The sequence below is a fragment of the Capricornis sumatraensis genome, chromosome 11, assembly GCF_032405125.1.
Source record: "Capricornis sumatraensis isolate serow.1 chromosome 11, serow.2, whole genome shotgun sequence".
Taxonomy (NCBI): Eukaryota; Metazoa; Chordata; class Mammalia; order Artiodactyla; family Bovidae; genus Capricornis; species Capricornis sumatraensis.
The window spans coordinates 13,642,882-13,714,970 of record NC_091079.1 but is presented as its reverse complement, the minus strand read 5'-3'; positions in this window follow the sequence as shown (position 1 = coordinate 13,714,970).

The window sequence follows — 72,089 nt, the reverse complement described above, 5'->3', positions numbered from 1 at the left end:
CTTTATAAAATGCTTTATATTTAAGGAAAGTTATATAATCTACTTAACCTCAGTTTTCATAGTAAAATTAGAGCACAACAATCACCTGAAAAAAACAGCACAAGTAGATTGATAGAAAAATCACCTCTCTGTAAAATTGAACTAAGCCTCCACACCACTCTGCAATAAGGAACAGGATTATGCCAATAAAAGAAACATGTAAGGTTAGGTAGTTTAGTTAATATTGATAATGATGTCAAGGTTCCCAAAAATAGCATGTCATATATTCAAAATAATAAAATAAATATGACAAGAACGTTCACTATAGATGTCTGCATAAGTAAATGCACACTCTGTATATTATAGCTGAAAGATTTTTATATACACTTGTGATATTCCTTGAGGTTTTCATTTCTAACGTGAAAAAGATGTTATTTTGAATCAAAAATTTTAAAGTAATTCTCCTGCGTCATCTGAAACAGGTTTAAAAGACATAGATGATAAAGGTTAATTCAGGAAATGTTATCATGAGAAGAGTTATAACTGGGCCTTATCCTGTAAATAAAATTTAATTTAATTTAAAAAAAAGAAAGAAGTATAATTATGTAAATTTAATGCAAATGAGAAGATTGAAGACTCTGAGTGCCCATTCAATTCAGAGTCAGAGACTAAAATTAAACTCCCAATCTTTATGTTTTCATGCACTTTCAGAATATCTAAATGATTTCACTTTATACATAATAAAAGTGATCTCTATTAATGTAGGGATATGTTTACTTTCTGCAATCAAGTACAATATTCCTATTTTTTACAAAAAAGACAATATTGCAAAGATTATAGGAACAATATACGTGTGAATCAAATGATTTAGCTAACTAAAGTCATTGTTATACAGATTTAGATGGATGATGCACTAGCAGATTAGTCTTTGTGGTTTCATTCTCCTTAGAATTCATGTTTTCAAGTTCTGGGTCTGTACACCAAATAAATGTTTTGCATTTAGTTAGTATAGGCCATGTAATTATTAGATGATTAGTTGTGAATGCTTACTTTAAAAATCAAAACTTAAAGACAATTTTTACATATCTAATATAGCTTCCTTTTATAAAAGTCACTTTTTATTCTCTGACAGAAGAGTAGATGAAAAAAATGACTCTCCCGTGGACACTTTCTATATTCTCCTGTGAGACACAGAATCGAATTATTGTGCAGTTTGCCTCCTGACAGAAGTGGTCTGTATGCCATCATCATGATACTGTCTGTAAACCAACAGCCTGATAACATGATTTGCCTCACTACTGTTTGTCTGTTTCTGTTAATTTTCGATAAATGTGAGGGTGATGGTGTGTTTCAGGTTGAATTCATTATGACAATGTCTGGTAATAATCTGTAGAAATTTAAAATACAAATTTGGATAAATCTGCATTTAATGAATTCATGACTTTTTAAACATCTGTTGTAGCTATTTTATTTTGCCCACACATCTATACACAAAAAGTTATCAAATGCTGATGGAATTCTTTATTTCTTGATTTTAAGTTTTTCATTTCTGCATTTCTTTCTTTATCCTAAAGATTGCCTAAGGTTATCTGATTTTTACATGCTTTAACTTTACAAGGAAAGGACATTTGGAAAAACAGGTTTTTGAATTTCCTATTTCCAAACATCACCAGCCAAATGATCTACAGAAGAAGATGTAATAATATCTGAGGAAGATACAGATTTAAAAAATAATAATAATTTACATTTTCACTCTTTTGACACCACGGGAGTCCTTTTACATCATAAGTATATGTTTAAATGGTTGAATCTCACTTTCTGAAAGAGCAATAAATAGTATTGTTTTCTAACTTTAACAGAAATGACTTTCAAAATACAGATTATTTGGTAGCATTCCATGTACAAAGTAACTTAATAAGATCTTATCCTAAATAAAGCCGTGAAGACAGGGATGTTGCTCTGCTCTTAACACTCCCGAATCCTCCATGCTCTTAGAAAAGTGTTTGGAATGTATGAGAATAGTTAATCTAGAAGTATGTCTGTAGCAAAGGAATTGTGAAGTGGATCCATAAACGTGCTAGGTATATAGCAGCTTGTGCTCAGATTCTACGACGGAACATTTCCAGTGAACACAAGTCAGACTGCATTTTTTACACTGGTAGCCTGGTAAAGGGCATTCTTAAGCTTAGGGCCTCTAGTGAAAGTAGTATTGAATTCTATTGGGACTACTCAAATGAAGAACATATATTCTTAAGAGTTTGGGGGGAAGCTAAAAATTTAAATTCAAATGCAATTTTAAAAATATAAACTTATTCTATGAAATTATATTATAAGAGCTGAACAAACACATGAAAGATGAAAACAGATTACATAAATAACATTCTAGGCCCTGAAAAAGGCTAGGCTGTAAGGAAACCTGAAATTTTTCATTGTGTGTGTGTGCAAACTTAGTTATGTCCGACTTCTCATGACGTCATAGACTAGGGTCCGTCAGACTCCTCTGTCCATGGAATTCTACAGGCAAGAATACTGCGGTAAATGACTATTTACTCCTCCAGGGGATCTTCCCCACCCAGGGATCAAACCAGTATCTCTTGAATCTCATACATTGACAGGTGGATTCTTCCACTTAGCCACCTGGGAAGCCCTGAAATATTAAATCAATTTCTCCTAATTATGACAGCAAAGCCCTTCTGTGAATCAGCTCCACTGTTCTGTAAATGAATCAGTCTATAACACAGCCCTGATAGTACGTTTGCTTTTAAATGAAACGGTACTGTGGGCTTATATTTTGCTATTCATGAAAGGCATTTATTTTTATTGGAGGAAGAATAACTTTTTAAAAAGATGTATTTATATATGGCTGTTCTGGGTCGTTGCTGCTGCATGTGAGCTTTCTATAGTCGCAGCGAGCTGGTGGCTACTGTTTGTGGTGGTGCTCAGGCTTCTCATTGCAGTGGCTTCTCTTGCTGCCAAGAACAGGGCTCTAAGAATTCAGTCTTTCATAGTTGCTGTGCGTGGGCTCAGTAGTTGTGCCTTATGTACTCTAGAGCCTGGGCTCAGAAGTTATGGTGCAGGAGCTCAGTTGCCAAGCAGCATGTTGTATCTTCCTGGAGCAGGGTTCAAACCCATGTACCCTGAATTGGTAAGTGGATTCTTAACCACTGGGGCCACCAGGCAGACCCAGAAAGAAGAGTTTTAAAATATAGAATAAGGTACCACTTCAATTACAAAAGTGAATATTTTAGTCAATTACAGTAAATAAGAAGGGAGTGATTCTGGACTACTAAAATGCCCTTTTTGGCTTGTTTCACAGGATTACGAATCATTCATGTTTTAAGGCCAACAGTGAAATAAAGGTGAAATTGTTAAAAAAAAAAAATCCCAAGATTCATTTAAAATAGGATGGATTAATCCTCAAGATTTTATTTTTCTCAGTAAAGGATGAAATCTCTATTGATTTTAAAAAGAGAGCAATGATTTAGAAGCAAAAGTCCTAGAGAAGTAGAGAAGACATGAGAGGTTGTATTTTATTCAGTGTTATCAGCTGTTCATTCTATCCCTTGGAAAGTCCTAAAATCTGTCATATTCAATGCTCATATTTGCAAATTTGAATAATGTATTTTCCCACACAATAAAAACACCTTATCATTATACAAAAAATCTTTGCTTAATAGATTTTTAAGAATAAGTTATCATTTGATTTTCTTTCTTGGATTTTGCCTTTCAAATGTGTCAGACAATTTTCATTTAAAGTGTTCCTGAAATACTGCATACATATTAAAATAGATATAGGTATTTTTCTTCAAAGTTATATTTTATTCACTGGTGTTGCTAGACATTTCTGTGGTAGGAACAACATTTACCATTCTTTCCTCTTCATTTGCTAGTTTTATTTTGGTCTTGTTTTTATATAGCCTCCATGAGAGACAGCATAGGGTAATTGTTAAGGCTACAAACTCTGAAACCAGGCTTCTGTGTGAAGTCTCCTGACTTCCCAGATGATGAGACCCTAGGGAAATTACAACTCTATCAACACTATTCTTTGCATCTTAACTTCCTAATAATTAAAATAGGGATACTAATGGGAAAAAATAAAATATCCTCCCCCCCACCCCAAGGTTATTTTAAAAATGAAATGCTAAACTGTTTGGGAATCACTTTGTTAAGTACCTGGTACATGAAGAATGTTCAATCAGTGCTAACTGATTTAAAAGGAAAAGTCATTAGTCCATACAACATTTTGTTTGTGGCTTCCAAAAGTCTGTTTCCCAGTCCTGTGGAAGTTCTGTAATCAAATCCTCTGGTCTTCAAAGTCAAAGTCCCTTGGGATTCTTATTATTTTTGCCAGATATCTGGGTTGGGAAATCTGTTGTGGGTCCTAGAACTTTCTAAACAGTGCAAGAACTTCTTGGGTATGATTATTCTCCAGTTTGTGGGTCATCTGCTCAGTGGCTCTATGGTGGATCTAATGGTGACCTCCTCCAAGAAGACTTTGACCCATAAGATGCCTCCCAAGTCTGCTGAAGCCAGAGCCCCTGTGCCTGTGGCAGACAACTGATTATCCATGCCTCTGCAGGAGACATTCAAACACTCAAAATCAGGTCTGACTCAATCTCTGTGAGGTCTGTGGGTCCTGGTGTGCACAAGGTTTTGTTTGAACCCTCCGAGCATCTCTGGTGGGTATGGAGTTTAATTCTAAACATGATGTTTGCCCCTGGTACCATCAGCGTGGGCTGCTGTGACCAGCGCACTAAACACGGCTGAGAGGAGCTATCCCACGTCCGAGGTCAGGGGCAACAGCCGAAAGTGCCAGGCAGTGATGGCGCATGAACAGCTGAGAGGAGCTACCCTGCGTCCGAAGTCAGGGGCAGTTGCCTGGAGGAGCTACCCCACATCCAAGGTGTGGTGGCTGCACAGGCACAGGAGGGCCTAGAGGAGCTATCCCACGTTGAAAGTCAGGAAGGGCGGTGGTGAGGAGATACCCTTCATCCAAGGTAAGGAGCAGCGGCTGCGCTTTGCTGGACCAGCCGTGAAGAGATACCCCACGCCCAAGGTAAGAGAAACCCAAGTAAGATGGTAAGTGTTGCAAGAGGGCACCAGAGGGAAGACACACTGGAACCATACTCAGAGAAAACTAGTCAATCTAATCACACTAGGACCACAGCCTTGTCTAACTCAGTGAAACTAAGCCATGCCCCTGGGGCAATGCAAGACGGGCGAGTCATGGTGGAGAGGTCTGACAGAATGTGGCCCACTGGGGAAGGGAATGGCAAACCACTTCAGTATTCTTGCCTTGAGAACTCCATGAACTGTATGAAGAGGAAAAAATGATAGGATACCAAAAGAGGAACTCCCCAGGTCGGTAGGTGCCCAATATGCTACTGGAGATCAATGGAGAAATAACTACAGAAAGAATGAAGGGATGGAGCCAGAGCAAAAACAATACCTAGTTGTGGATGTGACTGCTGATAGAAGCAAGGTCTGAAGCTGTAAAGAGCAATATTGCATAGGAACCTGGAATGTCAGGTCCATGAATCAAGGCAAATTGGAAGTGGTCAAACAAGAGACGGCAAGAGTGAATGTCGACATTCTAGGAATCAGAGAACTAAAATGGACTGGAATGGGCAAATTTAACTCAGATGACCATTATATCTACTACTGCAGGCAGGAATCCCTCAGAAGACATGGAGTAGCCATCATGGTCAACAAATGAGTCTGAAATGCAGTACTTGGATGCAATCTCAAAAACGACAGAATGATCTCTGTTCATTTCCAAGGAAAACCATTCAATATCACAGTAATCCAAGTCTACACCCCAACCAGTAACGCTGAAAAAGCTGAAGTTGAACTGTTCTATGAAGACCTACAAGACCTTTTAGAACTAACACCCAAAAAAGATGTCCTTTGCATTATAGGGGACTTGAATGAAAAAGTAGGAAGTCAAGAAACACCTGCAGTCACAGGCAAATTTGGCCTTGGAATGTGGAATGAAGCAGGACAAAGACTAATAGAGTTTGGCCAAGAAAATGCACTGGTCATAGCAAACACCCTCTTCCAACAACACAAGAGAAGACTCTACACATGTACATCAACAGATGGTCAACACCAAAATCTGATTGATTATATTCTTTGCAGCCAAAGATGGAGAAGCTCTATACAGTCAACAAAAACAAGACCAGGAACTGACTGTGGCTCAGATCATGAACTCCTTATTACCAAATTCAGACTTAAATTGAAGAAAGTAGGAAAAACCACTAAACCATTCAGGTATGACCTAAATCAAATCATTTATAATTATACAGTGGAAGTTAGAAATAAATTTAAGGGCCTAGATCTGATATATAGAGTGCCTGATGAACTATGGACGGCGGTTCATGACATTGTACAGGAGACAGAGATCAAGACCATCCCCATGGAAAAGAAATGCAAAAAAGCAAAATGGCTGTCTGGGGAAGCCTTACAAATAGCTGTGAAAAGAAGAGGGGCGAAAAGCAAAGGAGAAAAGGAAAGATATAAGCATCTGAATGCAGAGTTTCAAAGAATAGCAAGAAGAAATAAGAAAGGCTTCAGTGATCAATGCAAAGAAATAGAGGAAAACAACAGAATGGGAAAGACTAGAGATCTCTTTAAGAAAATTAGAGATATCAAGGGAAAATTTGATGCAAAGATGGGCTCGATAAAGGACAGAAATGGTCTGGACATAACAGAAGCAGAAAATATTAAGAAGAAGTGGCAAGTTCTGTATTCACACAGAAGAACTGTACAAAAAAGATCTTCATGATCCAGATAATCACGATGGTGTGATCACTCATCTAGAGACAGACATCCTAGAATGTGAAGTCAAGTGGGCCTTAGAAAGCTTCACTACGACCCAAGCTAGTGGAGGTGATGGAATTCCAGGTGAGTTATTTCAAATCCTGAAAGATGATGCTGTGAAAGTGCTGCACTCAATATGCCAGCAAACTTGGAAAACTCACCAGTGGCCACAGGACTAGAAAAGGTCAGTTTTCATTCCAATCCCAAAGAAAGGCAATGCCAAAGAATGCTCAGACTACCACCCAAATGCACTTATCTCACAGGCTAGTAAAGTAATGCTCAAAATTCTCCAAGCCAGGCTTCAGCAATACGTGAACCGTGAACTTTCAAATGTTCAAGCTGGTTTCAGAAAAGGCAGAGGAACCAGAGATCAAATTGCCAACATCCGCTGAATCATGGAAAAAACAAGAGAGTTCCAGAGAAACATCTGTTTCTGCTTTATTGATTATGCCAAAGCCTTTCACTCTGTGGATCACAATAAACTGTGGAAAATTCTTCAAGAGATGGGAATACCAGACCACCTGACCCGCCTCTTGAGAAACCTGTATACAGGGCAGGAAGCAACAGTTAGTACTGGACATGGAACAACAGATTGGTCCCAAATAGGAAAAGGAGTACTTCAAGGCTGTATATTGTCACCCTGTTTATTTAACTTCTATGCAGAGTACATCATGAGAAATGCTGGACTGGAAGAAACAGAAGCTGGAATCAAGACTGCTGGGAGAAGTATCAATAACCTCAGATATGCAGATGGTATCACCCTTATGTCAGAAAGTGAAGAGGAACTAAAAAGCCTCTTGATGAAAGTGAAACAGGAGAGTGAAAAATTTGGCTTAAAGTTCAACATTCAGAAAACGAAGATCATGGCATCTGGTCCCATCACTTCATGGGAAATAGATGTGGAAACAGTGGAATTAGTGTCAGACTTTATTTTTGGGGACTCCAAAATCAGTTCAGATGGTGATTGCAGCCATGAAATTGAAAAAGCTTACTCCTTGGAACAAAAGTTATAACCAACCTAGATAGCATATTCAAAAGCAGAGACATTATTTTGCCGACTAAAGTCCATCTAGTCAAGGCTATGGTTTTTCCTATGGTCATGTATGGATGTGAGAGTTGGACTGTGAAGAAGGCTGAGCACTGAAGAATTGATGTTTTTGAACTGTGGTGTTGGAGAAGACTCTTGAGAGTCCCTTGGACTGCAAGGAGAGCCAACCAGTCCATTCTGAAGGAGATCAGCCCTGGGTGTTCTTTGGAAGGAATGATGCTGAAGCTGAAACTCCAGTACTTTGGCCACCTAATGCAGAGATTTGACTCATTGGAAAATACTTTGATGCTGGGAGGGATTGGGGGCAGTAGGAGAAGGGGACGACAGAGGATGAGACGGTTGGATGGCATCACTGACTTGATGGATGTGAGTCTGAATGAACTTGGGGATTTTTGATGGACAGGGAGGCCTGGTGTGCTGCAATTCATGGGATTGCCAAGAGTCAGACACAACTGAGCAACTGAAGTGAACTGAACTGAATCATCTTATTGAGACTTCTCTTTTACCCCTGAATACCAAGATGCCCTTGGTATCTTTTCTAGTGGGATCCAACTTTCACCTGTGGAGAGTTATTTAGCAGTGAGTTGCAGTTTTGGAGTTCTCATAGGAGAAGATGAGCTCACACCCTTCTACTCCACCATCTTAGACTCCCTACCTCATTGCCAGACTTGTGAATACCAAACTGTATAATAATCCTTGGCTTCTTGAAGGAAAGTTTTTCTAAGATTTATAAGCTCATGGTCTGCTATTATTTATTAGCACTTTATTAAACTGTATAATAACCCTGGGCCTCTTGAATGATAGCTCTTTAAAGATTTATAAACTCATGGACTGCATTTGTGATTTTCAAGACACTGTAACATTCTTGGCTCATCATTCACTTAATAAATTAAATTCAACTTTATGGTGGGGCTAAGTTTCTGTGTTTAGAAAACCAGTGACCTTTTCTCTCATAATAACAGATTTTTAAAACAAGCTTAGCCCTCTTAAACTAATACTGGTTAGGAGATATTTTGTACTTTTCCTAACCATAGAAAAGTGAGCCACAACAATAAGTAGTGCATACCCATCTTAAAATTCTGCTGAGTTGTACAAAATTTCAAGATATGCTTGCATTTAGATTTGTGGGTTGTGCAAGCAAGCTAAGTAGCTTCAATCATGTCCAACTCATTGTGATGATAGCTCTCCAGGTTACTTTGTCCATGGGATTCTACAGGCAGGAATATTGGAGTGGGTTGTCATGTCTTCCTCCAGAGGATCTTCACAACCCAGGGATCAAACCAGCATCTCTTATGTCTCCTGTATCTCATACATTGGCAGGTGAGTTCTATACTACTAGTGCCACCTGGGAAGACCAGTTTTGGGGTTACATCAAGTGTCATTCTCTGTTGAAGGGCACTGTCCACAATGTGTGCTTCATATCCCAGGAGTATTTGCAGAGAGTCTTTCAAAGGCTCTCGACAACTTCCAGGATAGTCATGCAGGACTGAGACAGAGACAGTTGTTCTACAGCATTGTTTCTGAGTGTGTATGATGGCCTGTTTATTTTGGTCTTTCTATCTGATAACAATATTCCTAGTGTTTGTCTTGTAGTCAAGAACTTTTATCAGCTTATGGGACTTTTAGATAGCAAAGTTGATGGTAGGCACAGGTGTTCTTTTCATCCCTCTCAAGAAATACTTCCTCTAGTTTCATAAAAAGGGAAGTTTTCTTGAAAATGTTTCCTGTTAAATATAGACATATGAACTAAAATGGACTGGAATAGGTGAATTTAATTCAGATGACAACTGTATCTACTACTATGGACAAGAATCTTCAGAAGGAATGGAGTAGCCCTCATAGGCAATAAAAGTGCTCAAAATACTGTATTTGGGGGGCAATCTCAAAAACTACAGAATGATAACTTTTTCTTTCCTAGGCAAATGATTCAGTGTCATAGTAATCCAGGTCTATGCTCTAACCAGTATGCTGAAGAAGCTGAGGCTGAACAGTTCTATGAAGACTTACAAGACCTTCTAGAACTAAACACCCCCAAAAGATGTCATATTCATCATAGGGGGCTGTAGTGCAAAAGTAGGAAGTCAAGAGATACAAAGAGTAACAGGCAAATTTGGCCTTGGAGTACAAAATGAAGCAAGGCAAAGGTTAACAGAGTTTTGCCAGAAGAATTCACTGGTCATAGCAAACACCCTCTTCCAACAACTCAAGAGAAGAATCTACACATGAACATCACCAGAAGGTTAATACTGAAATCAGATTGATTCTGTTACTTGCAGCCATAGACGGAGAAACTCTATACAGTCAGCAAAAACAAGACCAGGATATGACTGTGGATCAGACTATCAGCTCCTTATTGCAAAAAATCAGACTTAAATTGAAGAAAGTAGAGGAAATCACTAGACCATTCTTGTATGACCTAAATCAAGTCCCTTATGATTATACAGTGGAAGTAACAAATAGATTCAATACATTACCTCTGATAGACAGAGGGCCTAAAGTACTATGGATGAATGTTCATGACATTGTATAGGAGGCAGTGATCAAGACCATCCACAAGAAAAAGAAATGCAAAAAGGAAAAATGTTTGTCTGAAGAGGTCTTACACATAGCTGAGAAAAGAAGAGAAACAAAAGGCAAAGGAGAAAAGGAAAGATATATCCATTTGAATGTAGAGTTCCAAAGAATAGCAAGGAGAGACAAGAAAGCTTTCTTCAGTGATCAATGCAAAGAAATAGAGCAAAACAATAGAATGGGAAAGACTAAAGATCTCTTCAAGAAAAATAAAGATGGCAAGGGAACATTTATGCTAAGGTGGGCACAATAAAGGACAGAGACACTATAGAAGTAACAGAAGAAAATATTAAGAAGAGGTGGCAGGGATAACTATACAAGAACTATATGGCAGAAGAACTATACAAGAAAGATCTTTATGACCCAAACAGACAAAATGGTGTAAACCCTCACCTAGAGCCTATCATCCTGGAGTGCAAAATCAAGTGGGCCTTAGGAAGCATAACTACGAACAAAGCTAGTGGAGGTGATGGAATTCCAGCTGAGCTATTTCAAATCTTAAAAGGTTATTCTGTTAAAGTGCTGCCCTCAATATGATAGTAACTTTTGAAAACAGGAGTGGCCACAGGACAGAAAAAAGTCAGTTTTCATTCCAATCCCAAAGAAAGACCATACTAAAGAATGTTCAACTACCTCACATTTTCACTCATGTGCCACTCACTGACACACTAGCAAAGTAATGCTAAAAATTCTCCAAGCCAGGCTTCCATAATATATGAACTGTGAAATTCCAGATAATCAAGCTGGATTTAGAAAAGGCAGAGGAACCAAATATCAAATTGCCATCATCCATTGGATTATCAAAGAAGCAAGATAATTCCAGAAAAACATCTAATTCTGCTTTATTGACTACCCCAAAGCCTTTGACTGTATATCACACACACACACACACACACACAAAAAAAAAAAAAAAACTGTGGAAAATTCTTCAAACAGGAATACCAGACCACCGTATCTGCCTCCTGAGAAATCTGTATACAGATCAAGATGAAATAGTTACAATTGAACCTTTGAATAACAGGCTGCTTCCAAATCGGTAAAGGAGTAAGTCAAGGCTGTATATTGTCACCCTGCTTATAACTTATATGCAGAGTACATCATGCAAAATACTGGGCTGGATGAATCACAAGCTGGAATCAAGATTGCTGGGAGAAATATCAATAACCACAGATAATGCAAATAACACCACTCTTAGGGCAGAAAGCAAAGAATAAATAAAAAGACTCTTGATAAAAGTGAAATAAGAGAGTGAAAAATTTGACTTAAAACTCAACTTTCTACATAGAAAACCCTAATGACTAGAAAATGACTAGAACTAATCTGTGAATTTAGCAGTGTTGCAGGGTACTAAATCAATACACAGAAATCACTTGCCTTTCTATATACTAATGATGAAACATCAGAAATAGAAATTAAGGAATCAATCTCATTCACCATTGCAACAAAAAGAATCAAATATATACGGATAAGCTTACCTAAGGAGACAAAACAAAAAACAAAAAACAAAAAACTGTACACAGAAAAGCATAAGACATTGATGAAAGAAATCAAAGACAACATCAACAGATGGAGAGATATTTCATGTTCCTGGGTAGAAAGAGTCAATATTGTGAAAATGAATATTCTACCAAATGAATCTACAGATTCAATGTGATCTTTATCAAATTACCAATGTCATTTTTCACAGAATGAGAACAAAAAAATTTCACAATTCATATGGAAACACAAAAGACCCCAAATAGACAAAGTGGTCTTGAAAAATAAGAATGGAGCTGAAAGAATCAACCTTCCTGACTTCAGATTATATTACAAAGTTACAATCATCAAGACAGTATGGTACTGGCACAAAAACAGAAATATTAACCAATGGAACAAGATAGAAAGCCCAGCAAAAAACCCATGCATCTATGGGTAACTTATTTTTTAAAAAGAGGCAAAAACATACAATGGGGCAAAGACAGCTTCTTCAATAAATGGTGCTGGGAAAACTGGACAGCTACATGTAAAAGAATTAAATTAGAAGACTTCCTAACACCATATGCAAAGATAAACTCAAAATGGATTAAAGACCTAAATGTAAGACCAGAAACTATAAAACTCTTAGGGGAAAACATAGGCAGAACACTCGATGACATAAACCAAAGCAAGATCCTCTATGATCCACCTTCTAGAATAACGGAAATAAAAACAAATGTAAACAACTGGGACCTGATTAAACTTAAGAACTTTTGCATAGCAAAGAACTATAAGCAATTTGAAAAGACAACCCTTAGAATGGCAGAGAATAATAATAAAACAACTGACAAAGGATTAGTTTCCAAAATATACAAACAGCTTATACAACTCAATATCAGAAAAACAAACAACTCTGCCAAAAACTGGGAATAAGAACTAAACAAACATTTCTCCAAAGAAGACATACAGATGGCTAAAAAAACACATGAGAAAATCATCAACATTGCTCATTATTAGAGAGATGTAAATCAAAACCCCAATGAGATGTCACCCCACACTATTCAGAATGGCCATCATCAAAAAGCTACAAAAAATAAAAGTTGGTGAGGGTGTGGAGAAAAGGGAACACTCTTGCACTTTTGGTGGGAATGTAAACTGATGTAGCCATTATAGAAGATGATATGGAAATTCCTTAAAAACTAGGAATAAGACTACCATATGATCCAGCAATCTCACTCATAGGCATATACCCTGAGGAAACTAAAACTGAAAGACACACATGTATCCAACTGTTCACTGAAGCACTATTTATAATAGTTAGAATATAGAAGCAACCTAGATGTTTTCAATAGATGAATGGATAATGAGGTAGTGGTACATATACATAATGGGATATTACACATCCATAAAACAGAATGCATTTGAGTCAGTTCTGATGAGGTGAATGAACCTAGAACCTATTATCCAGAATGAAGTAAGTCAGAAAGGGAAAGATAAATATCATATTTTAAAGCATGTATGTGGAATCTATAAAAATGATACTGAAGAATTTATTTACAGGGTAGCCATAGAGAAACAGACATAAAGAATAGACTTATGGGCATGGGGAGAGGGGAGGAAAAGGTGAGATATATGGAAAGAGTAACGGGGAAACTTACATTACCATATGTAAAATAGAAAGCCAATGGGAATTTGCTGTATGGCTCAGGAAACTCAAACAGGGGCTCTGTATCAACCTAGAGATGTTAGATGGGGAGGGAGATGGGAGGGAGGTGCAAAAGGGAGGGGATATGTATATACCTATGCCTGATTCATACTGAGGTTTGACAGAAACAACAAAATTCTATAAAGCAAATATTCTTCATAAAAATAAATGTTAAAATAATAATAATATAATAGAGAGTCTTCTCCAGAAAAAAAGAAAAAAAAAACTCAACATTCAAAAAATTAAGATCATGGCATCCTGTCTCTTCACTTCATGGCAAATAGATGGGGAAACAATGGAAACATTGAGAGACTTTCTTTTGGGGGGCTACAAAATCACTGCAGATGGTGACTGCAGCCATGAAATTAAAAGATGCTTGCTCCTTGGAAGAAAAGCTATGACCAACCTAGACAGCATACTAAAGAGCAGAGACATTACTTTGCCAACAAAGGTCCATCTAGTCAAAGCTATGGTTTTTCCAGTGGTCATGTATGGATGTGAGAGTTGCACTATAAAGAAAGCTGAGAACTGAAGAATTTATGTTTTTGAACGGTGGTGTTGGAATAATCTTGAGATTCCCTTGGACTGCAAGGAGATCAAATAAATCAACCCTAAAGGAAATCAGTCCTGACTGTTCATAGGAAGGACTGACGCTGAAGCTGAAGCTCCCATACTACTCAGAAAATACACTGATGCTGGTAAAATTGAAAGCTGGAGGAGAAGGGGACGACAGAGTATGACTGAGTATGAGATGGTTGAATGGGATCACTGACTTTACGGACCTGAGTTTGAGCAAGCTCCACGAGTTGGTGATGGACAGAGAAGCCTGGCATGCTATAGTCGATAGGGTTGCAAAAGTCAAACATGACTGAGTGACTGAACTAAACTGCACACAATTGACCTATAGGTCACAATGTCTTTGCCCATTTCGCCTGATGTATATGATAGGGCTGCCCTCATAATTATGCATCAAAATGGTAGTAGGCTCCAAAATATTTCTGAATAGAAATAAATAAAGTTGTTACACATTCATATAATGTTATAGAGTTTGCTTAATTTTCATTAAGTAATGAATGGTAATTTTGGTTAAGTCCAAAGAGAGGAATAATGTCAGGGATATGCTAAAAGGCATTAAAATTTACTCTAGAGTGAGTTACATTTTTTTTTTTCTGTAGAAAAATTGTCATAAATTTGTTGTCATGTTTTTAGTGCTTTTATAATACTTAAAAAAAAAAAAGCGAAAGTCACTCAGTCGTGTCCAACTCTTTGTGACCCTATGGGCTGTAGCCCATCAGGCTCCTATGTGCATGGAAGTCTCCAGGCAAGAATACCAGAGTAGCTAATCATTACCTTCTCAAGGGGATCTTCCCAATCCAAACATTGAACTTGGATCTCCTGTATTGCAGGCAGATTCTTTACATTCTGAGTCACCAGGGAAGTCTTTTATAATGCTTTTATGTGAGTAAAATTGATTTCCCCATTTTTTTCAAATTTTCTAAGTCAGATGCTCATTTCAAAATGCTTGTATTCATGTCACAATTATTTCTAAGTGAAGAGGAACTAAAAAACCTCTTGGTGAAGGTGGAGAGTGAAAAAGTTGGCTTAAAGCTCAACATTCAAAAAACGAAGATCATGGCATCTGGTCCCATTACTTCATGGCAAATAGATGGGAAAACAGTGGAAACAGTGGCTGACTTTATTTTGGGGGGCTCCAAAATCACTGCAGATGCTGATTGCAGTCATGAAATTAAAAGACGCTTACTCCTTGGAAGAAAAGTTATGACCAACCTAGATAGCATATTCAAAAACAGAGACATTACTTTGCCAACAAAGGTCCATCTAGTCAAGGCTATGGTTTTTCCAGTGGTTATGTATGGATGTGAGAGTCGGACTGTGAAGAAATCTGAGAGCCAAAGAACTGATGCTTGTGAATCGTGGTGTTGGGGAAGACTCTTGAGAGTCCCTTGGACTGCAAGGAGATCCAACCAGTCCATTCTGAAGGAAATCAACCCTGGGATTTCTTCAGAAGGAATAATGCTAAAGCTGAAACTCCAATACTTTGGCCAACTCATGTGAAGAGTTGACTAATTGGAAAAGACTCTGATACTGGGAGGGGTTGGGGGCAGGAGGAGAAGGGGACAACCGAGGATGAGAAGGCTAGATGGCATCACTGACTCGATGGACGTGACATTAGTGAACTCCGGTGTTGGTGATGGACAGGGAGGCCTGGCGTGCTGAGATTCTTGGGGTCTCAAAGAGTCAGATGACTGAGCGACTGAACTGAACTGAACTGATGACTAAATTAGCATTAATATTTTGCTTAGAAAACCTAACAAACACAAAATATGTTCATGGGTGAATGACTCAGAGAGCAGATGTATGCTAGGCCTCCCAATCATTACCATAGGCCTCAACTCCAAAATAAGTGAATGGATAAATACACATTTATCTTAACCCCTTCTGTGACTGTGTTTCTATGGTCATCCTCTATATCCTGATAACTGTTATCTACAGTTATCAGTGTCTTTATAGTCTTTCAAAGAGGACAAGTCTTACTTTCTGGTAACGATGGCCTAGTTTAATCTTATTTTCATTTCACAATTATTCCTTTGAAATCGTTTTAAAATTTATACTAATTCAGTATTCCTTTTTGTGCATCATTGTGTACTGTTTCCATTCTCAGGAAGATAACCGATGGCTGTAGGAGTATATGCATGAATATTGCCATTATTATTTTTAATTGTATTATTTGTAGTAGTAGTAGTGTTCCTCTGCTATCATATGATGATAGGAAGTAGAAAAATATAACATACATGAATTTGAACAAGTTCAGATATTGAAAAATTTTGTTTAAACATTAATGTTTTTGAAAGCTGTCTTCTTTCTAAATCCTGTCTTCTTGTCCTTACTTCTAGAATGTATTAGTGATTTAAAACAATGATTAAGTACTTGAATTACTTAATTGGCTTGTCATCTGACACTGCAATATTCTAGAATATTACTGATTGCATTTTTCAAAGCAAAAACACTTGCACATCATTTATTATTACTTGCAACAATTTATATTACCAATATGTCAAATAAATAGAAAGCTTCATCTAATTGAGAAGCTGTTGACATGAATGTACACTACAATACCTCTAGATTCTATCCCAGGTTACAGCACAGACAGCCTCTGGATGTGAGAATGAAGGTACATCTAAGGGTAAAAGAATGTGCAACAGTAATACAAGAAAGAATTTATATTCTGTGTCTACTCCGTGTAACTATTGATTATTTGAAACATATTCTTTCTAACACAGTGATGAATCCACTTTTCCGCCTTCCCATTGCTTTTAAATTTGCTCTCTCAAGAGACAAAATATCCTCTAAGAAAATCAATGAGAGTAACCTGAACATTGAAACTTTTACCTCTGTACTTCCCAGATGCCTGAACACTAATATACTTCTACAGATTACAGCATTGGAAGACAAGTTTTACAGGCTTGAGTAGTTTCCTAAAACAAGGTAAAATGCAGGCAGCTTTCCAATTTGAATTTGGAGTGTTACAGAAATGTAGACTTGCAATGCTTCACCTTATACGCCCACTTGTTCCCCGAATATCTGTTATGAAAATATGGTCTTCATCAGATTCTTTTTTGGTGTGTATGCTGCTGCTAAGTTGCTTCAGTCGTGTCCGACTCTGTGTGAACCCATAGATGGCAGCCCACCAGGCTCCTCTCTCCCTGGGATTCTCCAGGCAAGAATACTGGAGCGAGTTGCCGTTTCCTTCTCCAATGCATAAATGATGCATGTTAAGTTGCTTCGGTTGTGTCCGACTCTGTGCAACTCCATAGACAGTAGCCCACCAGGCTCCTCTGTCCACAGGATTCTCTAGGCAAGAATACTGGAGTAGGTTGCCATTTCCTTCTCCACTGGTGTGTATATTAAAAGCAAAAAAATCCTAGACCTAAACTCAGACCTATAGAATCAGAAAACTGAGTTTGAGATCTCAGAATATGTATTTTATCTTGCACCTTAGGTGATTTATATATATGTTGATTTAGCACCAAAAGCTAGTGTTATAGTGGCTTTTGAACCAGACAAACGTGGTTTAAAGTGAAGATTCAGCCACATTAGCTAGTTAGGTGACCTCTCTAAGACCCACTCTCCACCATAAACTTGTGGAAATAATGATACTTCTTCCAAAGTACTATTTTAAAGGATAAGTGAGACAATGGCTAAGAAGCAGGACCTATAGTCCAATATAACATGCAAACAATTATATATTATTATTATTACTATTTATGTCTGTTGGAAAACCTCGAATGATATTGGTTCTTGATCCAAATTAGAGTCTTGGATTGTGTTTATAGAGGAGAGATGGTCTCATGGATACCCACAAGAGTCTCCACTATACATATTTACAAGTAAATATTTTTAAATGCTTTTTGATTCATTCTTCTCATCCTTCACATTCTTCCGTTGCCAACACTAAATCTCCTGTCTATGCAATTCTATCCCTTGGATTACTACCCTAGTAGAAGCAAATTCACCTCTAACCTAATGAATTGATAGATTTCTAAAGGAAAAACATTAACACACTAACAATCCTGTCCTTATCTACTCCCCACTTCAGATCAGTTTCCCAGTCATGCTACACTGTTTAAATACATCTGATTAGGTCTTCTGTCAGGAGCATGTGTACCCTGCTTCTTTTGAACATAGGTTCATTCTCAAAGCTCCCTCACATTTCCTGGCTATCTACAACCAAATTTGTATGTCTTTACTCAAATTTCAAGGGCTTCCCTGGTGGCTCAGATGGTAAAGCATTTGCCTGCAATGCAGGAGACTAGGGTTCAAGCCCAGGGTTAGTAAGATACCCTGGGGAAGGGAATGGCTACCCACTCCAATATTCTTGTCTGGAAAATCCCATGGACAGAGGAGCCTGGCGGGCTACAGTCAATGGGGTCGCAAAGAGTCTGGCATGATTGAATGATAGATTTCCCTTGGCTCAAATTTCACTCCTTCAAAGAAAGCTGATGTCATTACAATTTAAACTGAATTCTGCAGGATTGCCTTTTTTTTTTTTTTTTTCCTGGTGGAATCTAAATGTTACTATTGTTTCTCCCTAGATTATAATGCTTTTAGATCTATATTCAGCATTCTGGGAGGTGGATGATAGAGGATCCTGCTGTGATGTATGTCAGAGAGTGGTTTGCCTATGTTCTCCTCTAGGAATTTTGTAGTTTCTGGTCTTACATTTAGATCTTTAATTCATTTTGAGTTTATTTCCGTGTATGGTGTTTGAAAGTGTTCTAGTTTCACTCTTTTACAAGTGGTTGACCAGTTTTCCCAGCACCACTTGTTAAAGAGATTGTCTTTAATCCATTGTATATTCTTGCCTTCTTTGTCGAAGATAAGGTGTCCATAGATGTGTGGATATATGTCTAGGCTTCCTGTTTTGTTCCATTTATCTATATTTCTGTCTTTGTGCCAGTACCATACTGTCTTGATGACTGTGGCTTTGTAGTAGAGGCTGAAGTCAGACAGGTTGATTCCTCCAGTTCCATTCTTCTTTCTCAAGATTGCTTTAGCTATTCAAGGTTTTTTTGTATTTCCATACAAATTGTGGAATTATTTGTTCTAGCTCTGTGAAAAATACTGTTGGTAACTGGATAGGGATTGCATTGAATCTATAGATTGCTTTGGGTAGTATACTCATTTTCACTTCTGATCCATGAACATGGTATATTTCTCCATCTATTAGTGACCTCTTTGATTTTGTTCACCAGTGTCTTATAGTTTTCTGTGTATAAGTCTTTAGTTTCTTTAGGTAGATATATTCCTAAGTATTTTATTCTTTTCATTGCAATGGTGACTGGAATTGTTTCTTTAATTTCTCTATTTTCTCATTATTAGTGTATAGGAAACAACAGTTAGAACTGGGCATGGAACAACAGACTGGTTCCAAATAGGAAAAGGAGTATGTCAAGGCTGTATATTGTCACCCTGCTTATTTAACTGATATGCAGAGTACATCATTAGAAACGCTGGACTGGAAGAAACACAAGCCGGAATCAAGATTTCCAGGAGAAATAGCAATAACCTCAGATATGCAGATGACACCACCCTTATGGCAGAAAGTGAAGAGGAGCTAAAAAGCCTCTTGATGAAAGTGAAAGAGGAGAGTGGCAGATTCATGTTGATGTATGGCAAAACCAATACAATATTGTAAAGTAATTAAACTCCAATTAAAATAAATAAATTTATATTTAAAAAAATAAATAAATAAAAAATCATACAAAATGTATATTCATCTTTATATTTTTTACCATTTGGTTTAATGCCAGTATTTCCTGTAACACTCTAATCTCCGTGACAACGTGTGATTTGTCTGTTTTGTTCTTCAATCTAATCCTCAAGGCCAGAGTTTCTATGAACACATTAGTTCCTCTTTTCATGATTCTCATCTGAATAAGTGACTGACCTATTTAAATAACTAAAGAACATGTCCTCACTCTTGTCTACTTGGTATTCTTTTACTTAGAACTGAAGTTAAAAAATTATTGTGAGGAAAATTTACACATCACAATTGGTATTACTTTAATTAAAAACAGGAAAACTTAGAGAATATTCAGGTGTTAAGCTTTTGTGTTTTCCTTTGGGCAACACTCTTTCAGATATTGACAGCTTAAAATTGGTACAGAATTCATCTCTTTTCTGTGGAGTACTTCTGTGGGTAAAACAGCATGCCTGAAAAATTATTTCCTTTAGTAAGCACTGTGTGACAAGTAACCTATTCCTCCAGGGGCTATTGTGACATTAACTGAGGCAATTCAGAAAAATGCTAATATAGACCCTCAAGATCTCAAATTATCTTATATTTAAATGGCTGCTTGGCTTTTTACTTTAGTTTTTAAAAATCTTATTTCTTTCATTTTTTGGTATTTAAGCATGTAAAGATATTTTAAGATATGACAAATTATTAGTGCCTTTACATGCCCATGAAGATGTGATAAAAATTTAAGATATCTCTAGTTTCTACAGAGAGAATTTGGTTTTGGATGCTTATCTTGTAGGATAGTTAACAGAAGATGTGGCAAGTATTCTGCACTCATTAATTCTTTTAACCATAATATATCCTCAAACATAGAGTACTGTTATTCACACTTTACAGATGAGAAATCTAAAATTTAAAGTTGAATATCATGCTTAAAATACTCAGCTTATTTAATTTATTCATGATTTCATTTACTAATTTAAAAAGGTGATGCCACATAATTATATAAAAATGAGGTTTCATTCCATTATACAAAGGAAGCCTGGAATCATATACAAACAAAGTTATATATTAAATATTAGCAAGTATTTAGAGTATATAGAAATAAGGAAATACCAATAACATAGATAAATATAGGTAAATGTGAAGTTGCTCAGTCATGTACAATTTTTTGCGGCTCCATGGACTGTAGCCTACCAGGTTCCTTCCATCCATGGAACTTTCCAGGCAAGAGTACTGGAGTGGGTCGCCATTCCCTTCTCCAGGGGATCTTCCTGACCTAGGGATTGAACCCAGGTCCCCTGCATTGCAGGCAGACGCTTTACCATCTTAGCCACCAGGGAAGCCTATATGGATAAATAGACAGATAGAATAGTTAAATAAATTAGGTTTAGGAAAGTTAGCTCTACATTTTTCTCAATAAAATATTTTTTTTTTCAATTAAAAAAAGAGAATGGACTTTGAAATTACTCCAGGTAGTGGCCTTCCAGGACTGTGAAGAAAAAAAAGAGTGACGAGAAAGAGAAAGGGTGAAACCCACTAAAGCAAGAATAATTTTGGCATTTAGAGAACAGGATGGATTGTGAGTATAGTTAGTAAGACATAGCATGGCAGTAACTGGGGTCAGAAATATAGTCTTTAAAAATCTGGGTCCCAAAGGCTATAGAAATATCTCTTCATATTCTTCTAAGCTTGGCAAATATCCCTGGAAGGTAAGTTTTGAGTTGTGAAGAAGCATGATCCTTTTTTCCCCGTAATAACAGCTTTTTTTTTTTTTTTTAAGATATAATTGACAAAAGTTTTATATATTTTTTTGCCCTGGTATTCTTTTTTTTTTTAAATATAAATTTATTTATTTTAATTGGAAGTTAATTACTTTACAATATTGTATTGGTTTTGCCATAGATAAACATGAAAGTTTGCTTTTCAGTGTTTTTTTTTTTTTAATATAGAATTTGGCAATCATCACAGCTATCTAATTTTGTAATTGTCTGATTATCTCAAAAAGCAATGCAGTGATAATTAACACATATGCCCCTCTTCCACTTCCCCTAATTCTTGTTGATGTTCAGTCATTAAGTTCTGTCTGACTCTTTGCAACCCCATGAACAGCAGCATGCCAGGTTTCCCTGTTCTTCATTATCTCCCAAGAATTGCTCAAGCTTCTGTCCATTAGTCCCTCCCAATGGATATGAGTTTGAGCAAACTCTGGGAGAAGGGCAGGGAAGCTTGGTGTGCTATAGTCATGGGAACACAAAGAGTAGGACATGATTGAGCAACTGAACAAAGGCAACAGCATGTCTATTGAGTTGGTGATGCCATCCAACCTTCTTATCATCTGTCACCCCCTTCTGCTCTTGCCCTCAATTTTTCCCAGCATCAGGGTCTTTTCCAATGAGTTGGCCCTTCCCATAAGGTGGCAACAGTAATGGAGCTTCAGCTTCAGTATCAGTCCTTCCAATAAATATTCAGGACTGATTTCCTTTAGGACTGACTGGTTGGATCCCCTTGCAGACCAAGGGACTCTCAAGACTCTTCTCCAACACCATAATTCAAAAGCATCAACTCTTTCGTGTTCAGCCTTCTTTATAGTTCATCTGTCTCATCCATACATGACTACTGGAGAAACCATGGATTTGACTATACAGACATTTGTCAGCAAAGTGATGTCTGCTTTTTGAAAAGCTGTCTCGGTTTGTCATAGCTTTTCTTCCAAGAAGTAAGGTTTTTTGTTTGTTTTTGTTTGTTTGCTCGAATTCCATGGTTGCAGTCACCATCTGCAGTGAATTTGGAGTCCAAGAAAATAAAGTCTGTCACTGTTTCCAATATTTCCCCTCTATTTGTCATGAAGTGATAGGACTGAATGCCATGATCTTAGATTTTTGAATGCTGAGTTTTAAGCCCTTTTTTTTTTTTCACTCTCCTCTTTTCACATTCTTCAAGATGTTCTTTAGTTCCTCCTCACTTTTTGCCATTAGTGTGGTGTCATCTGCATATCTGAAGGTGTCCTTGATATCTTCCTGGCAATCTTGGTTCCAGCTTGTGATTCATCCAGTCCAGCATTTTGCATGATGTACTCTGCATATAAGTTAAATAAGCAGTGTGACAAAATACAGCCTTGACATACTCCTTTCCCAGTTTTGAACCAATCCATTGTTCCATGTCTGGTTCTAACTATTGCTTCTTGTCCTGCATAATAGGAGACAGATAAGGCATTCTGGTATTCCCATCTCTTTAAGAATTTTCCAAAGTTTGTTGTGATCTGCTGAGCATAGTCAATGAAGCAGAAGAAAAATGTTTTAATTTTGAATTCTCTTGTTTTCTCTATGATCCAGTGGATACTGGCAATTTGATCTTTGGTTCTTCTGGCTTTTCTAAATCCAACGTGTACATCTAGAAGTTCTTGGTTCACATACTATTGAACCTAGCTTGAAGGATTTTGAGCATAATCTTGCTGGCATGTGAAGTGAGTGCAATTGTAAGGTCGATTGAACTTTCTTTACTCCAGTAAAGAAATCAGTCCTGTTATCATTGTTTGGAATGGGGATGAATCCTGACCTTTTCCAGTCCTGTGGCCACTACAAAGCTTTCCAAATTTGCTGGCATCTGAGTGCAGCACTTTAACAACATCTTCTTTTAGAATTTGAAATAGCTCAGCATGAATTCCATCACCTCCAGTGACTTTGTCACTAGTAATGCTTCCTAAATCTCACTTGACTTCATACTGCAAGATGTCTGTCCCTAAGTGAGTGACCACACCACAGTGGCTATTTGAGTCATTAAAACCTTTTTTTTTTTCCTTTGATACAGTTCTATCTATTCTTGCCACCTCTTCTTGCCACCCCTAATTCTAGGTAACCATTAATATTTCAGTGAAATTTCTTTATCTCTGTGATTGCTTAATGTCCATCTTTCCCACTAGACTGTATGACTCATAAAATAAACAAACAAAAATGGTTATCATGTAATAATCACTCAATAAATATATATCCTGTAAGTGAATACATTATGTGAAGCAAAGGCTTTTTAAATTGTTTCAATCATGTTTTACTGGAAATAGGACCAGATTAGTCACATTTAACTTCAGGAATTTATGGAGTATTTATGTAGTCCTTTGGCGTCTTTGAAAACCTCATTGCTAGGGAGAGTTATATATTTCTTGTGCATTATATACAACCAACCTATGTTGAGTACAATTTCATTTTACTCTTAAGGTTTTTTTTTTTTTTTTTCACTTGATGAACTATTTATCATTAGCTCTGACATTGATTGGATGTATTATAAATATAGTGGGTTTTTTTTGTTTGTTTGTTTGTTGGTTTGTTTTTCAACAAAGTGCCCATGGTAGTATCATTATTTCTAGGTACGGGTTTCTCCAATATCTGAAAGTAGAGCATTCCTATGAAACTTTCCCTAAGCTGAAAAGACATAAAGGGAAGAAGCAGTTATCCTAGGACACATATTGTTAGTGGATACAGACAATAAATTAGATAAAGCACAGGTGCCGACAGACACAGTTATAAACTTGATTCTGGGTTGCTTGGTGTGGTTCCTGGGGAAGGAGCTTGGTTGTGCCACTCTCAATGCTTGGATTACATGCTGCCTTTATAACAACTTGCTGCAAAACAAACATGGATTTCTACTTTTGATTTTTGCCTTTTTAGGTAAAAGCAAATATCATCTTTGGATTTCTTTCTGTTAACAAAAACAACTAATAATGCATATCTTTTGTAAAAGTGGAGTGGTGTAAAGGAAAGTTTCAATAAGTGGGGAGCATCTGTAATTTTTTTAGTTTTTATTGGCATATAAATGCTTTACAATGCTGTGTTAGTTTACACTGTACATAAAAGTGAATCAGCCATATATATATATATATATATATATATATATATATATATATATATATATATATATATATATATTATATTATATATATCCTCTCTTTTATTTGGATTCCCTTCCCATTTAGGTCATCACAGGGCATTGAGTAGAGTTCTCTGTGCTATACAGTAAGTTCTCATTAGTTATCTATTTTACACAGACATGACTTAGTGACTGAACACCACCACCACAAGTGTGTATATGTCAATTCCAATCTCTCAATTCATCCAATCCCCTCTTCACCTCTTGGTATCCATATGTTTATTCTCTATATCTGTATGTTTACTTCTGCTTTGCAAATAAGTTCATCTATATCATTTTTCTGGGCTTCACTTATAAGAAATATTATATGATACTTGTTTTTCTCTTTCTGACTTGCTTTACTGTATGACAGACTTTGGATCTATCTGTTGTGTATATGTACCACAACTTTTTTATTCATTCTTCTGTTGAGAAACATTTAGGTTGCATCCATATCCTAGCTATTGTAAATAGTGCTGCAATGAATATTGGGGTACATGCATCTTTTTGAATTATTATTTAATCTGGGTATATGTCCAGGAGTAGGATGGCTGGGTGATATAGTAGTTTTGTTTTTAGTTTTTTAAAGAAATTTCATACTGACTGTATCAGTTTGCATTCCTACCAGTAATGTAAGAGGGCTCCCTTTTCTCCAAACCTTCTCCAGTATTTATTGTCTGTAGATATTTTGATGATGGCCATTCTGCCTGATGTGATGTGATATCCCATTTTAGTTCTAATTTTCATTTCTCAAATAATTAGTGATGTTGAGCATCTTCTCATGTGCCTCTTTGCCATTTGTATGTCTTCCTTGGAGAAATATCTATTTAGGTTTTCTGTTCAGTGCATTATTATTATTTTTTTAATATTGAGTTGCATGAGCTATTTATATATTTTGAACATTAATCCCTCATCAATTACTCTTTTTGAAAATATTTTCCTCCCATTCTGAGAGTTTTTTTCGTCCTGTTTATGGTTTCCTTTGCTGTGGGAAAAAAAAAATCTTTTAAGTTTAATTAGGTTTCATTTGCTTATTTTTGTTTTTATTTTCATTACTCAAGAGCTGGGTCTGAAAGGATCTTATAGCAATTTATGAAAAAGAGTGTTCTGCAAATGTTTTTCTCTAAGAGTTTTATAGTGTCCAGCCTTACATTAGCTAATTTTCATGTATGGTGTCAGAAAAGTGTTCTAATTTCATTTCTGTACATGTGGCTGTCCAGTTTTCAAAGCATCACTCATCGAAGTGGCTGTCTTTTCTCCATGATTATATCATCTTGCCTTCTTTGGTCATAGTTTAGGTGATCGCATGTGCATAGGTTTATCTCTGGACTTTTATCTTGTTTTATGTATTTATACTTCTGTCATGTACTTTTGGAGAAGGCAATGGCACCCCACTCCAGTACTCTTGCCTGGAAAATCCCATGGATGGAGGAGCCTGGTAGGCTGCAGTCCATGGGGTCCCGAAGAGTCGGACATGACTGAGCGACTTCATTTTAACTTTTCACTTTCATGCATTGGAGAAGGACATGGCAACCCACTCCAGTGTTCTTGCCTGGAGAATCCCAGGGATGGGGGAGCCTGGTGGGCTGCCATCTATGGGGTCGCACAGAGTTGGAAGTGACTGAAGTGACTTAGCAGCAGTAGCAGCATGTACTTCAGCCATAAATGTAACTATTTTAGATATCTTTGCAGTAGAATTTTTCTCCAAATATTTTAGCCTCCTAACTAATTGGCCATAAGGCAAATTTTCAGCAAAAGATAAAATATAACAAAAAATAAAAGGGATATATTAAAATTACATAATGAAACATGGAAAAATAGAAAGATAAAATAATTTGAATATATTTAGAAGAGTGTTAATTCATGCTGTGCTGCACAAGTAACTGATTTTATTTTGTGAGTTGTACCTAAGTGCTGTTCTTGAAGTCTTTCATTTATAGAATATTACTTTTTTTTTTTTTTTTCACTTGTTGATTTGTCTCCTCCTGAATTCAGATACAGGCATCAATGAGTAGTAGCTTGCAGAGAGCAGCAGATAGAAGTGAGATTTTAGTTCCCTGACTGAGAATCAATTAATGGTTGCCTGGTTGAAAATCAGGAATTCTAACCACTAGACCACAGGGGCAACAGATAGAGCCTTAATCTTTAGTTCTCGTCTGCCTTATAGAGAAAATTCTGATAAGGAGGCTGAAAAGTAGAGGGGAAAATAAGCATTTATTAGAAAAGCAAAGTAAATGTGGAAAACACACACACACACATACAGGCAAACAGCAAGAGTTGTGTCTTTGAGAAATTTAAATCCTTCATAAGGGGGTAAACGTCCACGTTTTTGTTTTTCTTTTGGCTACATGTCTTGTTTTGGCTCTGTTGCTAACTTGTCTCATGACGTTCTGCTAGGTACGAACACACCACTCAGCCAAGATGGGTTTTAGTGGAAGAGCATTTGGGGGGTTGGGGGCATGGTAAGACTAGTTACGATCTTGAGGTCCCTGCCTTTTTTACCTCAAGGAACCTTTCTGCACATGTGCATTGTTTCCCTTGCCCTAAGAATGGGAAAAGATGTGACATCCTGATTTTTTTTTAATATGGTTTAGCCTCTCTCTGTTCCTGCCATGACTGTTATCTTACAGTGTTCAAAGTCAAACTATTTACCGTGCTTCTGCTCTTATTTCTATAATGACGTGTAGATCTCAAAGTACAGACAGGAGTGAGCCTGGAACCCATTTGTCTCCTGTCTCACTCCTTAGGCATCACACATTTGTTTGTTTACCAAAATTTCTTCTTTCATTAAAAGAGGCATCAGTTTTCAAATACTAAGATGCACATTTGTAACTGAGATTTGAATTGCATTGTAAAAGCCTTCTCCAGTGATATTTGCTCTTGACATATGGTCACATATCTTATGATAGACATTCCAAAGTTTTATAGAAAATGTAAGTTCTACCTTGTGTTTTTGGGACCCTCAGCCTCATTCTTCTGAAAGTTAATAAGTTTCAAAATTGTTAAGCAACTCTTGGGGCAAACCATTTTGATCTGTCAGTTCAATAAAGCCATCAATTCTAATACATTTCAATTAGTTCAAGCCAAACTATCACACCAAATTGTCAACCAGATATCTTTCATAGCAAAATTGTCTTATGGACAATTCAGGGCTCAGTTGCTCAGTCATGTTCAACTCTTTGTGATCCCATGGACTGTAGCCTGTCAGTCTCCTCTCACCATGAGGCTGTCCAGGCAATAATACTAGAGGGTGTTTCCATTTCCTCCTCCAGGGGATCTTCCTGACCCAGGAATCAAATCCATGTCTCCGGTGTCCTCTACATCTTCTGTATTGGCAGGTGAATGCTTTACCCCTGAGACACCCGGAAAACCCTTTGTGGCCAATTATTTATTGGCCCACCTGGGAAGTCCCTTATGGCCAATGAGGTGAAAATATTTACATCAAAGATGTATATGGCAAAAATACTAGATATGGTTTCATCATGGCCTGGACTGCAAGGAGATCCAACCAGTCCATTCTGAAGGAGGTCAACCCTGGGATTTCTTTGGAAAGAATGATGCTAAAGCTGAAACTCCGATTCTTTGGCCACTTCATGAGAAGAGTTGACTCATTGGAAAAGACTCTGACACTGGGAGGGATTGGGGGCAGGAGGAGAAGGGGACGACCGAGGATGAGATGGCTGGATGGCATCACTGACTCAATGGATGCAAGTCTGAGTGAACTCTGGGAGATGGTGATGGACAGGGAGGCCTGGCGTGCTGCGATTCATGGGGTCACAGAGTCAGACACGACTGAGTGACTGAACTGAACTGAACTGAACTGAACTGAATATTGTATTGGTGGATAGATGTTGATGTATGGCAAAGCCATTACCGTATTTTCTAATACTCCATGATACAAACAACATAGTTCTGGACCAGTTGGTGAAGTCTGGTCTACTGTATTGTCTTATGTAATAATTCTTTAATATTTATTTTTGTTTTACTTTTTATTCAGTGGTATGACAAGGGAATCACAGTCGATGAGAATGGAAAGGGTTGTCTAAGGTGAAATAGTGCCTCTTTGGGAGAAGGCTCGGGGACCTTTGAATAAAAAGCAAGGGGATAATTAAAAGGAGAAAGCACTTTATAGTGCCTACATAATTCCTCCTAGTATAATAGAGGCAGTTCTATGTTTATCTACAGCATTGCTTCCTAAAGCCCCAAGGAAGACATCTCTGAGCTCATTTGGGTATTGAACCTTATCATTGGCATGCAAAAGCTTTAGCCTTTGGCAAAAAGGGAGGACTGAGAATTAAATCTTCAAAATAACTTCAATTATAGCAGTAGGATTAGGATGCAGTATTTCTCCCTGAGTTCTCACATGGATTTAAGATCTATTGCTTTTTTTTTTTTTCATAAAGTTTTAAAGTGTGTCTCTCTTCCCTGAAGAGAACAGCATTATCCTTAATTAAAACTCCTGAGAGAGCTTTAAAGGTCTATAGTTCAGATTGTGATGTTTGAGTATTTTCACTTAAGAATTTAAGCTGATTCTGCCAAGTTTCTGATTTTGTTTCAAGATTGGTGATTTGAGGGGTGTTGGAATCAATTTAGTTTCAAGTGACTGGATAACTTTTAATATGGTTTATAATAATACCTACTTAACCAGCTACACGGAGATTAAGATTTTGCTCTACCAGTAACAGCAGCAAGATAGGTTCACTGAAAATTTATGAAACTATTTTGTTAAAGATGTAGTCATTAAATAAACACCTCATAAGATTATATTAACTCAGAACAAATGTATATGTTTCAATGTTACTCTCTCAATTTGTCCCACTCTCTCTTTTCTCCAATGTGTCCACAAGTCTGTTCTCTAAGTCCGCATTTCAATTGCTGCCTGTAGATAGGTTCATCCGGAGAAGGCAATGGCACCCCATTCCAGTACTCTTGCCTGGAAAATCCCATGGATGGAGGAGCCTGGTAGGCTGCAGTCCATGGGGTCGCTAAGAGTCGGACACGACTGAGCGAGTTCACTTTCACTTTTCACTTTCATGCATTGGAGAAGGAAATGGCAACCCACTCCAGTGTTCTTGCCTGAGAATCCCTGGGACGGGGGAGCCTGGTGGGCTTCTGTCTATGGGATGGCACAGTCAGACACGGCTGAAGCAACTTAGCAGCAGCAGCAGATAGGTTCATCAGTATGATCTTTGTAGATTATACACACACACACACACACACACACACACACACACATATATATATATATATATGGACTTCCCTAGTTTCTCAGACGGTAAAGCATCTGTCTAGAATGCAGGAGACCCGGGTTTGAGCCCTGGGTTGAGAAGATCCCCTGGAGAAGGAAATGGCAATCCACTCCAATACTATTGTCTGGAAAATCCCATGGACAGAGGAGCCTGGTAGGCTACAGTCTATGGGGTCACAAAGAGTCAGACACGACTGAGTGATATATATATATATATATATATATATATATATATATATATATATATATATATATATATATATATATATTTATAATCATGTGATTCATAGTGTAATATTCTATTGTATATATAGTATATACATATTATATATAGTATATATGTAAATACATATATATGCATTAATATATAATATTTGTTTTTTTCTTTCTGAGTTACTTCACTGACAACCTAGAGGGGTGGGATGGGGTTGGAGGGATGTTCAAGAGGGAGGAGACACACCTAAGTCTAATTCATGTTGATATGTGGCAAAAACCAACACAATATTGTAAAACAAGTATCAGTTCAATTCAATTCAGTCACTCAGTCGTGTCCGACTCTTTGCGACTCTATGAATCACAGCACGCCAGGCCACCCTGTCCATCACCAACACCCGGAGTTCACTCAGACTCATGTCCATCAAGTCAGTGATGCCATCCAGCCATCTAATCCTCTGTCGTTCCCTTCTCCTTCTGTCCCCAATCCCTCCCAGCATCAGAGTCTTTTCCAATAAGTCAACTATTCACATGAGGTGGCCAAAGTATTGGAGTTTCAGCTTTAGCATCATTCCTTCCAAAGAAATCCCAGGGTTGATCTCTTTCAGAATGAACTGGTTGGATATCCTTGCAGTCCAAGGCACTCTCAAGAGTCTTCTCCACCACAGTTCAAAAACATCAATTCTTTGCCACTCAACTTTCTTCACAGTCCAACTCTCACATCCATACATGACCACTGGAAAAACCATAGCCTTGACTAGATGGACTTTTGTTGGCAAAGTAATGTCTCTGCTTTTGAATATACTATCTAGCTTGGTCATAACTTTTCTTCCAAGGAGTAAGCGTCTTTTAATTTCATGGCTGCAGTCACCATCTGTAGTGATTTTGGAGTCCAAAAAAATAAAGTCAGCCACTGTTTCCACTGTTTCCCTATCTATTTCCCATGAAGTGATGGGACCAGATGCCATGATCTTCGTTTTCTAAATGTTGAGCTTTAAGCCAACTTTTTCACTCTCCATTTTCACTTTCACCAAGAGGCTTTTTAGCTCCTCTTCACTTTCTGCCATAAGGGTGGTGTCATCTGCATATCTGAGGTTATTGATATTTCTCCCGGCAATCTTGATTCCAGCTTGTGCTTCTTCCAGTCCAGCATTTCTCATGATGTACTCTGCATAGAAGTTAAATAAGCAGGGTGACAATATACAGCCTTGAAGTACTCCTTTTCCTATTTGGAATCAGTCTGTTGTTCCATGTCCAGTTCTAACTGTTGCTTCCTGACCTGCATATAGGTTTCTCAAGACAAGTATACTCCAATTAAAAATGAATATTGTTTTTAAAAAGAAAAGGAAAAAAATACATAAACTTTGTTCAATGTTCTGTGTTAACCTAAATGGGAAGGAAATTAAAAAAAAAAAAAAAAAGGATGGATTCACTTTGCTGTAGAGTAGAAGCTAATACAACATTGTAAACCAACTACACTTCAATATTTTTTTTTTTTCAAAAGATTGCAATAATCAGTCTCTCGGTTGTGAGTGTCTTGAAAGTTACCCAAATGATGTTTAGTGGGTGGAATAAATATTTTGTTAAGATAGCAAATGCAAGTAACCGACAACATCAATTGGCATAAAGAATTCCAGAGACATGAGCCCTAGTTCTGCATCATTCATTGATCTTGAAAAAGTCACTTAGTATCTCCTCAAAGGAAGCAAATTTGAATTTGACTTATGCAAAGTCCTCTTTTGTCATATTTATTCCTGAGTCTCATTTTCTGTGTTAAAATTCTGTAATTGTGAAATTCTTGGTCAAAATGATGAAAGAGATATAAGTGGAAACCTGTTGCTATCACTGCTATTTTGGGAAAATTATCTCTTGGCTCCAGAACTCATTTTCAAGTCTTCAATATTTATATCTAGATAATTTCTTATCTCAGATACTATTAGAAAGATTAAATTTTTAAAGGGAGATAAAGAATGTAAACCAAACTATACATCAGCTATTTTGTTTCATTTTTTTGTAAGTGAAACTCTCATGGAGCTGATCTTCCAATGTTCCTTGCTGTTGGAGTGCTAAATACAAAGTGTAATTGAAGATCAAAATACAAAATTAGAATAGCAGGAATTATTTATTCCTTTTTTTCCTTTTTTTAGTTATTGCAAGTAGCCAGTTGATTGGATATTTGTGTATGTGTGTGTGTGTGTGTGTGTGTGTGTGTGTGTGTGTAAGTGTGTATTCACAATGTTACCTACCAGGCTTGCAAGTCAGAGCAAGAGGAAGTGAGTAGTACCTCAGAGGTCCTGACACCCGATGATGAGTCTCATACCCTCCATAACAAGAGTAGAGCCATTCCAGGAGAATCAGTACTCCATGAAGCTTTAAATCCAGGGACAGTCAGCGTCAGATTTTCTAAACACTAATGCATCTGGCTTAGGTATATCTCTACCACTCAGCTACCTTTTATCATCTGGATGATATGTACTTAACATAGGTCAAGGTCCTTTTCTTATACCCATGGTGTAATATTTCTTGTGCTTTTTTGTTCTCTGTAAGTGCAGTCCAAGAATAAAATCCACTGATGCATGATTCACCAGATTATTTATTAGATCATGATTGGTAAGGAAATGCTAGAGCCTTGAACATTCCCTTCCTAAGCTTTTCTCAAATCTCTTTTGGAACCAAGTGCCTTTAAGGACAGACCAAAGAAACTAAAATATTCACTGAACAATTTCATTAGGTCACTTTTTCCCACTTCTCAATTTAATCCCTCAAGAACTTTTAGGAAATAGTGGATATTGATGATTACTTCATTTTAAGAAAGCCCTCTTATTTTTGGAGAAAGATAACTGTTAGAGGACCATGTTTCTGTTTGAGGCAGTAAGGGACAGTGGAGTTATATAGCAGATGCAGAGGCCATAAACATGTCCTTGGGCAAATTAATCTTTATTCAGTGGGCTTTGTTTTTCTCTTTGTCCTTCATACATTGTCTACCCTTTCTTGATTCTCTGTAAATTTCCTTAGTAATGTTCAAATAGGTCTCCTTTAAGTATGGTTTAAATATCTCTCCTTCCCACCTCACCTCACACAGTCACATTTTCTTTGTAGCCACATGCATTTTGTGTTGTGCTTAGTTGCTCAGTCTTGTTTAACTCTTTGCAACCCCATGGACTGTAGCCCGCCAGGCTCCTTTGTTCATAGGGACTCTCCAGGCAAGAATACTGGAGTAGGTTGCCATGCCCTCGTCCAGGGGGTCTCCCTAACCCAGGGAACAAACCCAGGTCTCCTGCATTGCAGGCAGATTCTTTACCATCTGAACCAACAGGGAAGCCTGAGAATGCTGGAGCAGATAGCCTATCCCTTCTTCTGGGGAATTTCCCAATCCAGGAATAGAACTGGAGTCTCCTGCACTGCAGATGGATTCTTTACCTGCTGAGATACCTGGGAAGTCCATATTATTTGACCCAAAGTTTAAATATTACAAAGACCAAACAACAGCAACAAATCTAACATTAGTTATCTAAATTGAATTTTACTGCAAAGAAGCAGGTGATATTTAAGAAAGGTTTTAGGGAAGTGTCAGTTAAATATGTTAAATAAATAATTGACCTTTGATACCTTTGCTTATATAATTTATATTAATGTTTTAATAATTTTAACTCTATATGTAGACTAAATGTGCTATTACTGATTTTACTCAAAAAGTTTACCCAAAATAATATAGTTAGTTGCTTTCACCAAAACATACTTCCTCTTCTCCTTATTTCATTCTTGATTTATTTGTCCACATAGTAGTTTAAGCATCTTATAAGAAACAAAGTGTTATCTAGTTAATTGAAATTATTCCAAGTACTTCTGTTCTCAAGGATATTTTACCTGGCATGCTCCTTCTCATACAGCAGCACTAGGACAAAATATAATGACTGTGGCCTCTGAAGTAGAGGAAGTTACATGTTTAGCAAAAAAAATCTTAATATTTCAAAATAGGCCAGTCATTTACATAATAGGTTAGAAAGCTGTTTCAAAAAGTTCTTTTGGAAACATAAAGTTTAACGTTTCATAAATGTTATCTTTAGAGCTCTTAAAAACAATAGCATTTCTGTTTTGCAATTCTATGTAACACAAAAGAATTAGTGCTATCAAAGAAAAATGTCTTTCCTGATGTTTCTATTATTTCTCAGAAGAAAATATTAATGTGTCTATATTTACAAATATAAAAATTCAATTTTTCTGAAGTTCTGATTGGGATAAATAATATTCTACTATTAAGAAAACCTTATGAAGTAAATAATATAAATTTGTCAAAAAATAATATGTTGACTTTCTCAATACAGAGACAATATTAACCTAGTCAATCATGGACTTTTTTTTTTTATTAAATAGGTGGGCAGCACTATGTAAAGAAATATTTTCTCTATATATCTATGAGCTTATGAATATATATGTGTGTTAAGCAGAAAAAATACATGTGAGAGAATTTCTTTTGCTTGCTTTTCATTATTTTATTTTACATCTTAAGTTTTACTTTTTCAAAAACTTTACTTTGAATCATACATTTGTATTACATAAAAGGAATTTTTATTTGTAGCAAAATTAAATGTAGTATCTATACAGTTCAGTTCAGTTCAGTCGCTCAGTCGTGTCCGACTCTTTGCGACTCCATGAATCGCAGCGTGCCTGGCCTCCCTGTCCTTCACCAACTCCTGGTGTTCATTCAAACTCATGTCCATTGTGTCAGTGATGTGATCCAGCAATCTCATCCTCTGTCGTCCACTTCCTCCTGCCCCCAATCCCTCCCAGCATCAGAGTCTTTTCCAATGAGTCAACTCTTCGCATGAGGTGGCCAAAGTACTGGAGTTTCAGCTTTAGCATCATTCCTTCCCAAGAAATCCCAGGGTTGATCTTCAGAATGGACTGGTTGGATCTCCTTGCAGTCCAAGGGACTCTCAAGAGTATTCTCCAACACCACAGTTCAAAAGCATCAATTCTTTGGTGCTCAGCCTTCTTCACAGTCCAACGCTCACATCCATACATGACCACTGGAAAACCCATAGCCTTGACTAGGCGGAACTTTGCTGGCAAAGTAATGTCTCTGCTTTTCAATATTCTATCTAGGTTGGTCATAATTTTCCTTCCAAGGAGTAAGCGTCTTTTAATTGAATTTCTTAAATAGACTTTATTTTTGCAGTTTTACGTTTGCAGCAATATGGAATAGAATTTCACATATAGCTCCTGCTCCCACTTGTGTAAAACTTCCTCCATCCTTAACATCCTTCCTCAGAGTAGTATGCTTGTTTCCACTGATGTATCTACACTGAAACATCATTATAACCAAAACATCATTATTCATAGCTTACCAGAGAGTTCAAACTTATTGTAAACTCTGCAGATTTGGGAAAATTTATAATTTGCCATATATCCAGTATTATTGTATAATGCAGTGTAGTTTTGCTGCCCTAGAAATCCTCTGTTCTACAACTTTTTATCCTGTTCTGCCACTAAACTTTTGGCAGTCAACAGTCTGTTTACTATCTCCATTGTTTTGCTTTTTCCAGAATATCATGTAGTTGGAATTATAGTATTTATCTACCGTTGTGTTTCATGTTTCAGAAACCAATAAACAAATCTCTAAGCATCTCAATTTTTTTTTTTTCTTTTGAAGTGCAATTATCAAGCTCTGATTCAGAATCACCTAATACTCCTGGAAAACTGCGACCCCATGGAATATACAGTCCACGGTATTCTCCAAGCAAGAATACTGGAGTGGGTTGCCTTTCCCTTCTACAGGGGCTTTTCCCAATTTAGGGATTGAACCCAGATCTTCATTACAGGTGGATTCTTTACCAGCTGAGCTACAAGAGAAGCCCTGGGAAATGTATGCTATACCAAATATACAAATTTGATGGGCTCAAAAAAACAGAGTTAAACATTCTGCATTCTAGACAAATATCCCAGTCAATTCATTTGCATATCACATTTAGAGAACCAAGGTTCTACACTTGCTTGCCGAGGGCCTCTCCATCTCCTCCTTACCAATTGCCATGCTTTCGCATTAGCTATAGTTAGTTATAGTTACCCATCAATTCTATCAAAGACAGATAACATAATAGCTAACAATTTCACTGATCTTTCTCTTATGACCATAAAGTTTTAAGGTTTTGCTTCAAATTATATGAATATATGGAGCTTGGGAAAATACTGTTCTTGAACTAGGACTCAGAATCAGACCCATAATCTCTGTCTGGTTTGCCTCAGACATCTATATATTTTAAAGCTACTGAAATAGTATAATTTGCAGTCACTGTTAAGAATGCTAATATTAAGCTATTTTGCAAATTGCAGATAATGTTATCTTTCTAAACTATAAATATTCTAAAGTGTAATCAATTGCTTAAGTGAAGTTGCTCCGTTGTGTCCAACTCTTTGTGACCCCGTGGACTGTAGCCCACCAGGCTCCTCCTCCATCCATGGGATTCTCCAGGCAAGAATACTGGAGTGGGCTGCCATTTCCTTCTCCAATCAATTGCTTAATGTTAAATTAATTATAAAATCTAAATTTTATAATCAAATGACTTTATGGTTTAGCTCCTGCTTTATTTAACGGGATGACTGACACATCTAGAATATTCAAGTTATTATGACTCCTTGTGATTTCCAGAGCAAACCAGGCTACTGCCCTTTACCCACTCGTTCCCCTTGCCTTAGATACTTCATCATATATTACACAGCTGGCATAGTTCCATTGTTTATTCATAATGGCATAAATGTTTTAAGCTCAGCTAAATTCAAATTTCCCCAGGCAGACATCCCCATTGCACAACTCTACTAGGTTTTATTTGTAATTACTGCTTTGTAATTATTTTCATACATATGTCTCTATGCTATTCGACTGAGAGTATACTAAGTTACATTATTGTATTCTTTAATACCTAAAGCACAGCATATATTCAATACATAGATATTGAATTTACAAAAGTGTATTTTAATTGCCCACTTATTACTAAGCTGATATGCCATTCCTAGATGAGCTGTTTTCAGACTATGATTCACCTCCCTGAAAGTTCTTAAGGTCCTATGCTTTACAATGGAGATACTGTGAGGCAGAGAAGAAATGTATGTCTGCTCAGTCTCTTAGTCATGTTCGACTCTTTGTGACCTCATGTACTGTAGCCCAGCAGGCCTCTCTGGCCATGGAATTTTCCAGGCAAGAATACTGAAGCAAGTTGCCAGTTCCTACTCCAAGGGATATTCCTGACCCATGGGTAACATCTCCTGCATTGACAGGAAGCTTCTTTAGCACTGTGCCACCTGGGAAGCCTATAAAGCTTAGGTGGCAGCAGCCAAGCTTTTCACTCTCACTTCAAGCAGAATAGATCCATGTTTATCTGCTTTATTAAGAGGGGTTCCAGACTTCTGCTTCCAAGACTAATGAAATAACCTTCAATACCTTTCCATCTTAAATAATTAGAAAACTAGACAGAACATAAAAAAAAAAAAAAACAGTGACATTTAACCATTGGACAACAGAAGATACAGGACCAGGAGAGAAGTGGAAAAAGAAATGTCTTACCTCCAACTTACTTCTTGAATGCAGCTTTTAGAATGCAGTGCTGGAAGGTGGAATCCCAACAGAATCCGGCAATATAACAAGGTTTAGGAGGCAGATGTTGGAAACTAGAAATGCTAGTCTAGTCTAAAAGTCAGTTGTAATTTTCAGGGAAGTGTTAAAGAAAAAATGAGGGAAAGTAAGAGATAGCTCCAGATATCTGCAGATGGAAACCTTCAAATCTGTGCAAACATGAGGGAAAAAATCCTTTGGCCTCAGGAATGAACTATTAAAAACCAGTCAAATAAATTATTCCAAAATCCTACACAGGGTTTAAAAAACATTCATATTCCCACCAGCATGAGACGTTGGATAGAGTTCTAAGAAGAATATCGCCTTAATAGTGCTAACTGGCCTTTAAATAACGTTGTTCTGGACCATCCAAGAGAAAAAAAAAAAATATATATATATATATATATATTATATATATATATATATATATATAGCAAACCACAAGAAGAATAAACCTATCCTAAGTAACTTACTTGAGTGCAAAGATAAACCCAACACTATTTAAAGTAATATACACATCCACATGCGGGCACACACAGACAAATCAGCATATCATAACAAAAAATTAAAATTTTTATCATCAAATCCAAAATAACCAGATGTAAAAAGAGCCTGGAAAATTTAATCTCTAATTAGAAGAAATGTTGTTCAATTAAAAAAGCAGATTCAAATATTACTGAAGGTATCAAATACACTAACAAGGATGGTAAAAGAGCTTTTACAAATAAGTTTCACTTGCTTACATAGGTAAAAAGAATCATGAGCATAATGAGATGAAGATATGAAATATTCCCGGGTGGAATTTCTAAAAGGAAAAAAAAAAAACATATTTTAAATAAAGTACTCTGATATGACTTAGCAGCAGCAGCAGCAGCACTCTGATAAGATTCACTGACAATTAGTCAGCAAAGAAAAAAGTAGCAATGTACTTGATAAACAACAAGAAAAACTATCCAAAATGAAATAGACCATAAGAAAAAAATACCTTGGAAAAAAGATGAGCAGACCAAAATGTTTTAAAATGTCTAGCTAGAATTTTATATCAAGTGAAATATATTAAGATTATATATTAAGAAAAAGTAATTAATATAAATTAAGATAAAGATTTTCAGTACCAAGGGAAGTTTAAAAAATTAATCACTATGCGAGACAGCAAAAGAGACCCAGATGTATAGAAAAGTCTTTTGAACTCTGTGGGAGAGGGTGAGGGTGGGATGATTTGGAAGAATGGCATTGAAACATGTATAATATCAAAAGTGAAACGAATCACCAGTCCCGGTTTGATGCATGATACAGGATGCTCGAAACTGGTGCACTGGAATGACCCAGAGGGATGGAATGGTGAAGGAGGTGGGAAAGGGTATCAGGATGGGGAACACGTGTACACCCATGGCAGATTCATGTTGATGTATGGCAAAACCAATACAATATTGTAAAGTAATTAGCCTCCAATTAAAATAAATAAATTTATATTAAAAATAATCAATAAAAAAGAAATCAAGTGTAATACGATATTGTAAAGTAATTAACCTCCAGTTAAAATAAATAAATTTATATTTAAACATAAAAAAAGAATTCTAAAAGATTCTCTTCAGATAGGAGAAAAGTAATACCCAAAATAAATGTGGATGTATCAAAGGAATTAATAATAATATAAATGGTACCTTATGTGTATAAATATAAAGTATGTGTGCATATTTATTTTTGTTTTTAATTAAGGTTTCCTTTCAAGAATATTTTGAAAAAAAGTATTCATAGGATATCATTTAAAAACTTCCTTATGATACCTTGAAAATTATAAATCATTCTTCAGAGTTTTGTAAATCATATAATATCTAACCTATTGCCTGACATATTACATGTTTCACTGATGTTAGTTCTAAATTACTTACCACTATTTTTAAAAATTGAAAAACATAACATACTAGCAATTTAGGAAAATATAATATGATATAAATCACAAACATCACAGAAAATTCAAATCCTAAAAAATATTTTAAAAAAAATTCTATCAAGATGCCAGTGAATTAGAAAGAACTATCAGCGCCAATGCCATATTAGGATAGTCTTGCAAATATACAACAGTCCAGTATAGTGTTGAAATAGAAATAATTTATTAGTGAATATGAGGTAGCACACTGAATCTCCAAGGATACTAGAAAGTCATATTTAAAGATTACATTTTTAAACAGTTAAACATTACAAAAGAGTCCAAAATGCAGTACTTGGGTGCCATCACAGAAACCACAGAATGATCTCTGTTCATTTCCCAGGCAAATCATGCAACATCACAGTAATCCAAGACTATGTCCCAACCAGTAATGCTGAAGAAGCTGAAGTTGAGTGGTTTTATGAAGATGTACAAGACCTTCTAGAACTAACACACACATAAAAGAGGTCTTTTTCATCATCAGGGACTGGAATGCAAAAGTAGGAAGTCAAGAGATACCTGAAGTAACAGGCAAATTTGGCCTTCTAGTATAGAATGAAGAAAGGCGAAGGCTAACACAGTTTTGCCAAGAGAACACACCGGTCATAGCAAACACCCTCTTCCAATAACACAAGGGAAGACCTTACACATGGACATCACCAGATGGTCAACACAGAAATTATATTTATTATATTCTTTGCAGCCAAAGATGGATAAGCTCTATATAGTCAGCAAAAACAAGACTGGGAGCAAACTGTTGCTCAGATCATGATTGCAAAATTCAGACTTAAGTCGAACAGTGTAGGGAAAACCACTAAACCATTCATGTATGACTTAAATAAAATCTCCTATGATTATGCAGTGGAAGTAACAAATAAATTCTAAGGGTTAGATCTGATAGACAGAGTGCCAGAAAAATTATGGACCAAGGTTCATGATGTTGTACACGAGGCAATGATCAAGACCATCTCCAAGAAAAAGAAATGCAAAAAGGCAAAATGGTTGTCTGAGGAGGACTTAAACATAGCTGAGAAAAGAGAAGTGAAACGCAAAGGAGAAAGGGAAGATATACTCATCTGAACGCACAGTTCCAAAGAATAGTAAGGAGAGATAAGAAAGCCTTTCTCATTGATCAATGCAAAGAAATAAAGGAAAACAATAGAATGGGAAAGACTATAGACGTATTCAAAAAAATTAGAGATACCAAGGGAACATTTCATGCAAAGATGAGTACAATAAAGGATAGAAATGGTATGGACCTAACAGAAGCAGAAGATATTAAGAAAAGTTGGCAAGAATACATAGAAAGACTATACAAAAAAAGATCATGACCAAGATTACCATGATGGTGTGATCACTCACTTAGACCCAAACATCCTGGAATATGAAATCAAGTGGGCCTTAGGAAGCATCACTACAAACAAATCTAGTGAAGGTGATAGAATTCCAGTTGAACTATTTAAAATTCTAAAAGATGATGCTGTGAAAGTGCTTCACTCAATATGCCAGCAAATTTTGAAAACTCAGCAATTGCCACAGGACAGGAAAAGATCAGTTTTCATTCCAATCCTAAAGAAAGGCAATGTCAAATAATGTTCAAACAATCTCACAATTGCACTCATCTCACAAGCTAGAAAAGTAATGCTCAAAACTCTCCAAGCTAGGCTTCAACAATACGTGAACCATAAACTCCAGATCCTCAAGCTGGATATAGAAAAGTCAGAGGAATCAGAGATCAGATTGCCAACACCCATTGGATCATTGATAAAGCCAGAAAATTCCAGAAAAACATATACTCCTGCTTTATTGACGGCACCAAAACCTTTGACCTTGTGGAAAACAACAAACTGTGGAAAATTCTTAAAGAGATAGGAGTACCAGACCACCTCACCTGTCTGTTTAGAAATCTGTACTCAAGTCAAAAAGCAACAGTTAGAACTGGACATGGAACAACAGATTAGTTCCAAATTGGGAAAGGAATAAGTCAGGCTGTATATTGTCACCCTGCTTACTAACTTAAATGCAGAGTACATCATGCAGAATTCCAGGATGGATTAAGCACAAGCTGGAATCAATATTTCTTGGAGAAATATCAATAACCTCAGATATGCAGATGACACCAGCCTCATGGCAGAAAGCAAAGAAGAACTATAGAGCCTCTTGATGAAAGAGAAGGAGGAGAGTGAAAATGTTGGCTTAAAACTCAACATTCAAAACACAAAGATCATGGCATCTGGTCACATCACTTCATGCAAATAGATGGGAAAACAATGGATACAGTGAGAGACTTTATTTTGGGGAGCTCAAAAATCACTGCAGATGATGACTGCAGCTATGAAATTAAAATATGCTTGGTCCTTGGAATAAACATTATGTCAAAGTAGACAACATACTAAAAAGCAGAGACATTACTTTGCCAACAAAGGTGTATCTAATCAAAGCTATGGCTTTTTTCAGTAATCATATATGAATATGATCATTGGACTATAAAGAAAGCTGAGTGCCAAAGAATTGATGCTTTTGAACTATAGTGTCAGAGAAGACTCTTGAGAATCCTTTGGACTGATGGGAGATCAAACCAGTCAGTCTTACAGAAAATCAGTCCTGAATAATCACTGGAAGGGCTGATGCTGAAGCTGAAGCTCCAATATTTTGGCCATCTGATGGGAAGAACTGACTAATCGGATAAGACCCTGATACTGGGAAAGAGTGATGGCATATAGAGAAGAGGATGACAGAGAATGAGATGTTTGGATGACATCACAGACTCGATGGACTTGAGTTTGAACAAGCTCTGGGAGTTGGTGATGGGTAGGGAAGCCTGGCATGCTGCAGTATATAGGGTCGCAAATAGTTGGACATGACTGAAGGACTTAACTGAACTGAGACATTTCATCTTCACAGTTCACAGATTCCATATTTGAAAATCATTCACTCACTAAAATTTATCTGTATCCTCAAGATTAATACTCACAATACTTTAGCGATCATTCTTGGACTTTTTTTGTTGTACAGTTGCCCACTCATGTCTACCTGTTTGGGGTCCCATGGAGTGCAGCACACATGGTCTCCCTGTCCCTCACCAACTCCCAGAGTTTTGCCCAAGTTCATGTTCATTGAATTTGGTGCTGCCATCCAGTCCTCTCACCTCTGATGCCCTCTTCACCTTCTGCCCTCAACCTTTCCCAGCATCAGGGACTTTTTCAATGACTTTTCCAATGTCATCTGTTCACAACAGATGATCAAAATACTGGAGCTTCAGCTTTAGCATCAGTCTTTCCAGTGAATATTCAGGGTTGATCTCACTTAAGGTTGACTGGTTTGATCTCCTTGCTATCCAAGGGATTTTCAGGAGTCTTCTCCAGCACTACAGTTCTAAGGCATCAATTCCTTGGCATTCTGCCTTCTTTACGGTCCTGCTCTCATAACTATATGTGACCACTGGGAAGATCATAGCCTTGACTGTATGGACATTTGTCAGTAATGTCTCAGCTTTTCAACTCATTGTCTAGGTTGGTCATCATTTTCCTGACAAGAAGCAATCGTCTTCTGATTCCATGGTGGCAGTCACCATCCACAGTGATTTTGGAGCCCAGGAAGAGAAAATCTGTCACTACTTTCATATTTTCCCCTCTATTTGTCATGCAGTAATGGGATCATATGCCATGATCTTGATTTTTTTTTCTTTATTATTCAGTCTTAACCTGACTCTTTCACTCTCCTCCTTCACCCTCATCAAGAGGCTCTTTAGTTCCTCTTTGCTTTCTGCCATTAGAGTGGTATAACCCACCTATCTGAGTTGTTGATGTTTCTCCTGACTATCTTGATTCCAGTTTGTAACTCATCCAGCCTGGCATTTCTCATGATGTGTTCAGCATATAAGTTGAACAAACAGGGTGACAGCAAACAGCTCTGTTGTACTCCTTTCTTGATATTGAACCAATAAGTTGTTCCTTATAGGGTTTTAAATGTTGCTTCTTGACCCACAGACAGGTTTCTCAGGAGACAGGTAAATGGTCTGATATCCCCATTTCTCTCAGAGCTTTCCACAATTTGTCATGATCCACACAGTCAGAGTCTTTAGTGTAGTCGGTGAAATAGACTTTTTTTCTGAAATTTGCTTTCTTTCTCTATAATCCAGCAGACATTGGCAATTTGGTGTCTAGTTCCTTGTCCTTTTCTAAACCCAGCTTGGACATCTGGAAATTCTTGGCTTGCAGAACGCTGAAGCCTAGCATGCAAGAGTTTAAGCATGACCTTACTAGCATGGGAGATGAGTTCAATTGTTCAGTGGTTTGAACATTCTTCAGTATTGCCCTTCTTGGGATTTGGGATGAGGATTGAAATTTCCCAGTCCTGTGGCCACTTTACAGCCTTCCAAATTTGCTGACCTAATGAATGCAAAACCTTGATGGCATCCTCTTTTAGGGATTTGAATAGTTCTGCTGTAATTAACAGTGGTGCTTCTTAAGGCTCACTTGACCTTAAGAATGTCTGACTCTGGGTGACTACAACATCATAGTGATCTAGTTCATTAACATCGTTTTTATACAGTTATTCTGTGTATTCTTTCCATTCATCTTGATCCTTTAAGCGTCTACTAGGTCTCTTCCATTTTTGCTTTCTATTGTGTCCATCTTTGGGCAGAATGCTCCCATGATGTCTTAAGTTTTCCTAGAGAGATCTCTAGTCTTTCCTCTTATGCTCTCTTCTCCTATTATTCTGCACTGTTCATTGAAGAAAGACTTCTTTTAGCTGGTCTTTGGAACTCTGCATTTAATTGGATTTATCTTTCCCTCTCTCCCTTGTTTTTCACTTCTCTTTGCTCTTCCATTATTTGTAAAGCCTTCTCAGATAACCATTTTGCCTTCTTGTTTTTCCTTTGTCTTGGGATGGTTTTGTTCACTGTATCTTGTACAATATTATGGACCTCTGCACATAGTTCTTCAGGCACACTGTTAACTAAATCTAGTCCCTTGAATATATTCATTACCTCTACTGCAAATTCATATGGGATTTGATTTAAGTCATACCTGGCTGGCCTGGTATTTCCCCCTGTTTTCTTTAAGCTTCAATTTTTTCTGAGAGAAGCTGATTACCAGAGCCACAGTCAGGTCCAGATCTTGCTTTTGTTGACAATATACAGCTTCTCCATCTTCAGCTACAAATAATGCAATCAATTTTATTTTGATAGTTATAATTTGGTGATGTCCATGTGTAAAGTCACCTCTTGAGATGTTGAAAAAGGGTATTTTCTATGACTAGTGCATTCTCTTGGCAGAATTCAGGTAGCCTTTTCCCTGCTTCATTTTGTTTTCCAAGGCAGAACTTGCCTGTTACTCCAGGTATATTTTGACTTCTTATTTTTACATTCCAATCCCTCATGATGAGTAAATAATCTTTTTTAGGTGTTACTTCTAGGACATCTTCTAGGTCTTCATAGAACTGATCCACTTGAGCTTCTTCAGCATTGGTGGTAGGGACATAGATTTGATTTACTGTGATGTTGAATGGCTTACCTTGGAAACAAACTGAGATCATTCTGTCATTTTCGACGTTGCACCCAAGTACTGTATTTCGAACTCATTTGTTGAGTATAAGGGATACTCCACTTCTTCTATAGCTACTTGCCCATAAAAGTGCATATAATGTTAATCTAAGTTAAGTTTATCCATTGCTGTCCATTTTAATTCACTGATTCCTAGGATGTTTACATTTATTCTTGGCATCTCCTATTTGACCATGTCCAATTTTCGTTGATTCATGGACCTAACATTCCAAAATATTTACAGAGAAACACAAAACTTGAGTCACCTAGGTGCAAGTAACTAGTTGAGGTCTACCAAGGCAATTATAAACTAGTGTCCTTTTAGCAATATAATTAACCCTTATTTTTGCACGGTTTTTGCTGTTGTTCCATATGTGTGGATGTGTATTTTCTTCTTTTGGTAATTTTGCTGTGTAAAATGCCCCCAAGCACAGTGCCACAATGTTTACCAGTTTTCCTAAACACAACTTAGCTGTCAAATGTCTCATAGAGAACTGTATGCTAAATCAGCTTTGTTTCAACATAAGTTATAATGATACTTTGTATGAATTAAAATATATATTAAATGAGATATCTCTAAACAGAGACACATGAAAAGGTATTGTATTGATTTGTTGATGAAATATGACCAGGGGCTTGCAGGAAATAAAACCTGTATTTCCCTAGGAGTGATGTTCAATATTCTCCAGTTCAGTGTTGGCAATGAATACAAATCATAAGCGTAAATAATGAGGATCATCAGCCATCACCTCTGTTGGGCATGAAAAGATCAGCTGACATCACTGGTACTGTGACCTGGGCACCAAAACATCCATGCATACTGCTCTCAAAGACATCACCTTAGTCAGAATATGACTCTGCAGGAGACTTGCTTCTTTCTGGAAGCCTCCTCTAGATGTGTCCTTTGGGATGGAGCCTAGATAATATAATGAAGCTCTCTCCAAAGGCAGCAGAGAAAGTGAATTTCTGGTTTCCAGTTTCTGAAAGTAGGAAATTCCCCAAATTTAAGAATTATATTCCAAACATGCTGGATACCTAAATAAAAGTAAAAGATAAAAGTTGTCAGAAAGTTAACAAGTCAATGTCATTTTAATAGTGAAGAGGAAATAATAGTAATTACTAGAATTTTCTGTAAGCTCTTATACTATGCCAGTTATTTTTCTAAACATGGCATTCTATTTATAATTATTAACTTTATTTTTCACTTGAGAAGACTGAGCAAAGAAAGTTGACAAAGGTGGCAAAAATATACAATGGAGAAAAGACAATCTCTTTAACAAGTGGTGATGGAAAAACTGGTCAACCACTTGTAAAAGAATGAAACTAGAACACTTTCTAACACCATACACAAAAATAAACTCGAAAAAGGTTAAAGACCTAAACATAAGACCAGAAACTATAAACTCCGAGAGGAGAATATAGCAAACACTCTCCAACATAAATCACAGCAGGATTCTTTATGACTCACCTCCCAGAATATTGGAAATAAAACCAAAAATAAACAAATGGGACCTAATTAAAATTAAAAGCTTCTGCACAACAAAGGAAACTATAAGCAAGGTGAAAGACAGCCTTCAGAATGGGAGAAAATAATAGCAAATGAAGCAACTGACAAACAACTAGTGTCAAAAATATGCAAGCAACTCCTGCAGCTCAATTTCAGATAAATAAACCACCCAATCAAAAACTGGGCCAAAGAACTAAATAGACATTTCTCCAAAGAAGACATCTGGATGGCTAATAAACACATGAAACGATGCTCAACATCACTCATTATCAGAGAAATGCAAATCAAAACCACAATGAGGTACCATTTCAGGCCAGTCAGAATGGCTGCAATCCAAAACTCTACAAGCAATAAATGCTGGAGAGGGTGTGAAGAAAAGGGAACCCTCTTACACGGTTGCTAGGAATGCAAACTAGTACAGGCACTAGGAAGAAGAGTGTGGAGATTCCTGAGAAAACTGGAAATAGAACTGCCATACGATGCAGCAATCCCACTGATGGACATATACACCAAGGAAACCAGAATTGAAAGAGACACGTGCACCCCAATGTTCATCGCAGCACTGTTTATAATAGCCAGGACATGGAAGCAACCTAGATGTCCAACAGCAGATGAATGGATAAGAAAGCTGTGGTACATATACACAATGCAGTATTATTCAGCCATTAAAAAGAATACATTTGAATCAGTTCTAATGAGGTGGATGAAACTGGAGCCTATTATACAGAGTCAAGTAAGCCAGAAAGAAAAACACCAATACAGTATACTAACGCATATATATGGAATTTAGAAAGATGGTAACGATAACCCTGTATACGAGACAGCAAGAGACACAGATGTATAGAATAGTCTTTTGGACTCTGTGGGAGAGGATGAGGGTGGGATGATTTGGGAGAATGGCATTGAAACATGTATATTATCATATGTGAAAAGAATCGCCAGTCCAGGTTTGATGCAGGATACAGGATGCTAGGGGCTGGTGCACTGGGATGACCCGGAGGGATGGGATGTGGAGGGAGGTGGGAGAGGGATTCAGGATGGGGAACACATGTACACCCGTGGCGGATTCATGCTGATGTATGGCAAAACCAATACAATATTGTAAAGTAATTAGCTTCCAATTAAAATAAATAAATTTATATTAAAAAAAGAAAATAATTTAAGAAATATTCCCATGATCATACAGGTAATAAATAGAAAAGTTGAAGTTTGAACCGAGAGAGTTAGAGAGCTTTTGAAGCTATGGAAAAAGGTATTTGAGGAAATATTACAGCAAGAATGTAAATCTGGACATGAAACAAGAGTTAGTTAGTTAGAACAGGACATGGAACAACAGACTGGTTTCAAATTGGGAAAGGAGTAAGACAAGGCAGTATAAGGTCACCCTGTTTATTTAACTTCTGTGCAGAGTACATCATGAGAAATGCCAGACTGGATGAAGCAAAAGCTGGAATCAAGATTTCCAGGAGAAATATCAATAACCTCAGATACTCAGATGACACGAACCTCATGGAAGAAAGTGAAGAAGAACTAAAGAGCTCTTGATGAAAGTGAAAGAAAAGAGTGAAAAAGTTGGTTCAAAACTCAACATTCAAAAAATTAAGATCATGGCACCCAGTCCCATCACTTCATGGCAAATTGATGTGGAAACAATGGAAACAGTGAGAGACTTATTTATTTATTTATTTTGGGGGGAGGTTGGGTCGAGGCTCCAAAATCACTGCAGATGGTGACTACACCCATAAAATTAAATGATGTTCTTTCCTTGGAATAGAAGTTATGACCAGCCTGGATAGCATACTCAAAAGCAGAGACATTACTTTGTCAATAAAGGTCCAGCTAGTCAAAGCTATTTTTGTTTGTTTATTTGTTTGTTTTTTCCCAGTAGTCATAAGTGGATGTGATCATTGGACTATAAAGAAAACTGAAAACTGAAAAATTGATGCTTTTGGACTGTGGTGTTGGAGAAGACTCTTAAGAGTCCCTTGGACTACAAGGAGATCCAACCAGTCAATCCTAAAGGAAATCAGTCTTGAATATTCATTAGAAGGACTGATATTCAAGTTCCAATATTTTGGACACCTGGTGGAAAGAATTGACTCATTGGAAAAGAACTTGATGCTGTGAAAGATTGAAGGCAGGAGGAGAAAGAGAGAACAGAGGATGAGATGGTTGGATGACATCACTGACTCGATAAACATGAGTTTGAGCAAGCTCCAGAAGTTATTGAAGGAAAGGGAAGCCTGGTGTGTTGCAGTCCATGGGATCACAATGTGTCAGACATGACTGAACTGAACTGAACTATTAGCAAGAATAAACAAACAAATAAATGTGGATGATGTAAAGGAATAAAAGAAGGACAAAGGGCATTTGTGTCTATTTAAAACTATGAAAAAGTTAAAAAAAAAAACTCTAGAATGTATTTTATAGTTATGAAACAGAAAGTTTTGCTCAGCAGTCCTCAAAATTGAATATTTTTTTTCACTCAGGAACCTTTGAAAAATCTCCAGACTCTGGATGGCACCAGATGTTAATCAAATCAGAATCTCTAGGGGGAAATTAAGCAGCCATATGTAAAACAAACTAGGTGATTTCAATGTTTTGCACCCTGGTTCACAGGTTTTTTGTTTTGTTTTGTTTTGTTTTAATTTAATACATGTGCTGCTCCATACACTGAGTACTAAAAGGATGTTCCAGACATTATGATTATTTATAGCACATGCATGACTATTATTAAGCTTATTCTTAATCTTCAATATGCCTTTAATTCACTAATGGATCTTGATAAATGCACTTTTGTTTCAATTTGGATCCAAGGTGGGTTCTAAGAGTCTACATTTCTAACAAAATCTGGTAGTTCTGATGCTGCTGGTCTTAAGATAATTTTTAGTGTGTATACAAAACATAATTGGAACATGTAAAATTTCAGGGCTTTTATCAGATGGTTGAAAAGAAAGTGATAAGTGACAGACTGTGAAAAAGAAATATTAAGTGTAGATTTAGTTTGAAGCAGATGATGTATACTTTTTGATAAATTTTAAGAAATTGATACATTTTAAAAATACATGGCTTTTAATAAATAAAGAGTAATTGCCAGAATCATAAAAATGGAAATTATATCTGTCAAATAAGCACCAGTGCCCTTCTCTTAATAGATGACTATGAAAAAAGAGCAAAAAAGGAATAAATGATAATTACGTGAAAAACAGCCCACGAATGGTACAGCAAATAAATTGTATATCAAAGTAACTGAAGTAGATTTAAATATGTTAAATTAGCTGTTCCTGAAGAAAAGATTGAGAGATAATTTGGTAAGTAAACAGAATAAAATCAAAATCTGAACTTTGTTCTTAGAAGAAATGGTTTGTGTTCCAAGAATCCTGCTGATTTTTATTTTCCAGCTTCACTTCCATGATCTCTACTCTTCCTTTTTAAAAGAGAAAAGCGTATCTCTAAGCTATCCTGAGTCTTAGCATGGTTGATTGCCCGTGTGTAAAAATAAAAATTCAATAACGACAAAGTATTCTCAAATATTAAGACTTAAAAGAATAAAGTAATTGTAAAGAGAGGACATTTTTAAATTGTATTAAGAAATTTGAAATAGAATGTCTTTCCCTGTTCTTGTATGGTCCTACTAAGGGAAGTTTTGGCATTGATCTCATAGTATGATTTATAAATTTAAGTGGGGTGGGGCTTTCAGAATGCTAATATGTTTTATTAAAGGACTTATTTTCAAATTTCATATGATGCATTATCTTTCAGGTAGAATTCATGATAGCAAAGCAGAAAGTGTAAACTACATTGAAAGGCTAATATTTAGTTTATCCAGGCTAAAATTTATGGCAAGCTTCCTCTAATGCTTCTCTTATGCTTGTGTATTAATTTTGGAATTAGAGGTCAGATTATTTCTCATTATAATATTAACACATTATATAAGATATAATAACCTTGGAGAAAGTAATTTTAATATGACTGACTGGTTTGCGAATGAACTGACTGTACAAGTTATCTATACTGTAAATGTTTGCCATGAAGGGAGCTGGATTTCCAAAGGATTAACAAAAGTATATCTAAAACTGGGAATATAACAAACAATTTATTAAAATAATTTTATCTATAACAGGGTATAAGTACCTTGCATGTCAATTTGCATATCAATTTTACCATTGCTTTTTTAACATGAGTTTAAACAATAGATTTTAAGTGAAAGTATAAAATCTTATTTAATAATGATTTTCTAAGTTTCAGAATGCATATGGTATGTTTTTCACATATTCAGAAGTGAATGGTCATGATGAAAATGTTAAGAGTCTTATAATATTCCATTTGTTTCTGATTCTTGGTCTCAAGTAATCTGAAAGAGAAGCTATAAAATCATCAGTTAATAGGGCATACAAATAATTTTCTTGACAATTATTGTGTAATTGTGCTTATATTTTAAAGAAAGTTTAAAGGATAGAGTGGTTTAAAGAAGAATCCTATATTAAATTAGTCAGAGGTAGTGATATCCAGAGAAACAGAATCAATATGATGTATCTTATAGTGTGTGTGTATGTGTGTGTGTAAACAGACAGAGAAAGAGAGATTTTTAAGGAATTCACTTACTTACAGAGGCTAAGATTTCTGAAATCTGCATTTAGTTCCAATTCACAGTGTCTTAAGCTAAATTTTATCCTGAAACCTGTTAATTTGGCAATAAAAAAAATTTAGCTATTCAAAATGAACTTAATTGGAATTAAATACTATATCATTCAGATACAAATGAACACATTTTCAGTAAAATTTTACCTTTTAGATTGTTTTTATCAAATAAATATACATGCATTACCTTGTACATATATATGCATATTACAATAATTCAGTTCAATTCATTTCAGTCGCTCAGTCATGTCCAACTCTTTGTGATCCCATGAAACGCAGCAGGCCAGGCCTCCCTGTCCATCACCAATTCCTGGAATCCACCCACACCCATGTCCATTGTGTTGGTGATGTCATCCAACCATCTCATCCTCTGTCATCTCCTTCTCCTCCTGCCCTCAGTCTTTCCCAGCATCAGAGTCTTTCCAAATGAGTCAGGTTTCTGCATCAGGTAGTCAAAATATTGGAGTTTCAGCTTCAACATCAGGCCATCCAATGAACACCCAAGACTGATCTCCTTTTGGACTAGTTGGATTTCCTTGCAGTCCAAGGGACTCTCAAGAGTCTTCTCCAAAATCACAGTTCAAAAGCATCAATTCTTCAGTGCTCAGCTTTCTTTATAGTCCAACTCTTACATTCCTACATGACTACTGGAAAAACCATAGCCTTAACTAGATGGACCTTTGCTGGCAAAGCAATGTCTCTGCTTTTGAATATGATGTCTAGGTTGGTCATAACTTCCCTTCCAAAGAGTAAGTGTCTTTTAATTTCATGGCTGCAGTGATTTTAGAGCCCAGAAAAATAAAATCAGCCACTGTTTCCACTGTCTCCTCATCTATTGCCCATGAAGTGATGGGACCAGATGCCATGATCTTCGTTTTCTGAATATTGAGCTTTAAGCCAACGTTTTCATTCTCCTCTTTCACTTTCATCCAGAGACTCCTTAATTCTTCTTCATTTTCTGCCATAAGGGTGATCTCATCTGTGTATCTGAGGTTATTGACATTCCCCTTGGCAATCTTCATTCCAGCTTGTGCTTCCTCGAACCCAGCATTTCTCATGATGTACTGTGCATATAAGTTAAATAAGCAGGATGACAATATACAGCCTTGACGTACTCCTTTTCTGAATTGGAACCAGTCTGTTGTTCCATGTCCAGTTCAACTGTTTTTTCCTGACCTGCATACAGTTTTCTCAAGAAGGAGATCAGGTGGTCTTGTATTCCCATCTCTTTCAGAATTTTCCATAGTTTATTGTGATTCACACAGTCAAAGGCTTTGGCATAGTCAATTAATCATAAAATAATATAAATTAAAATAATCATATGATTCAGAATGTTGAGTTTTATATCACAGGAAATAAAATTGACATTAATTTTAACAAAAAGCTAATCAAAGAGCTTTTTCATATACAAAATTAGAACAATTTACAGCAATGAAAATCTTACATAAATATAAGAAAAATTGGGAAAGGAAGTAGAATGTAAAAGCATATTCATGGGGAAATAAAGATTTATGATTGTTAAAGTATATCTACTTTATTAATTTTAAGTGTTTTATATTAACTATAAAATAAATAGGATGTTAAAATTTAATTTATTATGTTTGAAAACTAATATATTTAATTTGAAAATATCAATATTTACAAAAATGTCAAAAGTTATATAATTGCATAATTTTAAAATTATAAATTTTAGCTTGCTAAATTACTTTTTTAAAAATAGGGTTCATGAGAGTATTGTGAAAGTTTGTTTAGAATATGGAGAAAATAAATTTGTGTCCACACTTAACTATAAACTTTCTGTGTAGCTCAGTTGGTAAGGCATCTGTCTGAAGTGTGGGAGACCTGGGTTCAATTCCTGGGTCTAGAAGTTCCCCTGGAGAAGGAAATTGCAACACACTCCAGTATTCCTGCCTTGGGAATCCTATGGACAGAGGAGCCTGGTACGCTACAGTTCATGGGATCACAAGAGTCAGACATCACTTAGCGCTATATTTCTTTCTGTCTTTCTTTAACATTATAAGCCAAAGTGAAGTCTGATGAATTAAAGACATATATGAAATAGGAAAGTAAACATCTAATAAATTTTGAGAATCCATTTGAATTAATTTGAGTGGTGATAATATATAAGGTTGAGGTATTTGAATACACTTAAATTAAGAGTTTGTAGGAAAAAAAGGGGGGAAAAGTTTGTGCAGAAGTTAAGAAAATTCTGATTAAATGAAAGATGATTATTTCAAACCTGAAATTAGCAAGAATTCAGATATACTGAGATCTTAGAAATTTGTGACAATTATATTGAAAAACAGAGTATTCAACAGAGAATAGAAAGTGGTAGAATCAGCAAATCAAGTTAGAGACTATCAAGTGGCTAATATTTGAATAAAAATACATTCACTGACAAATTAATTCAGATTCATAATTTAAAAATGAGATATTAATTTAAATCCACAAACTGATAAAAACTGGAAATTTATAACAGCCAATATTTTCAAACTTGTAAGAGGACAGTGATGATAAATTACTGTAGTTGTGTGATTGCATTTTTAGAACTCAATCTCATTATAGTAAAATTATGAATATATTTATGCTTCAAAAATTCCATGTCTAAGTATACTTTGCATTGATACAGCTTCCAAGAACCAAGCAACTGAAAAAGCAACAAGTAGATTTAATAGTACTGAAATGGGAAACCAATCCTTGTTCATGGAGCTGAAGAATGAACTTAATGAACATCCAAAGTCTCATAGTAGCAAGCAAATATGATTTATTAAAGAGAAGAAAGTACAAAGTTTTCAGTATAGACACTGAAAGGGGGAAAAGAATCCCCAAAAAAGACGGCACTTGCAGCAATTTATGTCCTCACCAGAATTAATCTGTACATTTTTGGTTGCCTCCTGTCCTTAAAATATGTCATTTATTTTTTATTGTTTATTTTTTTTTAATTGAAGGATAATGTGTTACAAAATTTTGTTGGTTTTTGCCAAACATCAGCATGAATCAGCCATATATATATATATATATATATATATATATATATATATATATATCCTTCTAACCAATCAGTTTAGAACTCAAAATGTTTAGCTTGACATCCTTATGGCTTCTCTTGATCCTGGGATTAAATCTCCATCCTTTTTCATGCCCCTCTGGTCATTTCACAATGGAACAGATGTACGGGCTAAAGATTATCACCAGTTTTTTTTTCACTCAGGCATATGGAACAGAAGCTAATTACTGCCCTTCCCTGGATCTGAGTGCTGATAATTTATCAGACCAAGGACATATTCCAGGAATTCAGAACAAAGGGTATAGCTTTAGGCTAATGGAGTGAGATGTTATTGAAAATAAGACTGAGGTCTCAGATCCCTACATGACTGACTAGCAATTACTACTTCAGTTTTACCAAGCACATGGACATGCACACACATGCACACACACACAAGCACAAAATGGGTGTATCATAAACTGCCCAAAACCAAAGATAATGAGAGAAAATTGAAAGCAGAGAGGAGGCAAAACACTGCCTTCAAAAGAAGCTAGGATAATTACAGCAGACATCTCCTTAGAAATTATGCAAGGAAGACAAGGCAGTAAAAATCTTTAAAGTCTTGAGGAAAAAAAAAAAAAACTGTCAACATAAAACTTCATAATCAGTCAAAAATAACCTTCAAAAGTGAAGAAGTCAAGAGTTTGGAACTCATCACTTCAGACTTTACAACAATAAAAACAGTGTTAAACTCAGAATCAAGAATTTTCTTGGACCTATCAGAGAATTTCAGTCACAAGGAAAACCACCCTAAAATATGGACAAACAGATGAAATGCCAAGAAAAATAGCTCATATCAGTTTACCTAGAGTAGAAGCTGCAGGAACCATAAACTGGTAGGAACATTTAAACTGTCATTTGGATGAATTGCTGGAGGTTGAGTTGGAACTAGTTTGAAAGTAAGAAACTCGTGAAAGTCACACTTCTAGGGGTGGGGGTCACACTATTGTTAGGTTTACGTTCAGGTCTCCATCACACTCAAGAAAAATTTATCACCTGTCAAGAGAAGAAAAAAGGGAAGACTTTAAAATACAGGGTCTCTTTTCCATGGGCTTTTGGTGGCTCAGAGGAAACCAGAATTGAAAGAGACACATGTACCCCAATGTTCATCACAGCACTGTTTATAATAGCCAGGACATGGAAACAATCTAGATGTCCATCAGCAGATGAATGGATAAGAAAGCTGTGGTACATATACACAATGGAGTATTACTCAGCCATTAAAAAGAATTCATTTGACTCAGTTCTGATGAGATGGATGAAACTGGAGCCAATTATACAGAGTGAAGTAAGCCAGAAAGAAAAACACCAATACAGTATACTAACACATATATATGGAATTTAGAAAGATGGCAATGATGACCCTGTATGCAAGACAGCAAAAAAGACACAGAGGTGTATAATGGACTTTTGGACTCAGAGGGAGAGGGAGAGGGTGGGATGATTTGGGAGAATGGCATTGTAACATGTATACTATCATGTAAGAACCGAATTGCCAATCTATGTCCGACGCAGGATACAGCATGCTTGGGGCTGGTGCACAGGGATGACCCAGAGAGATGTTATGGGGAGGGAGGTGGGAGGGGGGTTCATGTTTGGGAACGCATGTACACCCATGGTGGATTCATGTCAATGTATGGCAAAAACCAATACAGTATTGTAAAGTAAATAAAGTAAAAATTAAAATTAAAAAAAAAAAAAAGAATCTATCTGCAATGCAGCAGGCCCCTGGCTTTGACCTCTGAGTCAGGAAGACCCCCTGCAGTAGGGAAAGGCTACACATTCTAATATTCTTGCCTGGAGGATTCCATGGACAAAGGAGTCCAAGGGATTGGAAAGAGTGGAACATTATTGAGTAACAACTAACAACAGCATTTTCCATAACAAAAGCCTACTTTTCCAGTGAAAACTGCTTTAACAGAGCCTTATCTCACAGTGTCAAAAAGGTAACCAACCAACTCCAGATCTCTCTAGGCATCCTGTCTCATCTAAATGGGGAAGGGAGAAAAGGTAAGAAACGCTTGTTAATGTTACAACCCAGAGACCACGACCAGTAAAAGACTAAAATTTAGTCATAACATTATAGGCCTTTAATTTATTCAAGCATTATTTTGCATTCTTTATCATACAGATCATGTACATATTGTATTGTGGCAAATATATTCCTAAATGTCATGTTTGGGGATACTATTTTAAGGCGAGTGTATTCTCCTCGGTCCTGTCTTGTCTCAACAAAAATTTGAAGTGACAGACTTTAGAGCCCTCGGTGCATCATAGCTCTCAGAAAGACCATGTTATAGCTCTTGTGTCTTGGACAGACCGTGTTATAGCTCTTAGGTCTCGAACAGACTGTGTTATAGCTCTTAGACAGATCATTGTTACAGCTCCGTGTTACAGCTCTATTTTATTTAAAAAATAAAGGAAAATACATCCTCAAGGCATGAGGGCATGCCGGCCCAAAAGACGCAAAGAGAAGAGAGAGAGACAGAGAAAGAGAGAGCGTGAGCGCATGCATACACGGGGGAGAGACCACCACCGACACTTTGGCTCCTCTTTTTATATGTTTTTTCCTCCCCACTGGGCCTGCTCTATGTAAATTAGGCTAGCCAGGAGTGCTGTTTGTTCTACCTGAGGTCCTCACTCCAGTCCTGGGATCTTCCTTTGACTTTCCTTTGTTCTACTTTCACGGGCTTTTCTCTTCCTTGTCTTCTAGCCACAACCATTTTGGACTCCTGTTTCCTATTCTAACTACCTAACACTATCATAAATATTATTATTATTTTTTTTTTTCAGATAGTACTTTTTATTTTTTATTTTTTGTATTTTTTTTTTTATTAAATTTTAAAATCTTTAATTCTTACATGTGTTCCCAAACATGAAACCCCCTCCCACCTCCCTCCCCATAACATCTCTGTGGGTGATCCCCATGCACCAGCCCCAATCTTGCTGGTGCATGGGGATCACCCACAGAGATATTATTTTTAAATGATATTATCCAATAGTTGGCTGGTGACAATCCAAATGCATTTCTGCATTACTTTGCATTCTGAATCTCATATAAATTTTTAAATTTTAGCCACTATTTTTGTAGATTCCTTAGAGTTTTCCCTGTAAACAACCAGACTGTCTGAATAGTCAGTTAAAATCATATTTCTCCAAATGTTTTAAGTACATTTCTCTTGACTCATTTAACTGTTTAGAGTTAGTATAATATTGAATAGAAGTTATGAGAATAAATATCCTCTCTCTTCTTCAACTTTAGAGGAAGAATAATCAGTCTTTCATACTATATATAATAATAGTGTAGGAGTTTTGGAGAGTCCTGTAATGGATAGAGGATATTTCTCTACATTTCTGGATTGCTAAGAATTTATATTATGAATGAACGTGGACTTTTGTTAAATGATTATCCTACATTTAAAGAAATAATCATGACTGTTCATTATCCTGTTAATAGCATGAGTTCCATTTATTTTTGCATGATAAACCAATTTTGCATTTGGTTATGATGTAATGTCATTTTTATATGCTATATTTGATTTCCTAATATTTTGTTAAGGATTTTTGAATCTATATTAATGAAAATATTGATAACAAAGATTTATTTTCTTATTTTAATGTTTTTTGATTGTTTTAGCATCTGGGTAATACTGACAACTGCAGCAGCAGTCCTCAAGAATCTCAAGTTTTCCTTGTAACGTCATGATTTTTCCTCTACTTCTTGGGAGCACTTCCAGAATCACTGCTGGTGATTTGCATGAGTCCTACAGTGTTGCCAAGGTTTAAGGTATTTCGTTATGATGAAAAATATGGAAAATAGTGAGCACTATGCAATTTACTGGTGAAACAAACTGCTCAAATGAAGATCACTAGCGTCACAGGGTGTTTCAATTGAATAGTGGTAAAACATAGGCTCACTGCAATGGCAAAAGGAGACTGTCACAAAATTATTATGGTAGTACAGTATTTACTGCAGTTATTTTAGTGCAGTTATAATTTAATACTGCATTTTTCCACTTAAATTTTTCTTAACTTTGAATGCACCCTGTACAGTCTGTGTTTGTATGTAAGCTTTAATAAATTAACCTTTTTATACTAGATTTCTGCATGCATTTTATGTAATAAATTATAAAGAGTATAATTTGCATATATTTATCTACATATGTTTTATGAAATTCATGATGTATCTAAAGTTTTTTTCTTTTTAATTTTTAGGCTATGTCATTACCTGTGATTTTTTTTCAAACTGTCATAAATCTCTCCAAACTTTTCTAAGTTGATTTGAAATAATCCATATATAAGTGGACCAGCACCATTGAAACTCATATATTTCAAAAATCTTATGTACCATGTTTTAAAAAAAGTTTTAAATATGTAAGAAATCTCCATGCATATTAAGCATATCATAATTGCAAATTCCTCTATTTTTTCCCCCATGGGCCACAAACTTGGAATCTCTCCATTTTTCCAGTCTCTAAAACTGGGAATACGTTAATGCTTGGGAACTGGAGTAGATAGAGATCTCCAGTCGTAGATCATTTCTTGAACCCTTTATCTTCCCATTTGTAAATTCTTAAAATTCCTAATTTCTTCCTCCTCAAAAATATCAGATATAGACATGACCAATAATAATACGTATTATGCATGGTGTTTAGGGACCAAAAATGTCTCTCAGAGAGCCTGTTTGAATACACTTTCGATGATGTAATTTTGTGGTGACAACTAGGAAAATTACTGAACTTTTCTGTGTTTCTGTTTCTTTTCTGTAATTATGAGTATAATAATAATGGTCCTTATCACACAGGGCTAGTGTATTATGTCAGCTAATATGTAAAAAGTGAAAGTGAAGTCGCTCAGTCGTGTCCGATTCTTTGTGACCCGTGGACTGTAGCCTGCCAAGCTCCTCCGTCCATTGGATTCTCCAGGCAAGAATACTGGAGTGGGTTGCCATTTCCTTCTCCAGGGGATCTTCCCAACCCAGGGATCCAATCCAGGTCTCCCACATTGCAGGCAGACGCTTTAACCTCTGCACCACCAGGGAAGCCCAATATGTACAAAAAACTTAGGAAATTGCAAAGTGCATAATAAGTATTATCACTATTATTACAATGCAAAGACCAACTGTTCTTAGAAGTGAAATGAAGTGAATGTCGCTCAGTCATGTCTGATTCTTTGTGACCCTATGGAGACTAGTACCTCTGTCCATGAAATTCTCCAGGCAGGAATACTGGAGTGGGTAGCTGCTCCCTTCTCCAGGGGATCTTCCCAACCCAGGAATTGAACCCAGGTCTCCTGCATTACAGACAGATAATTTACCATCTGAGCCACCAGGTAAGGCCTATTCTTAAATGTGATACAATTGTGAAAAACAAATACCTTTTCAAATAATCACATTTTATAACAGAATAAAACATAGAGCGAGTTTTAACAATAGCTTTTTCTATAGTTATATACCAATGCAATACATGTGCACTTATAAAATGTATGCATATATATATATACATTATTTTGTATATTTGCTTGCATTTACACTGTTAGAAAACTAAACTGTAGAAAATTTTTATAGTAAAATTCTTATTTTGCAATAAGGAGCTTATGATCTGAGCTATGGTCTTCTCCCAGTCTTGTTTTGCTGACTGTATAGATCTTCTCCATCTTTGGCTGCAAAGAATATAATTAATCTGATTTTGGTATTGACCATCTGGTGATGTCTATTTGTAGAGTCGTCTCCCGTGTTGGAAGAGGGTGTTTGCTATGAACAATGCATTCTCTTGGAAAAACTCTTGTTAGCATTTTTCCTCCTTTATTTTATATTCAAGGCCAAATATACCTGTTACTCCAGGTATCTCTTTACTTCCTACTTTTGCATTCTAGTCCCCTATGATGAAAAGACATCTTTTTTTTTTTTTTTTTTTTCCTTGACGTTAGCTCTGGAAGGTCTTGAAGGTCTTCACAGAACCATTCAACTTCAACTTCTTCAGCTTGAGTGGTTGGGCATAGACTTGGATTACTGTGGTGTTGAATGGTTTGCCTTGGAAACAAACTGACGTCATCTTGTCATTTTTGAGATTTCACCCAACTACTGCATTTCAGAATTTTTTGTTGACCATGTGGGCTACTCCATTTCTTCTAAAGGATTCTTGCCCACAGTAGTAGATGTAATGGTCATCTGAATTAAATTCACCATGCCCATCTACTTTAGTTCACTGATTCCTAAAATGTCAATGTTCACTTTGCCATCTGCTGTTTGACCACTTCCAATTTACCTTGATTCATGGACCTAACATTCCAGGTTCCTATGCAGTATTGCTTTTTACAACATCGGACTTTGCTTTCACCACCAGACACATCCGCAAGTGGACATCATTTCTGCTTTGCTTCAGTCTCTTCCTTCTTTCTGGAGCTATTTCTTTGCTCTTCCTCTGACCTGGGGGAGCTCATCTTTCATTGTCATAACTTTTACTTTTTCATGCTGTTCAAGGGGTTCTCAAGGAAAGAATACTAAAGTGGTTTTCCATTCCCTTCTCCAGTGAACCATTATTTGCCAGAAATCTCCACCATGACCTACCCATTTTGGGTGACCCTGTGGGGCATGGCTCATAGTTTTGTTGAGTTACACAAGCTGTGATCTATTTGATCATTTTGGTTAGTTTTCTGTGATTGTGGCTTTCATTCTGTCTGCCCTGTGATGGATGAAGCTAAGAACCTTGTGCAAACTTCCTAATAGGAGGAAGGACGGAGAGTAAACATGCTAGCTTGGCTAGGGCAAGTATATACTTCTTTAAATAAATCTTGTTTAATTGATTGGATTTTAAATGGCAACCCACTCCAATATTCTTACCTGGAAAATCCCATGGATTGAGGAGCCCAGTAGGCTAAAGTCCATGGGGTCACAAAGAGCTGGACACGACTGATCAACTTCACTTCAAATAATTTAAAGCAGAAGAAACCTTTTGAAAATACAGCTAATATATACCGAAGACAAAATGAAACTTGAACTGTATATAGTGAGTTAAATTTTAGCTTTGTATTTTCATGGATAAATGGAAACCTACCACTTTTCTCTTTCTAGATTTATGTTTAGAAAAATAGTACCTGGAATACTTCCATGGAAACATTCAGAGACATTCTTCATTTTTTTTCTTTTCTTTTCTTTTTCTTTTTTCTTTTCTTTTTTTTTTTTTTTTTTTTTTGAGCTGCATAATATGACATTGTGTGAATATTCCATGGTGTATATTGATATAATTAATTACCCATTGGTTTTCCTTTCTATTCACTTCCACTTATACATTGTAAATTTGGGTTTTTATATTTTTTTCTAGTATATCATTGGGATAAATTATTAGAAGTGAGATTGCATAATCAAAAGGCACATGCATATATGATGTTAGTACATATTGCTAAATCCTCCACCTGGTTGAAATATTTTACATTCTCTGTAACAATGCATAAAACAGCTTGTTTACCTAATATCTCAACAGCAAAGTGTGTGGTCAAACTTCTGGATTTTACTTATCTGTAAAATGGAAAATGTTCTCCTAAGTATAGTTTCTTTTTGCATGTATATTACTAAGGATGTTATTACTCAGTCACTAAGTCATGTTCAATTCGTTATAACCTCATTAACTGTAGCACACCAAGCTTCCCTGTCTGTCACTGTCTCCTGAGGTTTGTTCAAACTCATGTCCATTGAGTCAGTGATGCCATCCAACAATCTTATGCTGTTTCACCCCCTTCTCCTCCTGCCATCTATTTTTTCCAAGCATCAGGGTCTTTTCCAATGGTGAAGTTAAGAATATTTCTATTTCTTTTTCCGAAGACTGTTCATATTTCTTAACTGCACTAAGTTTTCAAGGATTTTACCTCCATTTTTAGAAATATAGTAAGAATACTTACCATTGGTCTCTAATATCAATAACAAATAATATTTCCTTATGGTGTTCTTAGCTATCCAAAATTGCTTACATTTGTACAAATTCATCAATCTTTCTTTTGTTGCAGTTAGATTTTGAATCATCAGTAGGAAAAATTTATCCCCCTCCGCAGATAAAATTCCCTATGTTATCTCTTATTACATGAATATTTTGTATATTTGGATTTAAATCTCTGCTCAATTTGGAATTAATTTCGTGTAGATTTTAAGAAATTTATCCAATTATATATTTTTCCTATAATAAGCAAATTATACCTATAGAGTATGTTAAAAGATTATTTTTCTTGCAAATTAAATTAGCTAACTTCAATGTATATTACATTTGTATAAAACTTGGTTTGTCTATAGTTTTTTTCTCTGTTGGTACTCTTGTTTGTTTTATTCACCAACATCATATTCGTTTTAGTTGTGGAGGTTTTAAATGTGTTTGCATGTATGGTAAGATAGCGCCCTCCCATTAATGCTCCCTTTCAAGTTTTTTCCTAGCTATGCTTGCTTGCTTGTTTTTCAAGCTGATTGTTATAATGAATTTGTCTGACTTGATAAAATAAGCATACAAATACTAAAAATAAAAACTGGAAGACTGTGCTATGCATCTGTGTCTCTTTTGTTGTCTCACATGGTCTTTTGAATTCTGTGGGAGAGAGTGAGGGTGGGATGATTTAGGAGAAGAGCATTGAAACATGTATAATATCATATATGAAGGGAATCGCCAGTCCAGGTTCAATGCATGATACAGGATGCTCGGGGGCTGGTACACTGGGATGACCCAGAGGGATGATACAGGGAGGGAGGAGGGAGGGGGGTTCAGGATGGGAAACACGTGTATACCTGTGGTGGATTCATGTAGATGGCAAAACCAATACAATATTGTAAAGTGTTTAACCTCCAATTAAAATAAATAAATTTATATTTAAAAAATAAAATAAATAGTATATCCACCATAAAAAAAAAACTGTAATTTTTATGTGTTTTGCATTAACTTATGAAGGAATGACATATTTTTGGTGCTTAATTTTCTTATTCAAGTGTATATTTTTCATCCTATTAAAATACTTGTCTTTCTAAGTTGTTTTACAATATTTCTCATAAGATACACCAATTTTCTAAAGTTTATGGTTAGGCCATCAGATTCTCATTTCCATTATTTTCCTGGTAATGTTACTATCAGTGATTTGGACTCCTCTGCATGCACTTTGGGGCTCTTAGAGTTACTGGGCACTTATTGTTATTACCTAAGTTGAATATAATACTTTTTTTTTACAATTTTATAAACAATTTTGGATATTTTTGTTATTTTTATGGGATGATTTAGGAATATTCATAAATAGCACTGTTGCCACTGTCACTTTGTCTGGAATTCTAGACTATTTTTGAAGCTACATATTTTCTAATATTCCCTTTTACCAAATATGTAAAAAATAATTTCATAGATTAAGTGATAAGTATCCCAAAGACATCTAATTACAGAAACATTACAACATATATAACCCTGCCCTCAGGTGCTTACTAATTAAGATAGACAATACAAACACATTCTGCAAGAAACAGAATAATTAAGTTGGAAGCAAAACTTCCAATTTGCTTTGTCCAGCTGTTCCTCCTGTTATGTGATCTTTGGTGCAATTACTAATACCCACTTCAATGAAAGTAGATATTGCCTTTCTCAGCCAAAATTTTCATTTAATCCACAATTTTCCTGTGCAGAAGAGATATTGCAAATTATCTTACAGCATTAGCCTTTCTGAAATTCAATTATGTCATGTAAATTCAACCACAGGTGAGGAATTATTGTAAAATCATATGGATTATTAATTTACAATTATCTGCTGGGAGAAGGTAGGGAGTGAGTGCTCCCTGGGGCAGAACATGTGGAGGTCACTATTCTTCAGGGCAACATGGTTTCTCTATTTATGATGGGCCTGGACAATTTTGAGATAATTGAATGCCAAAAGAGCAATGCCACTAAATCCAAGAGAAACTTCCCTGTCTCAAAATTTAGAGTCATATAACACAAAAATTAAGTTCTGATGCTAGCAGGATGATTGTTAATTCCATGATTACACAAGTTTTTTTTTTTGTTTTGTTTGTTTTGTTATTTTCTCATAAAGAATACAAAAGGAAGTCAGTCTATGGCAGTTCCTTTTTCTTTCTGCTCAGGCATCCGTAGTGTATGACTTCCTTACCTGAAGTCACCAAGCTGTCGCAAGATGCTTACTGAAGTCTCAACCACAATTTCTGGTATCAAAAGAGCAAGATCAAATAGAATGATAGGAAAATAAGGAACTTATTAGCTATATCATACCCCCAATGCCTCTGACTTATGTTTCATTCACTACTACAGGCAAAGGAGGCTGCAAAATATAATTTTTTAACAGACACATAGATAGATGAAGTAAAATTGGTTCTATGTGACTAAGGAAGTGGAAGATAATTGGTATTGAGTAGGTGGCCATCTTTCTCTACCATGGAATTAGATTGAATTTACCATCTGCCTTGCTGCAATCTTTTTGGTCTGCAGAGAAGGAATCAATTGTAATACTTGTAAGCTAAATTTTGAAGAAAGCATTGTAGCAGTTTTATTTTACCTTTACCCTTTTCTATTGGTGTCAGTAATATTTAAGTGCCTTTAAAATCAAATTAAACAAAATATAACAGAAGCATTTGTTCTTTGAATATTGTTCAACTGATATTAAAATGGCATGCTCATCTGAATTTAAAAAAAAAAAGAAATCTTGACATTCAAACCTTATATAAGTAGAAATATTTTATTTGTCCATATTTCAAAATATTTTAGCATTCTTCTGCTTTTTGTTTAGGGAAGCAGTTCAGCAACCATGCAAAGTTTAGCACCCAAGGCAAATCAAGATGAATGTGGCCATTCTTGTTTAATAGGGCACTGTTTGCTCTATGGAAAAAAGATGTATTACCAGGGTGGAATGATATATATATTTCTGCAACATCTTGTAACCACATTCCATTAGAAATGATTACCAGCACAAATGCTGCATGGTCTGAATTAGGTTCATATTTCTTTAGAGCAGAGGGGCAAGAAACAGGCCAACTTCCAGGACAGCTTGACCCGGTCTGCAGCTCTGCCTGACCTGTGTCAGGGGAAATCTCAATCAAAGCTGTAACAGCCGCCATGTTAGCCAGGCACTTCTCACACTGTGACTCGTTGTTACAGCACTGGATCTAAAAATAACAACAGTTCATCACTGTCAGTGCATGAAAAATTGAATTTCATCAGAATTTAAAAGAATTGCAGACTAGACTAAAGCCATAGAGTCAAGTCTTGTGACTATAATATGTTCTTTCTATTGCAGCAAGTTGACAGCCTTCTGACTCCTTCTCTTACCAGAGGGGAAGTGACAGAACAATAGTTTTGAAAATATTTATCCACTCTCATCACAAATGCCTCAATATGCATTCAACAGTATTTTAAGTTTATAATGGTTTGGAATACTTTATCACTTGACAATTGCTCTTTTGACCTTTTGGATTCAACTAACAATGACTGTGTCTAAATATTCTTCTTTCATGAAGAAGAGATTTAGTAAAAATCTATAGCTAGATTTTATGTTTCAAACATACTGAAGTCATTAGTTTATGTAGGGATGGAAACTTATTATTAATGAACCCAAATTTTAATCTTAAGAAAGCATAGAACATTTTACAAATGAATCTTCAGTGTGATCCAACTTGACTCATAGCAGTGATGGGGAAAACACAGTAGTTCAAAGGCCTGCATGGAAATTTCTTTGCAGTAACGTAGATTCACCAACCTGAGATTTTATTAGCTGGCTATTAGAGTAAATCTGCTTTAACAGAATTAGAAACAAATCAACCTCAATAATAAAGATGATTAACATAAATTGTCAAGCCAAATTTTTTTAAGTGAATAATTTAATAATACTGAAGTGGTATTTTCTATTCATAGAAATTAAGTATGAATTTTATTTTCAGTCAATGTAAGATAAGGGTTGATTCTTGTCAACAGAAGGGACCTTGAAACAAAGCAATCTCTTTTTGTTCTTGGGGATATCTTTCTAAAGATAGAAAGAGGTAGAGAAAATTATATGAGTAGAGGCAATTCATTTTTCCTGAAAGTTTATTTCACTTATTATCAGTTTTGCAGATTTATATGCATCTATAGAGAGATAATGTAAATATATTTTAATATGTTGAGTGTGTTAATACATCTTTGAAAACCTCTGGCTTGGAGAACTGATACGTACGTCTTGACTATGTCCCTAGGATAAAGCAATGCAATGGAAAAGATTGTTTGAGAAAGACATGCAAAGAACAAAATAAAAACTGAATAAAAGCTGGCTTATCACAAAGTGATTTTTTTGGAAACTAAAAATAGGTCTACAAAATAATATAAATACAATACAATCAAGGGTAAAGGTCTATCAAATAAACTAGATAAAATAAAAAAAATTGCTATTCTTCCTTATGAATTTAAAATCATATCTCAATTATTATGCAGTGTGCTGCTGTGCTGTTCTCAGTCACTCAATCACATCCAATTCTTTGCAACCTGCTGGATTGTAGCCCCTTGGGTCCTCTATTCATGGGATTTTCCAGGCAAGAATACTGGAGTGGGTTGCCATTTCCTTCTCCAGGAAATCTTCCCTACCAAGGGATCAAACCTATGTCTCTTGCCTCTCCTGCACTAACAGAAAAATTCTTTACCACTGAGCCACCTGGGAAGCCCCATCATGCAATGTATGCTTAACATAAGTATATATATATATATATATATATATATATATATATATATATATATGGAAGAAGATGCTGAAAAATAAAAGTATAACAGAAGGCAGATTAATACATTAGTGACTGTGAAACTCTGACTCTTATTATTAGAATCTTAGATGAGGTAATTTTATAAAAAGTTTGATAAGTTATGAAGCACTGTAGGTTTCTCCTAGGAAAATTATTGTAATAGAAGAAAAAGGCCAATCCAATTGCAATCAGAAAAAATACCAAAATTACTTAAGTATCTATGACTGAGACTCACTTTCCCCTCTTTTATACTCTTTCTATCTTCACACTTGTGTAAATGGTATCATAAGTAATTGTACTGATGTCCAGAATAGTTGGTTATTATTAATAATAAATCAGTAAATAGTTATTATACTTTCATCTTGAGTCATTCAATCACTTCTTTTGTTTATAATACTTTGAGTTGTAAAATTCCATTCAGGTTTGCCATATTAAGAACTCTTGAACATAACCATTCTAGAGCAACTTAGCACCTAGATTAATGTCTGATGAGGTTTGTACCAGCTTGCTTTTGCTTTTATTTTGATTTATTTTCCTCACAAGCTAGTTTCATCAAAATAAATATTGCTGAACTTCTTAGACCTATGTAGGAAGAAATAAAATTTCAGTATCCTATAGGTTTAGAAATCAGAGAATTTCAGGGCCAAACTCAGGTTCTGTTCCTTACTAGTTAAACTGAGTAAACTTTACTCATTCACTCAACAAATATACATTAAGGAGCAATAATTCAGATGCTATTTTTAGCTTAGAGTGCCAAAGAGAATAAAACACTTAAGTTCCTACTACTATTGACTTTATAGAAGGATAAAGTTATATTTTAAAAATGCATTTTAAATAGTAATATGACTACTCAGATTGAAGAATTGAAGTGAAGTCTCTCAGTCACACCTGACCCTTTGTGACCCCATGGACTTTAGCCCACCAGGTTCCTCCATCCATGGAAATTTCCAGAGTCCTGGAGTGGGTTACCAATTTCTTCTCCAAGGGATCTTCCTGACCCAGGTATCAAACCCAGATCTCCCACATTGCAGGCAGACACTTTACCATCTGAGCCACCAGGGAAGTCCCGCCCAGCTCAACTCAGATTGATAGAGCAACAATTATATAGGTTGTAGAAACTTTTTAGTAGAGACAGGAAGGAAGTAAAAGAGAAGTTACATATATCTAGGAAGAGATCTTCTAAGTAACAGTCATGTAATGTTATGAGGGAGAAGAGTGAATGGCAGATGGGGTGAACAGGGGTCCTGTGGGGCTGGTACATGAGTGAGAGAAAGAAGGTGCAGGAGGCAAGAGAGTCAGAGGGGCAACTGAAAATCATCCTTTGGAACTTAAGCTATGATGAGTACTTTGGATTTTGAATTTAGCTACAATTTTTTATCTAACAGTTTAAAAATGATTACTAGTTACTTCTCAGTCAGTTACTAGTGCTATTAAAAAAAAAAAAAAAAAAGAAAGAAAAGAAAACTCCATAGACTGGATGGCTTAAAGAGCAGATGTATAGTTTTCACAAATATGCAAAGGCTGGAGATGAGGGGAGCAGCATGGTCAGGTTCTTAGTGAGGGCTCTCTAACTGGTTTGTAGATGTCCCCCTCTCATTGTAACCTCACATGGCAGAAAGATGAAAGATGGGGGGGGGGGAGAGGGACAGAAAGTTAGGGGGAGAGAGATTCTTTGAGTCTTGGCCTCTTTTTATAAAGACATTACTTCTATCATGGGGGTCCCACCCTCACAATCTCATCTAAACCTAATTATCTCCCAAAGACCCCACCTCCAAATGCTATTACATTGGGGATTAAGGCTTAACATATGGATTTTGGAAGTACACAAATTTTCAATCCAAGGCAGTGTTATAAGGAGATGATGAGAAAGTAGGAGGAAGTAAGTTTCAATGGAATAAACTAATCAAGAATGACTTTAATTGTCTAGACTCTAGTCAGTAAAAGATAGTGGTATTAGTTACATTACAGTGTAAGTAGTGAGAATAGCCCAGGTTCTAGACCTTTGTGGAAGGTCCAGCTGACAATCTTTGCTAATTTATTGGCTGTGGGATATGAGAAAAAAATTGACCTCAAGAAAGACTTAATTATCTTCTACAAGCATTAACTTCCTCAAGTACCAATGGAGAACTTACTAATTAAAGCATAAGATTGTTGAGAAAGTTAAGTATCAATGAATGAAAGTAATTAAGACAATGATTATATATTATGATAACATAATATCATGTAAAATGCCTATTTTATCGTGGATAATAAGGAACAGCTTTACATAAGCCCTGGCACAAACTTCTCTAGCAAAAGGCAAGCTCAAGTGGTAGAACTCAGTCTTTCTATATCTATCTGGAAATTTTCTACCCCTTTGGTTTATGTGCCTTTACAGGCAGTTCTTTATAGGGAGTTCACCTTTTTTATTAGGTAAGAACAGTTTTAATTCATGTCGTGTTAAATTATTTAAAAAGTTACCTGGTTTTTCTTTTTTCTCTTCCTGTGATTTTGAAGTTTTTACAAACCACTGATGTAAATATTCTGTGCAAGTGTCCATCTTGCAATCCTTATGTGGAGAGCTGTTGTCAGAAGCAGTTTCAAACAGAACAGATGAGGGATGAAAAGTTAAGTCTTAGGCTTCCCTTGTCCACAGACATTCAGCTCACCATGAAACCAGAGAACAGGGTGTGACTGCTTGGAACATTGCTGTCTATCTCTCTTCCGTTTAGTGGTGACACACTCAGAAAATAATAGCAACAGACATCATACTAATCAACTGTATTTTGTTTCCAAATTATTCAGAAAGCAAATAGTAAGGAAAATGAAAAATATTTAATTTCTTTAATTTTTAATAAGATATTTTCAAATTTCTAAAGAGATTATTGAACTCACTTGCATGAATATACCTATTAATATTTTAAGCAATATTTATTCAATATATATATCTTTATATTTAATATTGTTTTATGCTTGAAATGACTATATATGATTCCTAATTATGTTTTATTTTGCAAGTGAATTTCTTATTCTTGATAGAAATCATCAAGGAGAAAATTTTAAAAGTGAGAAAATAGTTTACTTAGTCAGAAAACAGGTTATTTGGCAATCTCTTGCAGATAAGACTGTTTATCACAGTTATATACATGGCTTTATGTGAACATATGAACTTCCATTTATAAAAGGAATGATGACATTTCAAAATGTGAGAAAAACAAATAAAAGTAATGAGTTTTATAAATGCAATTTTCCTTTCTAGAAAGAGGGTTATAGATGTTCAAATGCTGTGCTTTTTTTTAAATTAAAATTTTATTTATTCATTTGAACAAATACCACTTTAAAAATATATTTAAATTTTTTCCGTATTAAAGTAAATGTTATTTACATAAAGTGAAATTGGCTTTCATCAACAACTGAAAGATGTACAGCCCAGGAGGATCACTTATATTTAGTTTTAATAAAAAGTGACATGTAATTATATAATAGCTTTTTGTGCTTGAAAGGCACATTTCATCTTTAAAATTTCAAAAACCACGAAGTGTAATATAATGGTATATATACTACATCCACTGGCACTAAATCTTTGAAGAGACAAATGTTCTTGTAATTAAATAATTTAAGAAGAACTCTACAAAAGCATATTTTATTTCTGTGGTTCAAAAACTTCAAAACATTGTAATTTTATAACACTGCTTACTCACAGGAGACTAATGAATCATTATCATTTTTTTATTGCAAATCTTTCCCAAACTGATATTTGTATTCCTATATGAACTAGCTGTGATAAATAAATAGATAGATAGGAGAAATCTTAGATGCCTGCCAAGGGTAGAATCATTCTTTGATTATGCTAAAGATTTAGTGATACATTACAGTTTGTTGGTGACCTGACAGATAACTCCAAGTATGGATATGTGTGTGGTAATATAACACTTTAACTCACAGATTTCCGAGAGCTTAAAACAGAAAAAGAATGAAGACAATTGTAACAGAAAATTTAAACATACTGATAAATCTTGCAAGATTGTCACATTTATACATTTTTACTTACAATGAAAAAAATTTATTTCTACTTCTAAATCAATATTTTTGACTAATATAAAATTTCAAAAATTAAGCAACCTAGGGCTGATTCTTGCTGATGTATGACAGAAAACCACAAAATTCTGAAAAGCAATTATCCTTCAATTAAAAAAATAGTGGCAAAAATCACATTATTATATGAAATACTCAGCAAATCATTTAAACATAAAGATAATCTACAATGTCTCATGAAGTATTCTGGAGACTCCAACTAGCAAAGAAGGTATTTCTAGTCTCCAGAGGTCAAAGACAAAATTTTACAACTTAGTCTGTCAAAACTACATTAGATCTCAATCTAGTCCAATTTTAGTTTGATGATTAGCTTGTTCAAAGATTTTAGACCATGAATCCCTAACCCTGAGCTCGTGAATAGAAATTAGGAGATCTGCAAGTCAAATGAGAAATATAACTTTTTTTCCTATTTTCACTAACCTCAAATTAATCTTATACATTACATTCAACTTTGATTGTAGATAATAAGCCAGAGTAGTGTTGGCTGTACCTGAGATGTGATGCTGTCACTTCCATCAAAATTGTTAGAAGTGTTAGTTGCTCAGTTGTGTCCAACTGTTTGTGACCCCATGGACTGTAGGCTCCTCTGTCCATGGAATAGTCCAGGCAAGAATACCAGGGTGAGTTTCCATTCCTTTCTCTGGGGCATCTTCCTGACACAGGGATTGAACCAGTGTCTCCTGCTTTGCAGGCAGATTCTTTGCTGCCTGAGCCACCAGGAGATACCTGAAAATACTTTTAATACATACTGTTGCTTTAAAATTATAGCAATCATTATATCAATTGCTAGAGACTGTTGATATTT